At 35.2% G+C, this 72,089-nt stretch overlaps 1 long non-coding RNA gene across 1 annotated transcript; it reads left to right on the top strand.

Annotated features, from left to right (window-relative positions):
• Window positions 1-5,763: 5,763 nt before the first annotated feature.
• LOC122106724 lies at window positions 5,764-27,092 on the top strand. The gene is made up of 3 exons (XR_006147235.1): window positions 5,764-5,774; window positions 23,451-23,456; window positions 26,646-27,092. It is a non-coding gene; the product is annotated as an uncharacterized LOC122106724 (long non-coding RNA).
• The last annotated feature ends 44,997 nt before the right edge of the window (window positions 27,093-72,089 follow it).

Here is a 72,089-nt window from a genome sequence, read left to right on the forward strand (position 1 = left end):
GAGAGCAGAACATTTAAACTGAAGAATATTTATTTAAATATAGACCTACTATGTAATAGTAATTTTCATGTGGAAATCAATCAGTTAAATGATATGTTTCTATACCTCAAGGAGCTTATAATTCATAGAAAAAGAATGACAATGGACAACTAGAGGGAGATTGAAATGCTAGAATGGGCAATGTAGGATTACGTAATAAACAAAGCTCATACTTATAGAACCAGGGAAGCAAGAAATCTAACGAACTAAAACAAAACAAAAGAAAAAAAAAACCTGCTTTTAAGGGAATTTGTATGTGATATGTCAAAGAGCAATGTAGTGATTATAGCAAGAACTATTTATTATATTTATTTGTAATTTTTAGCTTTAAATTTGGGGCTTTGAGCTTGGTAGACAGATGCTAGCAAGCAATATCTCTAAGCAGTTTTTTTCCCATTCATTATTTTGAGATAGTGGGCTATGACCCATCTATTTTAGGCTTCCTATTGTAGGTGAAATGAGAGGTATGCAACAACACATATACCTATTCATTGAGAAGGTGTTTCAGGTGTATGTTTGAATCTCAGAATGTCAAGTAGCTAGGATTACAAGCATAAGCCATTGGCATTTAACTCAAAACTTTCTTATTTTACCATTGCCAACTAGCATGTTTGAATGTGATCCTAATAGCTATGAAGTACTAGTAATCATTGTTAAGCTGGAGAGTAGTATGATTGTGTGTGTGTATGTGTGTGTTTGTATATGTTTGTGTGTGACAAGAAAAGGGGCAAATCCAGAAGCAAAATGAGTACTACTATACTAAACTGAATGGTAAACAAAGATTTTAAAGTATACCAAAGTATGTTTTAAAAAGGAGAGAGATCAACAATTACATCTTTTCCTGCATTTAATAACTGATTAGTTATAGAGATGATAACAGAGGAAATAATAATGGCTCTTGGATTGTGGCTTCCTATTCTTCAGCCAATTATATTTTAGTAGCTAGAAAAAGAAAGCCTTTTGTTTCCATAAACCTGGGAGGAGATATTTAGTGATCATAAACATCACTCCTTATTTAAAAGCCATAAAAGTAGGGTAGGGGCTCTAAGAATGCTATCACAGGGATTCAAGATTTCCATTTATCATCAAAGTATAGCTCATTTAAGTTTAAGCACTACAAATTATTTTCCTTCTTTTAATCTATGTGCAAAAGCATATAATTTACCACAGATGGCAGTACAATAGTTCTGGCCAACCTAACTTGTGAGTCAATGTCCCAGTTTCCTCTTATTATTTATGGCATTCTATTAGATACATATTAAATGTAAGCATTTGAAAAATGCTGACAAGACTGGCTCATCACCCAGACTGAATCTGACTGTTAGGAAGCTTATACTATGGAAAATACGTTAGGACTTCATGTAAATAAGATGTCCTAAAATGTATTTCCTATTTCTAAGAATTATACGTTCCTAGCAAATTTATCTCCTTGAGAAAAAAAATAAAGACCTTCAATATAATTACCCTGCTAATAAGATCCCTACTCCTTTCTACAAGTGTCCACCATCAGCTAGGCTGAAAGTCAAAGTAATATCATAGTTTAATATCTACTTGACTTTAAATCATGTTTTCAATAATGGTATGCTAAGTTTATCAAAAATAGAATTTGATAGAATATTATTTTATATGATCATCTGTATATAGTTATTGAGACTTTGTCCAACAAAGACTGGGAGAGAGCAACAGTGGAGAGACGTGATTCAAAAAGTATTATACTCATTACCTGACTTATGTAACTGTAACCCCTCTATCAACTCAACAATAAAAATAAATAAATACTTTGATTTAGAAGTAATATTTTACTGAAGTTCATCCTGATACCATGGAGGAAAAGATGTGGAAACATTTTGGCAACTTAGAAGACTATGCAGGGTTCCAATAGTATTTAAAAGAATTTGACTTTTGGAGAACACGTGTGACAATTCACATCAGTAATCTGTAATGTCATTCTTTGAAATGTATAGTCTAGAAAATACTAGATGTTAGCTTGTATTCTTTGCAATTTTAAAACTAAGTTAATTTTTCTTTAGTATAACATTTCCTCATGTGAATTTGGAGCCTCATAAGAACCCTCTTAAAGTATCTATTTCTAAAATCATGCACATCAATCTTCCTGCTTTTCTGTTTACTATGACAAAACACCAGAGCCTAAGTGGCTTAACCAACAGACATTAAGATCCAGGGGCTGATGATTTGGTTCCATGTGAATATTCCCTTGTGGATAGCAGATGCATACTACTTCTTTGTATCCTTACGTGGTATATGGAAACGTCTGGCCTTACTTCCTCTTTATTTTTCCCTTTTTATTTTTATGAATTTTTCATTGTTATTATAAAGGTGATTTACAGGGGGGTTACAGTTATAGAAATCAGACAAAGAGTACATTTCTTTTTTAATAGTGTTACCCTTTCCCTTGTTCTCTCCAAATAAATATTAATGAAGAAAGTACATAAATGAGATCAGTACCCTCATGAAAGAAATCTTAAGAGAGTTCCCTCAATTCTTCTACTATAACAAGACACAGTGAAAAGATAGTAATCTATGAATAAGGAAGTAGGCCCCCACCAAATACTGAATGGGCAAACACCTTAATCTCAATAAATTTCTACTGTGCATAAGTTATACAGTCTGGGGAATTTTGTTATTGTATCCAAATCAAATGAGAAGTCACTGAAAGTAATGAAAAAAAGAAAGATAATTAGAATTTCTCTGTGCAAAGTGGCTACAGGAGAATAAATTAGTAGGCAGGAAGGAATAGAACCTTCCCCATATTACTAGCTAAATGCAGTAAATTACATAATAAACCCAAAGACCCAGATGATAAAGTATATATAACCTACAGGGAGGTACTGCTGTATTTTTTGTAATAGTATTGGAGAAAAAAACTTGAAAGCTTGTTTCAGGGACACAGGAAATAAATAATTAAGCAAAGTAACACAATTTGTATAACTGCATTGACAATCACAAGATTCTATGAGATAATTAAATAAGTCACATAGAAAGAAAAAAGTTATAAAAAGAGTAATTACTATATTATTTTAATATTAGGAAAGTGGGTAAAAATAGAAAAATTGTTAAGAGAATTGAGTCAAGCCTACTGGTGAGACAGAGAAGCAAGAGTTTGAACAAATGGAAATCTAATGAAGAAAGCATTTCAAGAAGAGGTATTTGTGTCAAATGTCAATGCTATGTTAACAGGCACTGAAAAATACAATATGGAAATGTTGGGGCTATACACGTTCCTACAATGGAATAAAAGGAGAAAATAGCATGGGTGCTACTTTTTCCTTAAAAGATAGATCTAGACATGTTCATATATATATATATATATATATATATATATATATATATATATATATATATATATCAAGAGAGAGAGAGACTGTAATAAGGGATTACTTAAGGGGAGAGAATAAAGGGAAAAAGAATAATACAGAATAGAGGGTGAAGAGTTCTTCAATACATTTTGAAAGAAGACAAATATGGTCAGAATAGATTATTTGCATTTATGAAAATTGAAAGGGAAACCTGTTGCTATTGTTTTGGAAAAGGAAGAAAGGGAAAAGGAAAATTGATAGAAGAGGCGAGATTGACTGTAACATATTGTAAACATGTGAAAATGTAACATGAAATTCCCCTTTGTATAACTAATATTAGCTAATAAAATAAATTTTAAATAAATTACAAAAGAGATGAAAACAATTAGTTAGTATATATAACTCGTAAGGACTTGTTTCCTAGACAAGTAATTAAAAGGGAAAGAATATGAATACAAAAATAAAAAAGTAATAATACCACATACATCTTCAGTAAAGAGAGCAGAAACTCAGGTAGTAGAGAAAAGGGGAATCTGCTGCAATCAGATAACTGAGTACAAAGGAAGAAAGAGTTCCTGGATACAAATGGAAGCACTGGCTGCCAAGAAGTGCTCAGCTCAATTCTGGTGTGAGAGTGAAGGCAGAGCATGTATGTACAACACTACCAGATAGACATTTCCCGTGTTCTCAAGAAATGTGTAAAATTGTACAACTCAAAAACAGAGATGAGAAAAAAAACACAGCATCCAAATAGAGCAGATTCTGCAGACCTCACTTAGACATGTGACTACAGGCAAATACAAATGCATGCCTCACATTCTTCAAAAATAGATCAAGACAAAACAGGTATCAACTTTATAAGACTGGAAAGGAAGATTACACAGTATATCTTTTACACAGTATATCTATTACACAGTATATCTATTATCCTCCAATAAAATACGAGCTCCATGAGAGCACTAAGCTTTTTTCTGTAATTATTCATTTTCTAGCAAACAGCAAGATATCAGTAAACATAAGCCATTGTTATTAAGGACAAAGGTTGATAATTGTTGATAAGGACAAAAGTTATTTCTCTGTGACTGGGGTAGGCAGGAAAAGGGAGTGCAGAAAGTGGGATTTTTAAAACCAAATTCTATATTTTCTTTCAAATGTTAAGGATTCTTTCTCCAGGTTATGTTGTTATATTTTCATATACCCATCATCCCTGTTCAGACTTCTCCTAAAAGAGTCAACCTTGTTGGGTGTGCCCTGGAAAAATGGCCCTTTGCCCACTATTCCTGGGTGCACACATGTGGCCCTTTCCAAGAAGCCCCCTCCCCTGTCCTGCCCAGCATTGTAACCCAAGTAATCTGTGCACCTGGGGGCAGGGACCTCCCCTTTCTCTGAGGTCACATCCTAGACCACCCCTTCAAGTCTCCTTTAGACCTTGGGAGGTTCCCAGATACTAAGGTCATGTCCACACCTCCTCCCTGCCCTTTCCCTTACATTAACTCCATTCCCACCAGAAGTAGCCCCCTTTCTCCTTCTCCTCCCCTTTTTCCTTCTCTACCCCTTACCCTCCCTGCCCCTCCCCTTCTCTTCCCTTCCCTCTCTGCATGCCTCCATCTCATGAGGGCTGGCAGTATGCTTCCCCCACTAAACTCTTTTCTGCCTGAACCATGTGGTGGTTTTCTTTTGGCTAAACCTAACAAACCTATTTCCTATTCCTATTATTAGTAAAGTACCTCATTTGCTCCTTAATTTTTTTTTTTTTGGGTCCGGTCGTGGGGCCTGAACTCTGGGCCTGGGCGCTGTCCCTCAGCTCTTCAGCTCAAGGCTAGCACTCTACCACTTGAGCCACAGCGCCACTTCCAGCTTTTTTTTTTTTCATTTTGCTTATGTGGTGCTGAGGAATCGAACCCAGGGCCTCAGGCATGCAAGGCAAGCTCTCTACCACTGAGCCATCTTCCCAGCACCTGCTCCTTAATTTTTTTTTACCACTCTATTGTAGCAATAATATACATTTTCAAGTCAGGTATCTTATGAACTTTCCATGTTATCAGTATTTGTAGTATTAGCACTAGTATTGTTAGTATTAGCATTGTAGTATTGCATTAGTAGTACTCCAATTCTAGGTAAATTTATGCAGGTTTTCAGTTTATTTTTCATAACTATCCAGCCAAGATGCTCATAGAACAAGAAAAATAAACAACATGCATCAAATTCAATTATGAATGACCTATTTAAATAGTTTCCCACTGTTACTCCTAATTTTTTTAAAAAAGCATTTGATGCTAATGTATGAAATGAAGCATATAGTATCATAGACATTTTAAATATTGCTTGGTGTTTTGAATATATAATCATGCCAGCTGTTGATCCACTGAATAGTTTGATCTATCAATTAGGTCTATCAGCATTAAAGCATTTGCTAGCGTTTTATTTAGCACATTATTCCAGCTATAAGAATAACTAAAGAAACTAAATTTTCATTTAATAAATTAAGAGTCCTTCTAGATAGCTTATTGAAACAAGGAAATCCACATAAAACAATATTTTATGTGACTGGCAATAAGATTCAAATAGATATTTCATACTTGTTGTACATATATTTTCTTTAGCCATTTATATGGACATGGATTATGTACAGCTCTTGGCTACAGTAAATAATGCTCTGATGGAATTAGGGTATAGTTATCCTTTAATGTAGTGATTTTATTTCCTCAGAGTATCTGCCTAGAGGACAAATAACTAAGTCACAGAGGAATTCTATTTTAAAATTATTTAGAAACATTCCTATTCTTTCTAACACTTAATAACCTCTTTTCTTGTTGGTAACAATGATCCTATCATTGTGGGTGAGATTTATAAATTGCTTATAAATAAACAAGTAAACAGATTCAAAAGCTCAAATACATAGAAGGAGTGAGCAAAAGATGGTCACCAGAGGATGAATGGGAGGAGGTGAAGGAAATGGGAAGATGGAGGTTAAAAGACACAAACTTTCAGTTAAGTTTGACAATTGTAATTACTTTATTATACACATGCTTATCAAAATATTGTATTTTCTATCTTAAGTATATAATAAACATAAAATTATTTAAATGTCTATCTTTAAAATGTTTCATGATTGATTATATTTTGTCACTCATGGTAACATGGCTAGAATATCATAAACAGAGTAATTGAACTTAGTTATAACTATAAGCAAAATTGTTGCTGAGTCTAAATCATTATGGTATCAGGACCCAGCTACCAAACAGGAGGTGAGATTCAGTTTATGTACTAAACTGTATTCATTAGGGAATACAGAAGTAAAGCCCAAATTTCAAAATAAATATACAATAAATTCTTTAAGAAAAAAAGTAAAGCATACAGGTGTAAGATTTCAGTGTGACAGACATTTGGCTCCCTAAGAACATAAATGATCAAATATATGCCTAGGCACACTAAATATAATTACAATCCTAATTGATATGGCTTTATTACTATATTTCTATGTGTTATAAGACATTTTCACCCATCTTTGGTTCATTTAAACAACTACCAACATCGTGGTTTACATATTTTACCATAAGCAAAAACTGTCCTTGGTCCAGAGTCAACATGTCTATAAAATCAAGATAACAACACTGCTTTACTCACACTAAAACACTTCCACGATGTGAAGTCAATGTTTTAATGTATTACACTTAGTAAGTTATTACATTTATTAAAATACTGAAATATGTATATTTATAATTATCCCTACAGAAGCATCTATAACAGATAATGAATTTCAGTATGATATAGGATGTCTGTTACATTTTAACATTAGAAAAGGTCACCTTTGGAGGGGATGTGGACAGAAGGCAAGCCTACTGCATTGTTGGTGGGAGTGTAAACTTGTTCAACCACTTTGGAAAGTAGTATGCAGGTTCCTCAAAAGTCTCCACATAGAGCTCCCCTATGACCCAGCAATCCTACTTTTGGGCATTTACCCAAATATCACAAACAAGACCATACTAAAGCTACCAGCACAAAACATGTTTATTGCAGCATTATTTACCATAGCTAAGATATGGAACCAACCCAGATGCCCCTCAGTAGATGAATGGATCAAGAAAATGTGGTATATATACACAATGGAATTCTATGCTTCCATCAGAAAGAATGACATTGCCCCATTTGTTAGGAAATGGAAAGACTTGGAAAAAATTATATTAAGTGAAATAAGGCAGGTGCAAAGAAACATAGGTTCCATAGTTTCCCTTATTTGCAATATCTAGTATATGTCTGAGTCAAGCAGAAAAGGTCAGATAAGATGATGTTAAGTGAAATGAACCCCAGGGTATGGACACAAGTGGTTTTTTCCTTTCTTGCTATTGTATACCCTCCCCCACGGTATAACCACTGTTTTCACTGTATTTGATGTTGGTATATTTATGTATACCCTCCCCCGGTATAACCACTGTTTTCACTTTATTTGATGTTGGTATAATTTGGAGAGGGGAAGGGAAAAAACAATTGTTTAAATAGGGATACAGGTGGACCGATTGCAACAATGAGATGTACAAGACTCTGTGTGGAAAAATGAACTTTACAATTCAGGTGAGTGGGGGGGGGGGGGGCAGGAGGAGTGTAGTTGTGGAGATGGAAGGGAAGGAATGGAAGGGAAAAAACAAAGGAGGAGGTAATAATGCTTGATAAGAAATGTACTCATTACCTTGCTCATGTGATTGTAACCCCCTCTGTACAGGATTTTCACAATAAAAAACTTATTAAAAAAGAAAAGAAAAAGTTACCTTAGTAGCATACAGATACATTTACTACAGCTTGGATCATATATTCCACCATACAGCTAACAGAAAGATTCTTTGTATCATGATGGGTATTAAGGACCATTAATGGGGGAGGCATACAACAAACTCAGGGAAAAAACAATGGTAGCTACTATAGACAAGTCCTTATTGACTCACTGTTAATGTATGAATGTATTACTTATACAATGAACTTCCCTCTACCCTCATCACAGAAGAGTACATGATCCAAAGTAAAACAACCAACTTCTCCCAGAAACTTTAGTGTACATAGAAAGGGGGGAGGGGAGAAATTAGTTTCACTTTCAGTTGAATCACTGATGGTATTACACCTCATTGTAGACATAAGCAAAACTGTTCTAATTCCTGGCTTTTCCAGGAATTGGTTTTCAATCTTTTGAAAATCTGGTTACCCTACCCAATCCTTATACTGAGGTCAGTTTGATTGTTTTTAACTGCTAAAATTATTCTAAATGATAACCTGGTAATTTTAAATCATAAGTAATTCTACATAACACCCCATTACTACTTGGGTACATGAAAAGATTCAAGTTTATGGAGTTGCTTCTTCTATGAGAATAACTGGTGATTTGCATGGAGTATTGAATGTTTTAAACAAACTGTAAAACCATGTTTAATAGATAGTTGATATGATTTAAACACTATGGGAATGAAGACAAAATAAACATCAAATCCAAAATAAATATTTTGGAGACTAAAGGTCTCCACATGGAAGAAACTCAGTGTAACTGACCTATAACTTAGTAACTAGCTAATCTCTTAGAAGGATCACTGAGTACCCAGGTTCTCTTGCTTATTAAAGATTTAGAAAACTGACTAGTTCACAATAGCAATAGCCAGGTCAGTCGTGGTGAGTGGGAATCCATATTATGGAATGCACATGTCACTTCTACACTGGTCTTATTCTGCCATTTTATAAATAACCACTCTGAATAAACTCTGAATTGATTATGAATAACTCTATGCACAGACTAGATAATATTATTTCTTTACTTACAAACTTTCTTTGAAGGAAAAATGTTACTAAGGAAAACTCATTCTAGGATCATTCCCTCTGTTCAAGTGCCATTTTGTTTGAAAATGATGAACAAAACTCAACATTATTTATTGTTCATACAACTGGCAAGATTAGAGGTGGGGGCCTACATTGGATATCAAGCAACCAGGCAGGATCAAGAATCTCAGTTTATCAGTTGTGCTTCTTTCTGTACTTTTTATCATTTTCTTGAACTAAAGATAGAAGCCTCAAGTCGAACGCCAGTAGCTCACACCTATAATCCTTGCTACTCAGGAGGTTGAGATCTGAGGATCGCGGTTCAAAGCCAGCCCGGGCAGGAAAGTTTGTAAAACTCTTATCTCCAATAAACCTCCAAAAAACCAGAAGTGGCGCTGTAACTCAAGTGGTAGAGTGCTAGAGCTGAGGGACAGTACTCAGGCTCAGAGTTCAAGCCCCATGATCGACAAAAAAAAAAAAAAAAAAGATAGAAGCCTCTCTTTGATAGAGGACATAACTGGAACAGCATCATGCATATTTCTTCTATTTTCCAGGATCTGGATGTATCGTCCCAAAGAGTCTAACTCACTCAACTTGGATTAAGTGCTCATCTCAGTCACAGCCAGACTTCAGTTATGTTTCAATCCTCATGTACAATGCAATAACTTTCACAGAAGCCCCATCAAAACCTCATGGCATATGGAAGGACCAAAATCCACAGACAAGAGTATTAGTATCAAAACAACAAATACTTATACGCAAAAATTAAGCATTACAATAAAATTCCACTTTGTGAATTTAAGAACTGTGTAAATTTAGCATTAAAGATTGAAAAGACTTAGAAAAATCTTTGAATGAAGTAATTTATCCCAAAATTAACTACTCTAAGAAGTAACAAAAAAGATAAAAGTAATCATACTGTCAGTACTTAATGAAACTCTATACAGAAGCAAAACAGAAAGCTATGCATGGGAAATGTGATTATATATATTTTTTGATGCAAACTAGTAAACTGTCATCTTAAGACAATGAAATATCCATGAACAAAATACACAGGATATAAGAAACTAGATGTGGAGACTACCATTCTAATCATTTCTGCTCACACAGCTGAAATTCCCCCAAACATCTATTTGATTTTCTGCTTTGAGCTCTAAGGCATTACTGGTGTGTTATAACAAACCTCACAAACTTGGGCACAGTTTTTTACAGGAAGGCAAAACTAAGTTGAGGTTACTTAGGAAAACTTTACAGGACTCCATTTCATGGTGGGTGAATCCAATTAACTCACAAAAATAAGGAGGTGGATTAAAGTATAGATTATCGAAGCTATTTACTTTTCTCTTCCTTTAGTTGCTTCCCTTTCACTATTCAATTACCTACTTGAATTCCTAAGATCCAAGTCTAAGGAAACCCAAAACAAACAAGTAAACAAGCTATGAAATTAGATGACATAATAATTAAATATTGTATTTCTCCAATTTCTAGTATATGTGCCAGTTTTAGTACACAACACCCATTATACTGGGTGCTGGAGGCTCTTACCTGTCATCCTAGCTACTCAAGAGGATGAGATCTAAGGATCTCAGTTCAAAGCCAGCCCTGGCAGAAAAGTCACTGAGATTTTTATCTCCAATTAAACAACAGAAAACCAGAAGTGGACCTGAGAATCAAAGTGGTAGAGTGCTTGCCTTGAGCAAAAACTGCTCTGGGACAATGCCCAGTTAGGTTTCAGCCTTGCCCTGTATTCAAGCACATGTAGGGAAGAAAACAGTAACTCTCATTAAAAAATTTCAAAACAGAAATATATTTTAAAAATATAATCTGTAAATGTTTATGTTTGTTATTTAATAAAAAGATCTTGTTGATGTTTTAAATTCACTTACCAACCACTGCTACCACAGAAATCCTAGAATTCTTGATGGGTACATTTACCGTTTATGACATCCTTATCTCCCTCCAACTAACCAGCAGAAAACCAGAAGTAAAACTGGGGCTCATGTGGTAGAGTGGCAGCCTTGGGCGAAAAAGCTAACTAGGGGAGAGACTCCAGGCCCTGAATTCAAACCCCAATACTGGCACAAAAATTTTTTTTGCAAGTTTGTTCATAAAAATAAACGAAAGTAGGTTGGTTGTGTATACTAAAAAATACAAGTATTAATTCCAACAAACTTAGGAATATTTTGTTAAAAATGGCATACGAGTATTTGTTTTAAAAAAATGCTTGTCATCCAAGTACACCATTACTCCATGTCTACTTATAGTAAAGAAAAAGGGAAATCTGAAGCAGGAACAGAGTAAGAAATTTATTTATTTTTAGCTATGCTTCTATATTTCTATTAGCCCATTCAACACATATTTTACTGTAGCATAACACTTTTGTAGATAATTCACAGTTGTGTCCTCAATCTATTCGGTTTTATTTCATTTGGGGAAAGGGCAATTAAATAGCTCCTAAGGAGATACATTCCTGAGTCTTTTCCTCATGTATACCATTGCAGCATGCTGAAAGGTATGTTGTTTTGTTTTGTTTTTGTTTTTGTTTTTTTGTTGGTCCTGGGGCTTGAACTCTGGGCCTAGTCGCTGTCCCTGAACTCTTCAGCTCAAGGTGAGCACTCTACCATTTGAGTCACAGAGCCACTTCCAGGGTATGTTTTTTAATCAATAAATAATGGCCACTTCATTTTCAAAACTCATTTACATAGGTAATTTCTTTTTATTTCTAAACTTACCTTCTTGCTTCTCTTTTTATACTGTCACTATTGCTATCTTACATCAGAACTATGCCATCTAGACAACTGCTGGTATTCAAGATGCTGGTATTCATCTTTAAATTCATTTTAGTTATTTTTAGCCTATGCCAGTTTTACTCATACTTTCCCAGCACTCTCAAGCTCCATCTCTTACTATTTCTGAAGCAAATCTGCCCAAACAAAGCACTTTATTAAGTCTCCCTGGACTTTGAGGTAAACACTGCAGGATTTGCCTTAGGCAAATGCCTAACCATCATTTTGGAACTCTTTACTAACTACCGGAATGTCTAATTTTTGTTGTTTAAAAAATCAAGTATTGGATTTACTCTCCCTTTTTTTTCCCTGCAGTTCCCCAGTGAATCTATAATTCAATTATAAACTTAATCTATTTCACTAAAGTATTTCACTTTAGCTTCAGCTAATGCTTAAAGTGCTAATACATTTTACAAATCACATAGACTTCATTAGGCAAAAATAACCTCTGCAAACATACATATATTTTATCATTCTAATGTAAAGAAATATTACTATGAATAAAAATATTTGGTTTTAAATAATTTTTAGGTAAATCTTGACTGATTTGGTATTTCCATTTGTCTTTTTTAATCATCTCACATTAGACCCAACCATCAGGTAAATATATTGGGAGCTTCCTTTTGAATTCTTCACAAGAACTTTGCTGGGACCAAGTATTTCTTCTTTCTAAATGAAATCATAAGAACTCCAATACACCACAGTGATTATTTAAACACTCAGTTAACATCAGCACCGTTGGCTGGGAAAGTGGCTCAGTGGTAGAGTGCTTACCTTGCATGTATGAGGCCCTGAGCTCGATTCCTCAGCACCACATAAGCAGACAACACTGGAAGTAGTGTTGTGGCCCATGTGGTAGAGCACTAGCCTTGAGCTGAAGAGCCCAGGGACAAAGCCCAGGTCCAGATTTGAGGCCCCACGGCCGACAAAAACAAACAAACAACAACAACATCAGCACCATTGTCCAAAGTGTTTACTGCAATCCATGCAAGGTTGCTGCCATGTTTGCTCTGTTTAAAGAGAACAATGTGTAGTGAAGTCTCTCTATGAAATACAAACTTACACAGCATATGGCATCACTCTCATCAAAGCACTTCTTTCCACAGAGTGGGGAGCGAACAAGGGACCCTTGTACCTGTGGTCCTCATGCTTAAGAGTTCCACTTTTCATTTTAGGGATGTCAATTAGTGTTTACCAGGATTTAACTACACACTGCAAGAAAAGACAGCATTTTTTTGTTCTGTCTTTTATAGCAGTAAAGTGAGATAAGACAGTATAAATTGGTACAAAGCTAAAGAAGATCTTAAGCTTCTTGATATTTACCATTTCAGTTACTTAACTATCTTTAAGACATTTCATATTGAATGTTGAAAATGAACACAACTTAAAATCAGAGCCCTTCTATGAGTTCTTTCTTAAAGCACAAAGATGTGGGCATGTTGAGTAATCCTTTAAAACACAATTAAAGTTACATTTTATTCCTTCTATAACCAATCAATGGGCACAAATCTCAGTAGGCCCCTTTGGACTTTGGAGGCAACATATTTATCATCTAGTTCATTTACCAACTTGTTCCAAAACTATTTTTGAACAAGGCCCAGAATAAAAGAAGGATATACAGCACATTCAGGCTGCTATGCAAGCCTAGGCTATTTGACTCAAGATAGTATTAGTACCTACAATATTGGCAGACAGGAATGCTGGTTGGAGTATTTTGTAGGCCCATGTAGGTAGATGAATTGCAGAGCAAGTCCCTACCATCATCTGCAAGTAACTACTACTATTTTAAGAAATACAAATGATTGTGCCCTTATCAAAGATTAGGTGACTTTAGGTCTGTGGGATCATTTCTGGATCTTAAATTCTATTCCATCGGTCCTCAGGCCTTTTCACGTGCCAGTACCAAGCTGTTTTTATAATAGCTTCATAGTAGTACTGATATTCCTCTAGCACTGTTCTTCCTGCTAAGGATCATTTTTGCTATTCAAGGTCTTCCATTATTCTATATGAATTTTTGGATTGAAGATTGTTGTTGGGATATTGATGGGTACTGCATTGAACTGGTAGATAGCTTTTGGCAGTATTGCCATTTTTAAGATGTTAATCCTCCCAATCTAGAAGCATGGGAGGTTTTTCTACTTCCTTAAGCTTGCTTTAATTTCCTTTTTAAGGTTTTAAAGGTTTTCATCTTAGTGGTCTTTCACATCTTTGGTTAATGCCTAGAGTTTTTTGTTTTAAATAATTTATTTATGAATAATAATATAGCTATTATAAATAATCACTAATAATTTTTTATTGTCAAGATGATTACAGAGGGGTTCAGTTACATAAGTAAGATAAGAAGCACATTTCTTGTCAAACTTGTTTCCCCTTCCTTGTTTTCTTCTACTTTCCTTCCCCCCAGACTCCCCTCCAAGTTGTAGAGATCATTTCCAACGTATTGTCTTGTATATACCTCTGTTGCACTGGTTCCCCCCCTGTCCTTTGTCTCAACATTCTGTTTGTTTTTTTGAAGCTATTACAAAAGGAGTTGTGTTCCTGATTTCAGCCTCCTTCTTCTCATTGTTGGCATACAGAACAGAGAACTCAAGTTAAATCCTTAAATCTCCCTGCACTATAATCAACTCCAAATGGATTAAAGACCTTGAGGTAAGAGATATTACAGGAAGAGATAGGGGAACCACTAGGACTCCTTGGCACAGTGTTGAAACTTCCTAAATAAAGATACAGAAACACAAAAAATCAAAGAAAGGCTAGATAAATAAAAACCAAGGCTGACTGCATTAAACTTCAGAGCTTCTCCATGGCAAAGGACATAGCTAGCAAGATCAATAGAAAGCCCATGGATTGGGAGAAGATCTTCATAAGCTATAAAACAGACAAGGGCCTCATAGCAAAACTATACCTGGTGCTCAAAAAATTAAACTCCCCAATTAAAAAAAAAAAAAAAGACAAAAAAAAAATTAAACTCCCCAAAAGCAAATTCTCAAAGAAACAACCACCCCATTCATAAGTGGGTTAAAGAATTAAAAAGAGACTTCTTTGAAGAGAAAGTAAGAACAGCCAATAAACACATGGAGAAATGTTCAAGATCTCTGGTCATAAAAGAAATGCAAATCAAAACTACATTGAGATTCCACTTCACCCCAGTTAGAATGGCCATTATCAGGAAAACAAATAATAACTGATGCTGGCGGGGATGTGGCTAAAAGGGAATACTACGACACTGTTGTTGGGAATGTAATCTAGTTCAACCACTCTGAAAAGCAGTATGGAGGTTCCTCAAAAGACTAAACATAGAGCTCCTCTATCATCCAGCAATCCCACTCCTGGGTGTTTACCCAAATGGTCACAAACAAAGCCATACTAAAGCTACCAGCAAAACTACATTCATTGCAGCATTGTTTACCATAGCTAAGATATGGAATAAACCCAGATGCCCCTCAGAGATGAACGGATCAAGAAAATGTGGTATATATATATATATATATATATATATATATATATATATATATATATATATATATATGTTCCATCAGAAAGAATAGCATTAGCCCATTTGTAAGGAAATGGAAAGACTTGGAAAAATTCCCATTAAGTGAAGTAAGCCAGAAGAAACACAGCCTCCATGGTTTCCCTCATTTGTAATAATTAGTATATGCCTAGGATAGTCCTAGCAGAAGTTTCACAATAGCCTATATGACTATATAAAATGAATGCTAATCAAAATGATCACCATGATATGGAAACAAGAGGGTTTTTAATGTGGTTGTTTTCTTTTCCTTTTTTCTTTCTTTTTTTAGTTAATGTACTGTTTGCAATTTTTTTTTGTCTTTCTTTATTTTTCTCCTCTGGCTTATTTCATGTGGTTTCTGATTTCAGTACCCTTTGTCTTGTATGTAAGTTTGATCTGGGGAAGGGAAGGGGAATCACAGAAACAATGGGATAAAGGGTGATCCAATGCAACAGCTATCCTTACTAGACACTATGTTGGAAATGAACTTTACAACTTGTGGGGGGGGCTCAAAGGGGAGTGAAAATGGGAAAAATGTGAGGAAGTAAAACTATTTGCAAAGAAACGTACTCATTACCTTACTTATGTAACTGTAACCTCAATGTACATCACCACTACAATAAACTTATTTAAAAAAGAAACACTGACTGGCCCATTACTGATATATTTTAGAGACTGAATATTTAACCATACTGTATTCCCATGTAACCTAAACTGTCCATCATGAATTGGGTGTTATTTGACACACAGGGCCACATGATGGGCACACACAACCAAACTCTGTCATCAAATAAATATAGCATATCTGTAATCAAGACTCAGCAGACCCTGATGGCAAAAGTTACTTCAGCCCAAATGCCTGAAATTCTTCTCCTATACATTACTTTCTCTCTCCCAATCAAGAATTAAGATATTGTGGGTTCTTTATAATCAGTTGCCACAAGAAGAGATAACCCAAGCCTGACAAGAAGAAAAGGTCTCTTTTAGGATGGCAGGAACTTTCTTAGCTTTCAACTATGACAAGTTAATATGGTAAGTTAATAAAGTAAGGAAGAATGAATGACAGTGAAATCTACTGAGGGAATTCCAACTAGTCACAGACTTTTTTTTAAAAATTTTTATTGTGAAAATACCATACAGAGGGGTTACAATTACATGGGCAAGGTAATGAGTACATTTCTTATCAAGCATTGTTGCTCCTCCTTTGTTTCCCCTCCATCCCTTCCCATCTCGGGCGGCCCCCTCCCTCCGCCCGGCAAAGGTGGAAAGTTTGTTTTTCAACATAACAACTTGTACATCTCATTGTTTCAAGACTTTTTAACCAACAGTGGCTGAAACTAGGCTGCTACATCTGTAAAGTGTCTCATGCTTGAGTGGTTTTGTAATAGAACTTGTAGGAGAGGAAACTGGAGGGATATGGGACTCACTAAAATTATCCTCCAAACTATTTTCAGTGAAGTTACTGGGACTTTAAGGATTGATGAGGTGAAAAACTTTGAGCTATAAAACTATAAGGGCTTATACTGAAGGAGAATTCTGGTAAGACTTAAAATAGGCTCCCTGTACTTCACAAAAGGTCTCATAAACATAGGAAGAACCCTAGCTGATCTTGAAAAAGCTATGAAAAATGAGTGACTTTCCAAATTAGAAAGAAAAATAAGGAACAAACCAGTGCATGTCTACTACAATATATTATATATAATATAATGTATTATATTATATGCTATATATTATATATAACATATTGCATATTAACATATATTATATATAGTATATTATATTGATTTGATGTTTTCTCTTTCATATTCCTCTATGTTAATATTATCTATGAGCCTCATTTTTCTATCACTGATTATAAACTCCAGGAAATCAAGAAATACAACTTTTTCTTTCAGTTCCTATATTCTACTATATTCTTGTAAGAATATCTTCAGACAGAGAACAGATATCCAATAAACACTTTTGGAAAAATACATTTGTATTTGGTAATTTCTAAGATTTTGTAATTACACATATTTTATCACGTGAATTTATTCAGTTTTTACAAATAAAACCCAAAATAGGAATTTGGGAAAAATTTTAAAAGACTGCAAATATTTCTTCGACAGCAAATATCTGTGATAAACAAGTTTCCCTATATTATCTTGTAAAGTTAAAATTCCATTTTGCTTATAAAATTAGGAAACTGCTCAGTCACCATATAGAGGTACTTTTTAGTATTGTTATTCAATAGATACTGGTGTTGTAACAGTCATGATCATGGTCTAGGCCAGCTTAGGCATAAATGAAAAATGAAAAATATTTAAAACAGAGACAGAGGTGTGTGTGTGTGTGTGTGTGTGTGTGTGTGTGTGTGTGTGTGTGTGTGTATGTATGTGTGTGACTGTGTGTGTGTCTCATATAGTAAAGCTCCAGCATGAGGACATGAGTTCAAACCTAGGAACCTCAAGAAAAAGAGAGAGAAAGAAACAAAAAACTTTGGACAAATGAACAGTTGGACTAACTTGCTTACAAAATACACTCAATTCCAAGCTTCTAAAAGAAAAGGTACAGAGGCACAGGCATGATTAGATTTGTTTCATGCTCAAGCATATATGTGACAAAAGTCACTTTTGCCCATTCAATTTGTTGGTACTCAGATGTATGAAACCTTTCCTATTTGCAAGAAAGCCTGGAAAATAGCTATCCAGAAAAATGTAAATAAATATTTTAGTAATAATTACTAATCTCTGTAATAACATTTTACCTGAATTTGAATTTCCACATCAATCTGACAATACCTTGTTGGTATATGACAAACTTTTTATAAAAATACTTTCTTTTTTATTTTTAATTTAATTTTACTTTATTTGTGAACATACTGTACAGAGGGGTTACAATTACATGGGCAGATAATGCGTACATTTCTTACCAAGCATTGCAGCCTCCTCCTTTGTTTACCCTTCACCTCCCTTCCCAGCCTCCCCCCTCCCTCCCCAATCCCAATCCTTCTCCTTCCCCCCTCTTCTTCCCCCCCCCCCCCACGGACATTGTAAAGCTCGTTTTGGACATGACAACTTGTACTTCTCATTGTTGCAACAGGTCCACCTGTATCCTTAAACAACTGGTTTTTCCCCATCTCCTCCACAAGTTATACTGACATCAAATATAGTGAAAGCAGGGGTTATACTATGGGGGAGGGACATACAAAGCAACAAAGAGATAATCTTATAAATGCGTTAGAAACACATGCATGAAAGAAAAAAACATTAAAATACATATCTAAGGGTTCATTTTCCTGACATCACATTCTCTGACTTTTTCCGCTTGACTCATACATATACTAGATATTGCAAATAAGGGAAACCATGGGACCTATGTTTCTTTGGGCCTGGCTTACTTCACTTAATATAATTTTTTCCAAGCCTTTCCATTTCCTAACAAATGGGGCAATGTCATTCTTTCTGATGGAGGCATAGAATTCCATTGTGTATATATACCACATTTTCTTGATCCATTCATCTACTGAGGGGCATCTGGGTTGGTTCCATATCTTAGCTATGGTAAATAATGCTGCAATAAACATAGTTGTGCTGGTAGCTTTAGTGTGGTCTTGTTTGTAAACATTTGGGTAAATGCCCAGAAGTAGGATTGCTGGGTCATAGGGGAGTTCTATGTGAAGTCTTTTGAGGAACCTCCATACTGCTTTCCAAAGTGGTTGAACAAGTTTACACTCCCACCAACAATGAAGTAAGGTTCCTTTCTGTCCACATCCCCTCCAGCATCTGTTGTTGTTAGAGTTCTTGATTTTTGCTGTTCTAACTGGAGTGAGGTGATATCTCAATGTTGTTTTGATTTGCATTTCTTTTATGGCTAGGGATGTTGAACATTTCTTCATGTGTCTATTGGCCATCCTTCTTTCTTCTTCAGAGAAGTTTCTCTTTAAGTCTTTCGCCCACTTATTTATTGGGCAGTTGTTTCTTTGAGGATTTGTTGTTGGGGGGTTTAATTTTTTGAGTTCCAAGTATATTTTAGATATGAGACCCTTGTACGTTGTATGGCTAGTAAAGATCTTCTCCCAATCTGTGGGCTTTCTATTGATCTTGCTAGTTATGTCATTTGCCCTGCAGAAGCTCTGCAACTTTATGCAATCCCATTTGTCCAACCTTTCTTTGATTTGTTGTGTTTCCGGGTCTCTATTCAGAAAATTTCGGCCTGAGCCAAGGAGACCTAGGGTTTCTCCTATTCCATCCTGTAATGTTTTCAGAGTGTCTGCTTTGAGTTCAAGGTCTTTGATCCATTTGGAGTTGATTCTGGTGCAGGGTGAAATATAAGGATCTAGCTTTAGTTTTCTACATGTAGTTAACCAATTTTGCCAGCACCATTTACTGAAGAGGCTGTCTGTCTTCCATTCTATTGTTTTAGCTCCCTTATCGAAGATTAGATGGCTATAGGTCTGTAGGTTCATTTCTGGGTTTTCAATTCTATTCCATTGGTCCTGAGGTCTGTTCTTATGCCAATACCAAGCTGTTTTGATTACTATGGCTTTATAGTAGAGTTTGAAATTTGGTATTGATATTCCTCCAGCATTGTTCTTTCCGTTGAGGAGCGTTTTTGCTATTCGGGGTCTTTTATTGTTCCATATGAATTTTTGGATTGCCTCTTCTGTTTCCTTGAAGAATGAGGGTGGAATTTTGATAGGTATTGCGTTGAATTTGTAGATAGCCTTGGGAAGTATTGCCATTTTCACGATGTTAATCTTTCCAATCCAGGAGCATGGGAGGTTTTGCCATTTTTTAAGTTCTGTGTTGATTTCCTTTTTCAAGATTTTAAAGTTTTCATCATAGAGGTCCTTCACTTCTTTAGTTAAGTTAATTCCTAGGTATTTTATTTTTTGTGGGGCTATTACAAATGGAGTTGCTTTCCTAATTTCAGCCACACTTTTCTCATTGTTGGCATACAGAAAGGCCATTGATTTTGGGGGGTTAATTTTATAACCTGCTACTTTGCCAAAGTTTTGAATCAGCTTGAGTAATTTGGGAGTGGAGTCTATGGGATTCTTTAAATACAAGATCATGTCATCTGCAAAGAGGGAGAGTTTTATTTCTTCTTTCCCTATTTGGATCCCCTTTATGTCTGCATCTTGTCTTATTGCTGTAGCTAGGCATTCTAATACTAGATTGAAGAGAAGTGGAGAGAGTGGGCATCCTTGTCTTGTTCCTGAGTTAAGAGGAAATGGCTTTAATTTTTCACCATTGAGTATAATGCTGGCTGTAGGTTTGTCATATACAGCCTTTATTGTATTGAGGAATGTTCCATGGATTCCTAATTTTTCCAAAACCTTCATCATAAAGGGGTGTTGGATCTTGTCGAATGCTTTTTCTGCATCTATTGAGATAACCATGTGATTCTTATTCTTGCTCCTGTTGATGTGATGAATAATATTAATTGATTTGCGTATATTGAACCAGCTTTGCATCCCTGAAATGAATCCTGTTTGATCGTGGTGTGTGATTTTTTGGATGAATTGTTGAAGTCGATTGGCCAAAACTTTGTTGAGAAGTTTTGCATCAATGTTCATCAAAGAATGGGTCTATAGTTCTCTTTCTTTGATGAGTCCCTGCCTGGTTTTGGGATGAGGGTTATGATGGCTTCATAGAATGTGTTCGGTAGTGAGCTTTCTCTTTCAATTTCATTGAAGAGTTGGAGGAGTATTGGTGTGAGCTCTGCTTTGAAGGCCTTGTAAAATTCCGCTGTAAAACCATCTGGTCCTGGACTTTTCTTAGCTGGGAGGTCTCTTATTGCTGTTTCTACTTCAATGCTTGATATGGGCCTGTTAAGATAGTTTAACTCATCTTGGTTTAGTTTTGGCATGTCAATATTTGCTAGGAAAAGGTCCATTTCTGTCAAGTTCTCAAACTTATTAGCATAAAGTTTTGAGAAGTATTCCTTTATTATGTTCTGAATCTTGGTTGTTTCCGTGGTGATGTTTCCATTCTCATCTCTGAAAAATACTTTCTTAATTATTGGTTTGTAATTAAAAGCCCAATTTGTAGCACTTGCCTATTTTCAAGCTAGGCTTCCATTTTGTTTTCCCTATTTACTGGAAAAACAGCTTTGTGCAACATGATATAACCTTCTGCTTTTGGGTTATTAATTGACATTGCTATACATTCAACAGAAAAGTGATCAGTAAAATATTTTAGATGTAATTATCTTCCAAATACAATCTAGAAGTTCCCAATGAATTGGGCTTCCCTAATCTCATGATGAAATATTCATATTCATTATTATATCATATTGTAATTAACAATCCTACCTGCTAATAATTCCAATATAGCCTTTCTCATTTTTATATTTTATTCTTTGCTCACCTTGGCACTGTCTTCCTGTGCCTTCTCTCATTGCTGAACAATAAAAGTCCAGCAGTTAACCTTGGAAATTACAAGGTGTCCTAAATGCTAGTAAGAAGAAATCTTAACAAATTAAAAAGGAAAATGTATTCTGTCTTTCCCTATAGCTGCAGAAATGCAGATTCAATTTTGCTCAAGTGGTACATTAACAACTTACAAAATAATATTAATCTTACTTTTCATCCAAGGTAGGGGGAATGTACAAACTTTTTATTTTCTATTATTAAAACTGTCCTTGGAATTATTAATTCAAAAAAGTAAGACTCTTATGGTCTCAGGGTTATAGAGGATATTTCACTGTCCTGTAGGAGTAAAATGTCTATAATACTGACTCGATGTCTTAGCAGATAACATTTATTTCTATAGTAATAATATTTAAATTTACATTTCAGTTTTGGAAAAGTATTAAATAAATACTTGTAAAATTTATCACTCTATAAAGGAATCACTAAGACTTTCCTTATCTTTCTCATTCACAGACATCAATGGAGGCTTGAAATATCAGATTTTTAAAATGTAAACAAAATGTCTGATTGTTTATTTCATTAAAAACACGACCACAAGAAATGGCTCTCTTCTTGCTAACCATCCTCAATCATCCATGGCCAAAGGAAACTCACTGAATGCTCAGGAGCGAGGACTCTGTGTAAAGAGCAATAGAGACTAAAGTATTTTATATATGTATATATATGTATAATTATATATATACACATATATATGTAAAAATGCATATATTCACATATATTTACATATTACATATATGTAAATATGCATATATTTACATATATGTATGGCAAATATATATTTACATATGTAATATATATTTACATATATGTATTTGCCAGTCGCCATGGCTCACACCTGTAATCATAACTACTCAGCAAATTGAGATCTGAGTATTGGTTTCAAATCCAGCCCAGGGAAGAAAAATCTCAGTGAGACTCTTATCTCCAGTTAGTCACTCAAAATCTGGGAGTGGAGCTGTGACTCAAAGTGGTATAGTGCTTACCTTAAGCAAAAGGAGCTCAAGTACAGTACGTAGGCCCAGAGTTCAAGACTCACAACCAACAAAAATAAATAAATTAAAAAACTAAAACATATATATATATATATATATATATATATATATATATATGGACCTTTGGAAATGACAAGAATATATAATACAATCTTTTGGGAAGTTGAGTATTAGCAAGAGGAGGAGGGCAAATAAAGAAGATATAAGAGGGTAAATACAGTTGAAGAGCTTTATATGCATGCTTGAAAACAAAACAATGAAACTTGTTGAAATACTTTTAAGAAGTAGAGAAGGAAGAAAAACAGAATAACAGAATACATTTGATCTGGAGACATTGTATGGATATACAGAAATATCACAATGAATCCCCCCCACACACCTTGTCCAACCAGTATGTTAGCAAAATATGTTTCACTTAAAATAATTATTTCATTTCAGTTTTTCATTAGGATGGTTTTCCAAAGATAGAAAAATCTGCTATAAATAATAAAAGTATTATATAGTATTCACTAGAAGAATAATATTAAGCCACTGGGATTCATTTTCATTGCAACTGATCTATGTGTAGCCTTAAGTAAGATGTTAAAGTTGTAAGTAGTAGTCGTACTGTCAAAATTTATTGAAATCCTGCTTTGAAGACCTTATACAGTATTTGTGAGGGCAGAACTAACATTTTTTTTTTTTTTTTTTGGTCCGGTTGTGGGGCCTGAACTCTGGTCCCTCAGCTCTTCAGCTCAAGGTTAGCGCTCTACCACTTGAGCCACAGAGCCACTTCCGGCTTTTATATTTTTGCTTATGTGGTGCTGAGGAATCGAACCCAGGGCCTCAGGCATGCAAGGCAAGCGCTCTACCACTGAGCCACCTTCCCAGCCCCAGAACTAACATTTTATTTTTAACACTTGGGGCACATTCAGGATTTTGTCTTATTTTACATTTTAAATTCAGCACATGAAAAGAGAAATGTAGCTTGGTACTTCTAGGCAACACAAGAGTAGGAAATGTAAAAGAGGTAGAAAAAGAGATAATTGAGAAGACCCTAGTAAATTTTAAATCTTATATGCAGATTAAGTCCTTAACTGAAGGCATTCCACTGTTCTTAGAATCATCTCCTTTGAATTACATATGGATGAACAATAAGAAAAATTATAAAGGAAGTAACACACCAAATATTTGCCAACAGTCAGGAACTCAGCTAGGGGATTTGCACAAATTATTTTTTTCTATTTTAACAATGATCTGGGACTTAAGGAGAATCTTTATTCCCTTTTCGTTGATGGAGAAATTGAGATTTGGAAATATAAGTGCTGTAAGTGCAGCTACAAGGTCAACAGATAAGCCAGGATTCATATTTCAGTCTCTCAATCTTCTAAGTCTGTCTACTGGTGTTACATGGGAATTCAATCAGCAATGTACAGAGAAGCCATACTTTGAAAGGTAGAATCTGGAGTCTTTATTACAAAGCCAGAAACTGTGAGTGGACTCATGTCCCAAAGAACTCATAGCCTGGAATGCAGTATATAATACAAAGCTTATAAAGGCAAAAATCACATGACTGGCATGAGAAACTAAACCTATCAAAAGCATGTTTAGAGAAGCAAAGTAAGCTAGGTAGAACTATTTGGGGCTTAGGGCAAGAATTCCCTGGAGCAAGACTTTCATGGAACTTAGGGCAAGAATTCCTGGAGCAAGACTTTCTCGCAATTTAGGACAAGAATTCATTGGAGCAAGACTTTCCTGGAGCTAAACAGCACGACACATCTGCTTGTCTCCATCATTTATTAAGACGCCATGATGGCAGTAAAGACAAGATGGCATTAGAGTATCGATATCCATGTCACTAGGATATCCTAAATAAACTCAAGCATAACCTGAATAGTGACATTTTCATTGTCTTTTCCCCCCTAACTTCTAACATTCTTTAGTTGAGCAACTTAACAGGCTCTAAACATTCTGAATAATCAAGGCACAACCTAGGTCCCAGAATAAACAGAAAGTCTTAAAATACTTTCCAAAATATAGCCCAGCTACAGCGTTAACCCAATGAAATGTCAAGAAAACCAGGAGATGGGAATAAAGCCTCCAACAGGGGCATCTGAAAGAAGACCAGACTCCCTAATCAACTCAGTAGATTAGAGGATTATTGAGGAAAGTTAAGGGTCACCCCACCTAGACTCTCCTCAAATATAGTTTCCCCCTAGATTTAGAACTTGCTTTGTATATGAGATGTTTGAATAAATGGATATGAGATGTTTGCATATGAGATATTTGAACCTACACATTTTTCAACAGAACATTAAAAAATGAGCTGATTAGAAATTTAAATTTCAGAAATGTTCATCCTTGCAAAGGAGATAATTACTTCAAAATACTATACAAAGACACCTAGAGAGTCTTCAGATGCTTATTACAATGGGAAACTGCACTACTAACATTCTACCAGGAAGGAGAATTTAAAACAGAGTAAGAAGTCAAGTAAGAATGTGCATAGGGAAAAAGCATATCAATTCTAGATGATGCACTGTCCCTGTATGCATTCAGTGACCTTTATTAAATCTACTTATTAATCTTCAATCTTCCAGGAGGTGTAAAGGGTCAATGTGTCAATGTCTCATTGGTGGTCCTCTGGTCAGAGAACTGCTGGGAAGTCTGTGGAATATATGAGCAAAGCAGAACCTTCTTTTCCTAGACCTCAAGCATTTTTAAATGGAAAAACAGGTAATTATATAGAAATGTGTTCATTACTGAAGCCAGATACACAGATTATATTATTCTGGACAAAGAGAAAAAAAGGCTGGACTCAAAAGTTAAAACAAAAAGCAAACTGGAAAGCCAGACAAGCTCACATTCCACCATGCCCACTTTTTAATGTTAAGTTACAAGATTAAGAGATATTGGAGGCCTATATAAATCTGCATTTTGGTAAGACATAGTAAAAATTTGGGTACTCCTCATGGTTAGGAAAAGACAAAGAATGAAGGTATGTCTGGCAAAGTTCTGAAGATTACCCATGCTTTGGGTGGGTAGAGTTTTGGGTAGGCCTAACCCATCCTACCCACCCAAAACCATTGTCTCAGAATTAGGAGTCTTTAAGCTGACAAACTACATGTATCTACCCAGCTCAGAAACTACAAAAGCTACAGATAAGAAATGTCATTTTGAGTCTTTAACTCCTATTTTCTTCAAGGGAAGTAGGAAATGTTTCTTTTCTCCATTGCTACCTACTTTAATAATATTTTACTCAAGTCCTTGCTAAAACTTGTGTGATTTGTATTACCTTGAGTGACTCTCTTTTTTGAGAGACACCTGGATATGTTTTGCCTAATTAAAGGGATCTGTGGTTTTGCCTGGAACCTAGGAAAATGAGGAAAACCCTTATCTATCATGTGGTGACTATTACTATGGTTGGTGCCCTTTAGCATGGCAGACATATGAGTAATCATCTGTATGAAATGTACCACAAACAGCACATCAGTCTTGTATGCAGAAACAGATCTAACCACTTCAGACATGCACTGTTGCCAGCAGAACTCAGTTTTTTTTTAAATGCCAAGATAAGAAACAATTTATTATAGAGAAAAGAAAAATTTCTCATCCAAAATATCTGTACAACTTTGCCACAATCAATATACATGAACTGTACAAATTTACACCAGTTCATAATTTACCAAATAAAAGATAACTAACAAAGTTCACAAAATAGATGGTGGTTTGTGGAAAAGACTTTTACCCAATTAAGTATAAGGAAAGTTACAAACCAGACCTCCACTTACTAAAAATAAGAAGTTTGCTCAGTCTTAGAAAACTACAAGCTAGCAAATGTACAGAGAGCTGGCTGGTGCTAACACCACAGTTGAGACAGTGTCTTTAATTTTTTTAAGGATCTTTTTAAAAGCCTGTTGCCAAGGCAGATTCTGGTCACTTGCTACTTTCAAAGCCAAAAACACAATACAAGGTCTGACCATTTCCCCAGGTCATGCTTACTAGTTTGTCTTTATGTACATTTATACATATTTAAGTGCTAGGTAAAAGTCTTGTCATAAAGTTTCCAGTACTACCATGTTTAAAACGTTGAGCTTTCCTACTGAGCTGCCAAAAAGATTACTGATAACAATTTCTAGTGTTACGAGTGCGAATTCCTCTGCAAGATCTATTGCAGAGAAGGGTTCTTAGAAATACAGATTTTCCTTAAAGGGACTGATGTCAAAATTTAGGTATAATGTCTGGGAGAAACAGGGACTTCACTCCCTAGCAAATAAAGTGATCATTTTACTTGGACTCACAGGCCATTAAATCATTCAAAGGTACTGTCCAAACTATGGCACTGTTATTTATCTTGTGCCAGATCTTCACAGCTATGACATGGTTTTAAATCCATAATCCATCCCCAAGAGGAGCCCACCCAAAGCAAAAAAATCAAATTTATCCATCCATTATAAGATGATCCATCCATAGACTACATCTTAACCCAATACAGTCATCATACTGTAGTTTTTGGAAGGGCTTGTTCTGCCCAAGAGCAGTTCCTCCTTACAGCTGATTCTGCTGTCTACCATTTGCATGTTGGAGCTGTTTTGAGTGCTACCTCCTGCTGGTGAGGCTTCATATAGCACATAGATGGAGCCATCCTCAAAACTCAGTTTTAATGTCAGTTATTTTTCCTTAGTCTGTTGTAAGAAAACTCAATCATGAGAAACAGAGAAGCCACCACCTAAAAGGCCAAATTATGAGTCTTTAGTAGAGAGCCAAAGGACTTACTGGTGGACTCATGTCTCAAAGACCAGTATTCCTAAATACAGCTAGCACAAAGCTTATATGGGCCAAAATCACACAAGGTGTGTGGAATCAACCCCAACAGAAGTGTTATACATGTTCAAAGCAAACCAGATGAGGACACTTAAACTTAATCGAAAAACAAACCATCTAGGGAAACAATCAGGGAAAATCAAGGGCTAATTATCTAGGAGAAGCACAGACCCAGTCTCCTTCATTCCCCATTGGTTTTTATGTACATGAAATCAAAGCATTGATTTGGGAGGCCTAGGCTGCATTTGGAGGCCTTAGAAGAAGGCAAAGGATCAGAGCAATGTTCTACAGTCTGAGCTTCAGTGGATCTGAAGTGGCTTGTGTCTTTCATTCAGAATCAGCAGGCTTCAGGTGGGTGTGATAGAGCCAGGCAGGGATTCCTTCTCCCTTCACAGTGGTGGGGGTCAGGATAACAATGTAAGGTCCCTTCCAGGCAGGAGTGAAGCCATCTTTAACACATTTTTTTAACCCAAATGAAATCTCCAGGTTGGAAAGAATGGGTTGTGTCATAGCAATGTCTCCCAGTCTGACTGCACTTTTCCTCCTGGGCTACCTGTAAGTCTTTCACTGAGTCTACAGAAACTTAAAGAAGCATCATTAACCTAAGAGGGGGAAGGGAGCCTGACTTCAGTGAAATCTCCCAACATTTTTCTGGTTGCTTTCTCTGAATACATTGGCTTTTTCAGGCTGGTGCACACTGGTTTTCAAGACAGGTTTTAGGCAATGGTCTGGGGCAATTTACCATGGTAACAACTTTTGTTAACCAACATTTTAAAATAAGGCCAGGATTTCTTAGGCAGACATAGAAGGCATGGGCCTGTAACTATATCACTATTTTCCCATATCTATTTCTTTAATTTATCCTGACTCATCTTTGCCAAAAATGACTTTGGTCCCTTGATCTTAAGGGGAGTTGTTGGGCAATGATCTAGCTTCTATAACTTCTTCAAGCTGATTCAGGTCCCTATCTAGCCAGGGACCTAAAACTTTTGTCTATTTCACCAAGGGGTTGTCATGATCAAATGTTATTTGGAACAGTATTTACTCCAAATTGGAAAGCACATGCAACACTAACTTTTAACAACTACACAGACCTTTGGGGCTACAGTAGTATAGCCCGTTTAGCACTCTGGTTTGCAAAAGCATTTTCCTAGCTTCCTGAGGAATCTGACCTTACTGACTCTCACAATGCCTTTGTTACCTGTGCAGGCTCTTAATAGGGGCACAATCTCAGGTCCACAAACTTCCTTTCCTGATGAGATGAATTTGTATGACTAGTGTCAGATCAAAATTTACTGTCAATTAGAGTTTGTAGTTAACAGATACAGGGTGGTAGGATTTTAAACTATCCCCCTTTTGACAACCCTAGCTTTTTACTACCCACGCTAACAGATGACTAACAAGCCAGTGTTTAAGTTCTTTCTCAGTTACAAAGTAGACAGACATGTACATTAGATAGGCAGGCTTACAATACTTTTCCTTGACCTCCCAGCTCTGTTTAGTTTTGAAGGCCAAGCACAAGTGACTCTAGGATCTGACACTATCTTTCATCCGAGCAGTGTCTTTCAACTGCCTCTGGATGCCCGTCATTGCTAAGACAAGCCAGGAGTGTCTTTTTCACACTGGGATAATGTCTATTGGCATTTCCTTGGTCTGTCACTGGACTTGAATTCAGGCCTAAACACTGTCCAAGCTCTCTTGCTAAAGGCTAGCACTCATCTCTTTGAGCCACAGCACAGCTCCACTTCTTTCAGTACTCTTTGCCCAGGCTGACTTCTGAACTGCTGCCCTCAGATCAATGAGTCTTTATCAAAAGCCCTTTTACTCCAATTGAAGCAACAAGAAGATTCATTAGAAGCAGCCCCTAAGCATGGTCCCACCTGGAACCCACCAAGAGCCAAAGTTACATCTTACAAACTTGGAAAAATCATCTGTCTCTACTTCACATTTTTCATTTGCATTTAAATTACCCTTCAGAAATCTTGAAACAGGTAAAGCCCATTTACTTTTCTGCAGCTTGGTTTTAAAGCCACCCATTTTGCCATTTTTCCCCCCTGCAGTGTGAGTTCTCTTAGGAAACCTTTGTACTCAAATGACAGATTTTTCTTATTGCAAGAATTACAAGCACTGGCACTGCACCCAAGAATCCAGACTTAACAAACAAGGAATCTCAGAGCATCTTTTTGCCTTTTCTAAAATGCATCCAATTGCAAAATAGCATCGAAACTAAATTACAACACAAATTTTTTTCTTTTAGCCCTCCTTTTATTTACTTTGACAGATCAACCTTCCCCCTAGAAGATAGGCCCATTGGTCCATCCTAAGTTTTCCATGTCCCCTTTTCTCTTGATTTCTTCCTGAGATAAAAACCAAAGCCATTCCAGACAGACAGAACAGATAATGCCTTTAACAGGGATAACCAATCTTTATACTCAAAATTCTGATACTTAGCCCCAAATTTAGTCCTCAAGAATTTTACATTTTTGCTAAGCCCTATAACTCTTCATTATAGCACTAACAACTTTAAGGACACCTTTTTAAATCCCTTTTCCAAACCTACTCCTTATTATTAAATTGAATTTTAAAAAATCCTTAAAAGACTTTAACAGTAGAATATTTTTTATTGTGAAAATACCATACAGAGGGGTTACAATTACATGGGCAAGGTAATGAGTACATTTCTTATCAAACATTGTTGCCTCCTCCTTTGTTTCCCCTTCCCATCCCTTCCCATCTCCCCCGCCCCCCCCCCAAAAAAAGGATTTTTTTAACTAAAGTTCCTCTTTAAAACAATGTAATAATCCTTTTAGAAATTTGGTAATGCCTAAATATAATGACCTTTTTTGGAGTTTAAGCTTAAACTTACCCATTTACCTTTGTGATTTAAGTTTAAACCCACCCAATTTTTCTACAGCATGCTGAGAGTTTTTACCTTGAACATGTTCACACACACACACACACACACACAATCTCTTACAGATGACCAAGATTTAAGACAAAACTGTTAACAAAGCACTTTAGCTAGGCCTCATTTCTCCACAGCCTGCTTGTTTAACAAAGTATTACCACTAACCTTTGAACACCTTCAGTTGGAGGAAGGCTGGGGGTGGGGGAGGGTCAGGTGAAACTAAACTGGCCTGACTCTGTCTTTAATCCAATTTTAGACAAGAGCACTTTACAACTTCTATACTGCCAGGATTATTTAGATGTCTTATGTCTGAACTAGGCCCAAAGCTGTCTATGCCTCCTCACCACCTCCACCCAGACTGCCCGCAAGACTGCCACCACAGGGGAGTCATAGCAGGCCTGTGGACCTGCCCAGCTGGAACCTGGAACTTTGATTCCCCCAGAGATGTCCAGATGAGCAACAAAACCACAGAAAACAAGGTTCCACAAGACATAAACACACCAGGTGGCCTAGCCCCAAAGCCTCTGACCACAACAAACTGATGTCAGGTGGCCTAGTTCTCAGACCTCCAGTCTAGGCCAGACGCTGGGTAGTCTCTTACCATACCCATGGCCAGATGCCAGGTGGCCTGGTGGAGGTCTGTGGGCAATAAATCAATACTCTTTAAGTTCAGAAATGAAGGGACCAGTCTTGCTACTATTGCTGCACTTCTCCTACTTTTGTATCATACCTGTTCAATAACTTTTTGGATGTGTTACTGAAAAAAATATAAAAAAATTCAGTCCTTTTGGCATTTTCATAATCACATCAAATTTAAAAAAACTTGATTTAAAAAATGTTATTTGTTGACAATTGCAAGGCACTGTTTTACATAACTGGGAATATCCTATGAGTGCTTCTGACAAGATAATTTAAGAATAAGAGAAATTCTAATTCAGGGAGCTTCTCTATCCACTGTCACTCACTACAGACCTCTTATCTTCCAGAGATGTGCATTAAGCACATGTGCTAAGAGCTAGGGGTTGAGAGACAAACTCACACTCGATATATGTAGAGAAATCAATACAAAAAATATAGATGAGGTTGGTGTGGTAGGTTAAACCTGTCATTCTAACTACTTAAGAGGTAGAGAGACTTGTCATCCAAGTCTTTTCCTATGCATGTCAGCTAATTCTTTTTCTTGAAGTATCACAGACATTCTGTAAGAAATTTTGAGGAAAAAGCCATGAGAGGTACTCTAAAAGATGAACCAAAGAGCGGGGTGCTGGTGGCTCACACCTATAATCCTAGCTTCTCAGGAGGCTGAGATCTGAGGATCGCAGTTCAAAGTTGGCCCAGGCAGGAAAGTCTGTGAGACTCTTATCTCCAATAAAACATTAGAAAACCAGAAGTGGTGCTGTGGCTCAAGCAGTAGAGTGCTCGCCTTGAACTGAAGAGCACACGGACAGCGCCCAAGTTGAACCAAAGAGAATTCAATCACTCTCATAAAAAAAAAAAAGAATAAATGCCATAGACAACTCCTCCTGATATAAATTACATTTTTTAGAAGAAAATACTGGGACATAATAAATTATATAAGATTCCAGACATTTACTCATTAAGGCCAAAAGAAGATATGCATAGCAGTGTTTGACAAAGGCTCAATAGCTATGTATATATGATCATATAAAATATTTTATGAAATGAACTCCAAGGAAAGGAAACAAGAAATATTTTTTAGTTGTCATTGTGGCTGCCTTTATTTTCTTTTCCTTTTGTCTTGTTAGTTTTATTTGGGAGCATGGGAGGGCACACAGAAAAGGTGGAAGAAAGGGTGAACAGTTGTGGTACAGCAGATACAACAGTGGTACTCATCAGACACTATGTGGAAAATGAGCAAAACTGTGGAAAATGAGGGCAAAACTGAGAGAGCTCAAAGGAAGGGGAGATATGGTTCAAAAAGAATTACTGTGCTCACTGCCTGATTATGTAACTGTAACCTCTTTATATATCAACTTTACAATTGGGGCTGGGAAGGTGGCTCAGGTGCATGCCTGAGGCCCTGGGTTCGATTCCTCAGCACCACATAAGCAAAAAGAAAAAAGCCGGAAGTGGGGCTGTGGCTCAAGTGGTAGAGCGCTAGCCTTGAGCTGAAGAGCTGAGGGACAGTGCCCAGGCCCAGAGTTCAGGCCTCACGACTGGACCCCCCCCAAAAAAAACAAAACAAAAATAAAAATAAATTTTAAAAAGAAGCAAACAAAAACAGTAATAGATAAACAGACAAACAAAATTTGACAGGAATGTTACTTTGAAGTGTTTTGTGAATCCTAAGCTAATCTTAAAAATATTTGATTTTACATGTTACAACCTACTCTTGAACTGCATAACTTAATACATGGTACAATAGACAAAGAAGGGTCAATACTACTCAACAGTGTTTAATAATGTAAAAATTCTTTATTTAGACAGGTGTGCTGATGACTTATACCTGTAATCTTAGCTACTAGAGCCTGACACACACACAATTCTAGATTTAGAATATGGTGAACTATCATCTTTTTTTTTATATTAATTAGATCATTTAGTCCCTTTAGGGATCACATTTTCTCATCTTCAATATGTGAATGACAACACCTATTTACTCTGAAATTCTACCCAATTTCTCATCTGAAGAATAATCATGTCACAAACAGTTACCCTCAGTATCAACAGGGATTATAATGGAATACTAAGGCGTCTCTGCTGATTAACTCTAGTATAAATAAATTCAAGGAAACTGAACTCAGCTCATATTCCTTTTACATTGCCAAAATTGCTGCCAAGTGTTTAATACAGTTTAAGCACTCAAACTAAAGGAGCACATCTGAAAGAACTGAGAATAAAACAAAACCTCTGAGAAATACTTAGGGAGCCAAAAGATGGTGTAAGGAGAAAGCTGGGGTGTACAGTAGAAGAAATGTATGTGTATTTTTCTCTTCATCATATAACCTAATGACCATTTGCCAATATATCAATGTAGCCAAGAAAGTAAAAACATGTCAAATTGGTAAAAAAAAAAAAATAGAAAAATTAATTGGATTTTTAAAATATATTACTCATTTAACAAACTTAAATGTTATTAGAAAAGTTGCTTTCTCTTACAGCAAATGTATTCAAAAGACCTGGACATACATTTAAGTCTAAAAACAGGTAAGATATATTTTTCTATTATAAATTCTTACATAAAAACAAGCTCCAAGTTATTTCTCAGGGCTAGTAAAACTCAAATTCTTAAACTAAATTAGGAGAGTACTCATGAATGCAGACATAAAAAATTAAGATAGCTGACTATACTAATTAAGAGAACAGTTCAGAGATGAAAAAAAGCAGAAAGAGCCTCATCCCTAACTTTTAAGTAATGAATATACGAGTGAACAACCAGGAAATTAACCATTTCCTTGAATCATCATAGAACTGAGGTCTTAACACAAACAGCTAGTTGGAATCTGGAAAGGACTGCCAGCAAGGAGAAACAGGACTGAGTTTCCTTATCCCCATACAACACACAAACTAATAAGAGAGTTAAACAAGTCGTTTAAGGATACAGGTGGACCCATTGCAACAATGAGAAGTACAAGTTGTCATGTTGAAAACGAACTTTACAACTTTGGTGGGGGGGGGGGGCGAGGGGGAAGGATGGGGGGGTGAAGGGGGGGGGAGGCTGGGAAGGGATGTGAAAGGTAAACAAAGGAGAAGGCTGCAATGCTTGATAAGAAATGTACTCCTTATCTTGCCCATGTAATTGTAACCCTTCTGTACAGTATGTTCACAATAAAAAAAAAGAAATATTTAATAAATTGACAGGCTAGTGTTTAGGTATGAAGTCTCTGATGAATCTACAGACATGCATAGGTATGTTCCAGGCTTTTTATAAGCTTTGGATCCAGAAAACCTCTCAACTGCTGAGAAAATCCAAAAGAATTCTGAAAGAGCTTCCTAAAAAATGCTGGCTGCATCAGAGAATGGTAGACATTGTCAAAATTCTAACCAGACATTAGCAACACTATTTCTCTTAGGGAACAGAGGCCTTGATCTACAGAAGGAAGGTTGAAAACAAATACAAAAGCATCAATAAATCATTCGCTGAGTGAATTGGTAGAAATCTATCTTCCAAAATGACAATGAAATTGCCAAAATCAGCTAGACCAAACAAGAAAATAGCTGACACAAACTACTTAAAGCAGAAAACAAAGAGAGGCAGCATTATACCACTTCATGTTATAGTAAATAGAACAAACATTAATAGCTTTAAAATGTCAAAAAGGATGGAACAAATTCTATAGCTGCTCTATTTTTAATTCCATTAAATACAACAATTTAGATAAAATGGCAATATTCATTAAGAAAAATACAAATTACTACAATTGGTTCAAAAGAGATAAGAAAACTACATGGCCTTATATTAGCTATAGAAACTGCTTTCCAAACTTAGCCGAGAAGAATGTCTACATTGCTTTTTAAAAATAATTTTATCAAACATGTAAGAATGAAATAATAAAAATCCTGCAAAACTAATTTACAAAAGGAGGATGCAGCACAACACACCTCATTCCTGGAGTCCAATATTACTCTGAAACTAAAACCAAATGAAGAGAATAACATTTGCCTCTTTAAAATATAGTAGCAAATCAAACCCAAAATATATGGAAAGAGAATATTATTTAATAGAATTAAATTATCTCAAAACTTGAGATTGTCTTTATATATAAAACCTCACCAGTGTAATGCACAATAAAAAACAAAGTAAGAAACTAAAATTCATATTACTAAATGAATGCTTATGATAACAGTGCTTCAGAAAATCAGTATATTATAGATCTAGTTACTCCTGGACTGACAAAACTATTGCTTCCTAATGGAATCATAGTGTAAGTAAAAGACCAAAATATCAAAATCAGAACATAATCACAGCCAAAAATGAAAAATAAGGTATGTCAAAATGCATTTAACTTCAATGAATCCATGCTATACCTTAAAAAACATCACAAGTTGAAGCATTCCAAGTTAGGACCATTAACCCAATACATGAAACCCTTAGCAAATGGCTAAACTAAAAAGAAGAAACAAACTAAAAAGAAAAAGTAATAGGAAGAGGGCTGTATGCAGATGGCTCACACTTGTAATCCTATTTTCGCAAGAGGCTGAGATCTGAGAATCATGCTTCAAAGCCAGCCTAGACAGAAAGTCTTTGTGACTTGTCCCTAATTAGCCAGCAAAAAGCCAGAAGTGGACCTGTGGCTCAAGTGGTAAAGCATTAGTCTAAGGGAAAGCTCATGGACAGAGTCCAGACCCCAAGTTCAATTCTCAATACAGGAACAAGAGAAAAAAAAAAGGAAGAGAAGAAATTAAAAAAAGACAAAGACAAGTTAGAAAAACCAGAAGCAGCCCAAAAAGAATTGGAGGAAGTGCTGGGTTTTGAACTCACAAATACTAAGCTTTCTAGATAAGCAGTCTACTATTTGAACCATACCCCAGCTTTTTGACTTTTAGTTTTATTTATTTTTCAGATAGTCTCTTACACTTTTGCCTAAAGCCATCCTGAGATGAGGGCCCTCCTATCTCTGCTTCTCAAGTAAATGAGATTACTGCTATATACTATCATGCCCAGATTTGTTTTTTGATTTTTTTTGTTTGTTTTTTGTCAATCTGTGGGCCTGAACTCTGGACCCAGGCACTGTCCCTCAGCTCTTCAGCTCAAGGCTAGTACTCTACCACTTGAGCCACAACACTACTTCTGGCTTTTTCTGCTTATGTGGTGCTGAGGAATCAAACCCAAAGCCTCATGTATGCAAGGCAAGCCTACTCTACCACTGAGCTACCTTCCCAGCTCCTTCCCCTCCCCCTCAGATTAGTTTTTAACACTGGAGTCTCACTAACTTTTTGTCCAGTCTGGCCTCAAATGGAGATCCTCCCAAATTATATCTCTAGATGGTTGGAATTATGCCAAAAAAATATTAATAGAAATCTAGTATTGACATTCTGAACCCTTCAGAAAAGATTTAAGAGTCCAGACAAATAAAATGATTACAAGGAAAAAATAATAATCTTGCTCCTTAAAAAATAATACTAAAGTTGTTATAAACATTTACTTACAGGATCCACTTTAAAGTGAGCAAACATGTTATATATATCAGGCAAAGAATTCAAAATAACTGTTAGAAACATATTCAGGAAATTGTAGGGAAACATATTCTTAAAGCAGTAGAAAAAATGTTCAATATTCACCTAACAAGTAGATACATTCAAAAAGACTGAGGGACTCCTTAAAAAAGAATTAAAAGGAAATTGTACAGCTGGAAAGTACAGTAACTGAAATGTACAATTCATTAAGTGGGATCAATATCCACTTATAATGTAAGAAGAAAATCAGTAAAATTCAAAATAAACCAATGAAAAACATAAAGTTAGAGTGAGAAGGAAAATGGAGAAAATCATTAGGGCTCATGGCCTTGTGGGCTCATTAGAGAAAAAAGTAAAATTTTAAAACTTTAAGACATAAAGGCTATAATCTTCCCAGATTTTGTATGAAGAAGTACTAACTTATGGATCCAAGTAGATCTTTTTTCATACCCCATGTGGGGTAAGTACAAAGAAAATCAACTTTTCAAACCTTCACATAGAATTAGAAGCTGCTATGGAAAAAAAAGACATATTATACATGCAGTAAGAATGATATCAGTGATATCTGCAAACAGCAGAGACCAGAAGACATTATAATCACAGGTTTGAATTAAAGGAAACACAATTTCACATGAAACTACATGCCAAAAAGTATAGTTCAGCCAGGCATGGTGACTCATGCTTGTAAATCCAGTTGCTCACAAGAGAGAGGCAGCAAGGATTATAATTTGAGACCAGACTGGACCAAAAGTTAGATGACCTCATTTCCACAAACTCAAGCAGCAGTGATGGCAAGCTCCTATAATCCAAGATAATTAGGAAGCATAAGTAAGAGAATCACAGACCAAGGTTATCAGGGCAAAAAGTGAAACCTCACCCAAAAAGTGACTGAGGAAAATTAAGGCTAGAGGTGAGACTTCAATTCAAACCTCAGTACCAATACAAAAAAAAGTTGAAACTACACTTCTTTTGTGACTTATAAATTTCTTTTTTAAATTTCATTCACTTGCTGAATAGATGAAGCTAAATATAAACTGTACACACTGCATAGTTCCATTTAAATGGTATCCAAGACACAGAAAAAATAATGTATAGTGACAGAAAACAAAACACTAGTTGCTTAGGGCTAGAGCTAAAAGGGCAAAAATCAACTGTAAAAGGTCACAAAGACACTTTTTTTTTTTTTTTACAAAGACACTTTTTTTGGAAGAAGAAATTTTATTCCTCTGGTGGTGGGGTGAGAACAAAGTTAAAACTTAAGCTATACTTTTTCACACATACATTTCACTGCAAATCATCAGACCTCATTAAATTTGATTTAGAACAATATAATGCAAAAGCTAATAAACTTGCCAAAATTTAAAGGAGAATTTCTTTTGAAGAATACAATGAGAAAAGTTCACGGAAAGATTCAAGGCTGGGAAGGATACCTTCAATATGTAAAAAAGAAAAGACAGAAAACCTAACGAAGAGTGGATAAGAGTTTCAGGTAGAAAGGAGTTTGTTCTCATTATTGATGTACTAAAAATTTCAAATGACCATTTTCAGAGTAAAATCAGAACAGTTAGGTGATAGCAAATGCTAGAAAGTACAACAATGCAATGAAGCCTGGAAGCTTTACTGGCAGGCCTATTAATGAATTCTGCAATTGTGCACAGTAGCCAGGAAGCACTTCATGAAATTCTATGTGGATATGCCCTACAAAACTTTTCTAGTGTTAGTCACATGTTAAGATGATAAAATGTGATATATGTACAATGTGAAATTCTATGTAGCAATCAGAAGAATAAAATGAGGTGAAAGAATTCAGACTCGTTTTGCTTTTTAAATCCAACTGTGTGAAAAAATCAAATTAAGAAATTTTCTTACAAACTTTAAGCTTCCTTACAGTTACAGAACTTGTAAACATATTAATGGACTTGTAAACATATTAATGGACTCAACAGAACTCTTTATCTCTTAACAATACAAGTTCAAAACTGTGAAAGATTTTACATGGCAATAAACATAGTACATGTGCATATATATATACATATATATAATCTCTTTGCCTCATAAAACCATAGAAATCATAGATATCCTTTTAGCCTTGTCTATTCCCAATCACAACCCAAAGGCCTCCACTGTAAACACTAGAGCCAGATTAAGCTTCCACTTTCTTCACATCTAACAAGAGACATTAAACTCCACTTGAATTCTAAAGGTAATGAACACTATTCAAACCATACAAGTTATATCTATTTTATCACAATTAAAACATTTTAAAAATAAGATTGTGCTCCTGGAAAAACTATAGCCATTGGAAAGCCACATGAGTTGTTTTTTTTTTTTTTTTTGTAACATGCTTTGCATGTTCTTATAATGCTTCATGCTGTTTATTGCCATGTTTCAGAAATACTAAAGGTTAAACTACAATATGGAAAATGCAAATAAAAAAATAGATTTCTAAATGAAGAAAGACACAAAAGATCAGAACTAAATCTAATAAAACAAGGAACAAATAATGGCTATAATTATAAACATGAAAAGCACAAAGAAATTGGACATGAGTATTAGACTAATGTCTAAAATTCAATGTAGAAAATAGTATGGTCATTGGAAGTATATTACTGTATTTCACAACTCAGAGTAAAATAAAGAGACTGGGACTGGCTCTAGCCAGCACCATCTTAGCCACATGGCGGGTGATAGGGAACTGGGTTTAACCGGTGCCATCTTGTCATGATAGAGACAGGGAAGGCCCACCCCCAGGTGATGGGCTTGACTGAATGCCTAGAGGCTGGCATGGGGTCTTGAATGATAGCTATTAGACCTGTCAGACTCTCAAGTTACCTGTGACCCTGGCCCCTGCCTCTGACATTATTTAGGTCCAGACCAGATCAGATACCATTATGCCCTGCCTACTGTCTCCTGTCTCATGTCCTGACTCTCCAATTTTAACCAAGAATTTATGAAGTAAAAGGGAGTTGGAGATATTCTTACTAGGTGACAGGAGATAAATAAGAGCTCCAATGACGATTGGCAGATGAATTATTTTTATGTTTGCAAGTTCTGTAACTGTAAGGGAGCTTAACTTTTATAAGAAAATTCCACAAATTGACTTTTTTACACAATAGACTTTAAAAAGCAAAACAAGTTTGAATTCTAGGTTGATTATGAAAACATCCCAAAGGGGCCACCAAGGTTTTCATGCCTGTAATCTCACCTACTTGTGAGACAGTGATTGGGAAGATCAAGTCTAGGCCTGCTCAGGCAAAAAGCTAATAAGACATCCATCTCAACAAATAAACTGGATATGGTGTTTCCTATTTACAATCCCAGCTAAGTGGAAGGCACAGGTAGCAAGATTACACTCAGATGTTGACCTGGGAAAATCACAAGATCTTATCAAGAAGAGTAACTAAAGCAAAAGAGAGCTGAGGAAGTGTTTCAAGTGGCAGAGTATATACCTTCCAAGTATAATGACCTGAGTTCAAACTCCAGAATTTTCCATAAAAATATATAAAATGCTCAGTCATTTTCCAAAAAAGATGTGATCACCACAACTTGCCAACTAACAAAGTTAATGCCACAATAAAAAGGTTATCCACTAACATTTTTGTCTGTGTATAATTTCATACTTACTAAATGAAATGTAACTTGTAAATGGAGAGTTTAGGAATAAAATACTCTCAAATTCTATTTTCAAGCCAATGTCTAAGAAAAAGACAAAATATGTATTTCTAGACTGTTTTGTACTATGCTAACTAAGTCAACTTAGCATCAAAAGAAACCCCATGACATCTAATAGGAAAATAAACAAAAAACCCTAAATTTTACATTAACATGTAATTATACAATCACACCAGGGGGCGCTCTTGACACTAAAATGATGGATAGCATATTTCAAATCATGTGGTGGTCTCAACTGGCCAAATGAAAGATTTTTTTCTAAGTAAGTAGTACTTGTAATGAGTCCTTATCTCTTGAAATGTCTTTGGCAATACACACATTTTTATTTGCATCCAACTGTTTGGGTCGTTAACACTTAGAAGTTAGTAAATCAAGTAAAAACACTTCTGCTGATAGGAAATACTTTCCTTTAGAAACATTTGTCAATTTAGACTGGAATCTGCCTCTTATTCTTTTCTATGAGAGGACTGATCTTCAATAATAGTTTTAAAAACACATACCAATTTTCAAAACAATTTCAATGTTTTTATTTGTTTATTTATTTATTTTACAAAATTATCTACTAGACTTTCTGGCTTTTTACTCCATAAAAAGGAAGTTATCCAAAGTTGAAATTTGTATTTTAATTCCCATCTAAGCATTATAAGCCATTTTCCCTCTTTTCTCATTACCTGACAGGACACTAAAGTCCACATGCTTTCCCTCAGAAGTCCAAAATTCAACTTCCTAAAAATATAATGATGCTTCAGAGAAAGACAACAAAATAATATATAGAGAGATTATGTTACCTAAGAGAAAATCATTACATACTACTGCATTAGCAGTATTTTTAATATAAAGGATAGCCACTTGAAATAAATTTTAAGACACAAAGCTGAAGTAAAGCATTACAAAGCACAAGACAGGATAAGGGTGCAATTACTTATCTTCCTACAGTGGCAGATACACACACACACACACACACACACACACACACACACACACACACACACACACACACACACACACACACACACACACACACACACACACACACACACACACACCTCAACCAGCTCTCAACCAGCTCTACTTGGGATCTTCTTTGGGCTATCAGCAGCCTCCATAAATCACCATCTCTCTGTAGCTAAATATAGGTAGGAAGAATTCTGGCATAGGTTCACCCCATATACAAGGGGAGTAGTCTATCACAGTTGTGCGAAATTTAGGGAAACAGAAATGAATTTCTCTACCAAGCAGTTAGTTCTTTCAGTGAGGCGTTTAAGAAAGATCCACTTGTAGACAGATTAGTGAAAATTGCCCTCTCATCAATGGATTTCAAAGCCATCAGGTATTTTATCTTAAAAATGTGAGGACTGAGAAGCATCCCTGGAGTGGAGACTCTTCGATGGCCCACTGTAGTCATTCTCAGGTGTTTATGCCAGTGTAATTTCTATCCTCTTGAGTGTGGGCAGGTCATTTAACTCATTCCTAGTCAAAAGAATACCGTCAGAATTTTGTAGCAAAACATGAGTTATATGGTATGACTGCATGGTTTGCTTACATAAAATTATAGCCTCAGTGTTTGGGTTACACCTTTTCTTGCTGACTTTTGTGAAACAAGCAGTCCATTCAGGGAGAAAACACAGGGCAAGGATCTGAGGGCAGACTCTAGCTATTAGTTCCAAAGCCTCTAGCTTCCAGCTAACAAGAAACAAAGATCCTACTTCTTCCACAGCCTCAAGAAAATAAATTCTGCCAGCACTATGAGCAAGTATGGATATAAGTATTTCTTTAATGAAACATGCAGCTGATCACCATCCCATCTGACAAGTGACTGTCTTCTTATATAGAAGACCCGGATAGGTGTAACCACCCAACTGACCCACAGAAACCACTGAATTGGTGGTTATTTGTTATGCACCAACAGAAATACAAGTAATACAAGTCCCAGGGTGCTACAATATTTAGAGACCAAAGAGATATGAAAGAGACAGGACAACAACCAAAACAAGTGTTAGTGAAATGAGAGGGAAACCAAGAGAAAAGTAATTTCCGAGAGATTTGCAGCCGGCTTCCTCTGAGAGGAAGGGAGATAAAATGTAAAGGGAAAGTTGAATCAGCTAGCACACTAGAAGCTGCTAGGTAATAGGTAATCAACGGAGACATGAACAACTAGGCCCAACCACCTGCCCTGGGGCCTGGGCATTCTCTGCTTGACCTATACTAGGAAATACTCAGAGGAATTGATGCTACATAGGATTTTGTAGAGCCCAGAAAGCTTTTGAGTTCTTATTGCTACCAGTACTTGTTCATCAACAATTTTACTCATTCACCAACAACTTTATGATTTACAGCTAATTTTTTTAACAACTATGGAATTTTTTACAAATATTTTTTGAGAAAGTGAATCTTGGAAATCTAGCCAGCTGTTTACTACTAAATAAATGACATTCAGCCTTATTAAACTTCTTCTTAGAAGGCCTAATTAGTAGCAGAACTATGTGACTTCACTGTTTACAAGGCTTTGAAAGTTGGTATTTCAAAACTGGCTGACATGCAGTATCAATCAAAGGTGGCTCAATTTAATTACTAAGTAGCTAACATAACCTATTTTTAAACTTTTCATTGTTATAAGACATGCTTAGATTGGCTTTAATTGAGTTTTCAAAAAAATCAATATAATTAAATCTAATGAGGATGTTGTATGAGACAAGTAGGTCTTGTGCAATGAAAAATGTTCCCTGTTGCTTTTTTATCTAAAATTTGTATGCAAATTTACACTATTTATAAAATACTGTCACACAAACAGACTGTGTTGTGTCCTAATGTGATCAGCACTTGCTTTTTATCTAGATTTATGTATAGTAAGCATCCCATTTTCCTATTATGTTTTAAAAGCAGGTTATCTCCTCTATTCATTCATTCAATGAAGATTTGTTGCCCATTTCCTTAGGCTTAGAAAGGGGAAAGTATTTAAGGTTCATGTTTTAGAAAACCCATCTCAAATGTGTTCCTTTTGTTCTATGTTTACATGTATAAAATACATGTTTATATATACTTACTTTGTATATGCTACCAATATTGTCCCTTGTGTCATACATTTTTCCCTACATTCTACTCCAATTATTAATACTAAAAAGTCAAATTATTTGCTCCTATATCTCACTTTTTTCACTCTTCATTAGTCTTAGGAATGTCTTTCACACTGTGAGGCAGAGAGAAGAATAAGACTAGATCAATTCCTAGAGGAACTAACTTATTTTTAACTAACAACTTCCCTATTTTCCTTCATGTGCCTCTCCCTATTTGAATGTAAGCTCCTCTATATTAGAATTTGTTCATCCAGAGATCTCTTAAGGTTAGTATGAAGTAATGATTTTTTTGGTAAGATTTCTTAGTCCATCATATATCATGAGGTTAATGGGACCTACCAATTTTGACTATTCCTAGGAATATCTATCTTATTTGACTAAGCTGGTTTTCCTACTTTCTTATATAGTTAATAAATATCTTGGTAAAAGAAGAGACTATTTAAATTTCTCTTCTTCCTCAATATCTCCTAATTTTAGCATCCACAGAAGTTTCTGTCTGCAACATTTATTTTCTTTTTAAATTATTTTATTGTGAAAATACCGTACAGAGGGGTTTCAATTACATGGGCAAGGTAATGAATACATTTCTTATCAAGCATTGTTGCCTCCTCCTTTGTTTCCTCTTCCCATCCCTTCCCATCTCCCACCCCACCCCCACCAAAGTTGTAAAGTTCGCTTTTTGACATAATGTCTTGTACATCTCATTGTTGCAATGGGTCCACCTATATCCTTATTTAAACAATTTGTTTTTTCCCTTCCCCTCCACAATTATACCAACATCAAATAGAGTGAAAACAAGGGTTATACTATGGGGGAGGGACATACAAAGCAACAAAGAAATCATCTTAGGAATATATTAGAAACAATTGCAAGAAAGAAAAATCATTTGAGTCCTTATTAGTGTGGTACTTGCCTATTACTGATTCTCAATTTCCCTTTTTCTTTCTGTATTTATTAACTGAAATTCTACTGTGAGGAAAAGCCATCCTTTTTCCATATCTGTTTATTTACTGAATAATTTATTGATAACAGTAAGCACTTATGAATATTTTATTTCATTCTGTGAGTTAAACTCCAATATTAATGTTTATTTTGTTGCTCAATATATTCGAACTTTGATCATTAAAGGCTCTTTCAGGTGGTCTCCTATGCTTTTTTGGCAAATAATTATCCTTTATTATCCTTTTTTCCCGTCTCATTTCCTTACTTCAGGACTACAAAATTTGGAGATGTAAATTTCGTGTTCTAGGCTAGAAATTAGCCCTTCTCTAAAGAATCCTGATTCCTTTACCTGGGTAATGGTGCTAGGAAATAAAAATTTTAAGTTGATGTATAATCATCATTAATGGAGTGCCACTACTTCTGAACCTTCGGGCAGGCATAACTAAGTTTTAGATGAACATACACAATTAATTTTCATTATTATCACATTTACATATTTACCTATTGACCAAAAGTCACTTGTAAACCTGAAATCAATTCTCAAGTCATTTTACCAGTCATTCAAAGATCCATTCAGAGTTGTGAAAATGTGAGTTCCATAAAGCCCACAATCACAGCTGAGGTAAAAGGTTTCTGGCCTAAGTTCTCATTATGTAAACAATGTTCTTTCCTGAATCTACTTATTGCCACAGTTTTTGTATTTTTGTATTCTCAGATGGTGATGTCACTAAAGTCATCTATTGTGCCAAAGTGCTAACGGCTATAATGTGTTTGGGATAATATACATATTAGATAAGCTTTAAAAGAGTGACAATACTGGCTGAGTTCAATGTTAAAAAACGTAATTCAATAATACATGCCATATAAAGTGTCCGTAAAAGGGACTTGGCAAATGTCGCATGTCCATAATCTCAGTTACTCAGAGGTCAAGGATAGAAAGGCTTACAGTTGGAGGCCGGCCCACTGTCCCTGCACAATGAAATTGTTAATGAGACATTATCTCAACCAGCAAGTAAGGAGTGGTGGTGCACAACTGTGATTTTAGCTATACAGGAGGTATGCATAGGCAAGAAGATCATAGTTTCAAAAACTTGGGACCCCATCTGGAAAATAACTAAAGCCCAAAATGACACAATTGAACTGTTGATTAAAATACTGTGATCAAGAAGCACACCAAAAACTAACACAATATTTTTAAAAATAAGAGTAATGGTTTGGGGCTGGGAATGTGGCTTAGTGGTAGATTGCTTGCCTAGCCATGAAACCCTGGTATGATTCCTCAGTACTACATAAACTGAAAAAAACGGAAGTGGTGCTGTGGCACAAGTGGTAGAGTGCTAGTCTTGAGTAAAAGAAGCCCAGGAACAGTGCCCAAGCTCTGAGTTCAAGCCCCAGAACTGGCAAAAAAAAGATCAATGTTTCAGCATTTGCTAAAGCAGTGCCTGTAGAATACTCTGATGTCTAATCATTGAATATATTTATTAATTTATATACATATTTAATAAATTAAAATGATGGGTCAAATTCTATTGCATGTAACACCACATACATTTTAGACTTCTCCCACATTTTTTACTTATATTACTTTCTCCAATAGTGAGAAACTCAGTTCTGATAATCAAACATTGACTTGAAATCTAGGAAAAAATATAGACATACACCATCAACATACATATGTAGGTATATAGTGTATGCTTTGCTAACCAATCCTCATTAACTTTACAAATTAGAGAAAAGCAATTGTGCACAATGTTCTGTCATTCGCCACACAGTATACTGTTGTTCACAATAATATTATTTTCTTCTTTATTCTCTTCAGTATGGTTATGTTATTCAATTATAATAGAACTTGTGAATTACTTTTAGTGTTTACATTTATTTTAATTCTCTCTTGAGTGAGTATTTGTTTTGTTTGCTTTGATAATATATAAAAATTACTAGTATTTTAATAGCCAGAGTAAAATAAATATATAACCACACATTATGGTTAGCAATATATTTTTCATTCAAATAATTGTGAATCATCTATAAACTTATGTACTTAATTTTTCATATTTTACATATAACAAGCTAAAATCTAAATGTATTATATGTAGGTTTTCAAATAAGTGGAAAGGGAAAATTTAACAGCAAAAGAATCCAATGGTGGGCTGGGAATATGGCTTAGTTCAATTCTTCAGAACCACATAAACAGAAAAGCCTAGAAGTGGCACTGTGGCTCAAGTGGTAGGGGGCTAACCTTGAGCCAAAGCATATTAGGGACAGTCCCCAGGCCCTGAGCTCAAGCCTGATGTCTGGCAAAAAAAAAAGAGTATAAATGTCTTATATGTAGATAATTCAAATGGAGGCTGTGTTTATTTAAAACTATTTTAATGACATAAATCAAAGAAGAAAGATATAGTGAGTTGAGGGAATAATAATTATTTTAAAATGGTATTACTAATTAATTTTGAAGTAGGGTACTACTTAAGTTAACATATATATCAACATGTAATGATTTGTAGTTTCCCAATTTACTTTGGATTACTGGATACCTGATACATTGAATATAAAAAAGTATTGCTGATCTATGAAAATTTCATTAGGATAATATAACTACTGGATATCTTAGTACAGATACTGTGAGTTCTCTAACAGTACACAACAGTGAAGTGTGGTAGCAGATTTTAGATTATAACTAGGTAAATTCTACATGATTCTGTGTCTCCAAAATAGTAATCATCTGCCATCTGTGGCTATCTCAATCAAATGCACATGGCCTAAAATAAAGTAACTAGACTGAACAGTGCAAACATTGTTACCCTTTGTGAAGTTCTACTCTTTAACTTCCATGAGGTTATTGACTATTTCCCTTCTGTCAGCACATGACTGACACTTACTATCTACCTAGGTTATGTTTATGAAAGGAATAGCTGAATGGAAGACATCCATAAATCTATTAATTTATATTGAGATGTTTATAAAGGATTTTATGATATAATTGGAAATAAGCTGCATGCCAAACATTAAAGTAATAAAATATTTTTATAACAGAACATTAAAAAAGTCTTTCAAAAGACTAGAAAAAATTAATGACTTGGAAAAATAGCCATTTGTATAGTTTAATGAATAAGTCTCTGTAATATTTTAATAGGAAATAATTATAAAAACATAAACACAATGAACTGAATAGTACATAGAGTATATGTTATACTTATTTTGTTCATCTATAGTTCACAAAATCATGAATGATGATATTTTACTTTGTCAGGAGAAAAAAACTGACTTTGCTCATATTCTAAACTTCAGAGATTTAACCTAGAAAGTTTACATCTAAGATTGATTTCTATAGAAATTTAAAATAACTTATTCAATTATAAAAAAAATTAAAGATTTCATTATAAAGGTTCTCAATGTTCATTTCTAATTTTTAAAAATTATATACAAGCTAATCAGCATAAATGAAATATACTGAAGGCATTTAACAGCATATTAAGATTAAGGCAAACTACTCATGTATGTTGTCCTACTCTGATTTGTGGGTTGACAGAAAATGGTTCCAAAATCAGTTAGACATAATCCCAAATTTGTTGAATTTATATAATATTGGAAAATACATGTTATACAGTATTAGTTATTTCAATACACAAACTTGAGCAGTATGTGAGTTCTAGGTCAATTTTCATTCAGATAGGTCCAGAGAAATAGATTAATAGGTGTTTATACTGGATTTCTTTCAGTGTAATTTTTCTTTTTGTTGTTTGTCTTGGGGCTTGAACTCAGATCCTGGGGGCTATCCCTGAGCCCTTCAAGGCTCTTCTTTCAAGGCTAACACTCTACCACTTCGAGCCACAGCTCCACTTCCGGTTTTATGGTGGTTAACTGGAGATAAGAGTCTCATGGACTTTCTGGCCAAGGCTGGCTTTGAACCATGATCCTGACCATCAGCAGGTGAGTATAACTTTTTATTCATACTTTTGTAAAGTACCTAAAGACATTCTCAGTTAAATCTGGCTTTCTTTTATAATTAGAATAATATTATTTTATATATAAATAGGCTAATATCTGAATTATCTGTGTTCTCCAAGTTCCTACAAACCAGTGAGAACTGAAACCACAAAATAAGAGTGTGTCTATGAGATGAAGATGCCCTTCCTTTCAAAGCCCTGACTAACATCAACCATCTCTTTGGTGCTTCAATTGACACATCTCAGCTCAATTACAGTGGACTGGAACATTAATCTTCACCATTCCATGCTCAAAATTTCACATGTATTTGTCGTAGCATTCATATGTACTCTCTGCCAATCTCCTCTCATTGTACCAAATTCAATACTGAATATAATATGTTATTAAAAATTTGAACACAAGCCAGCACCAATGGATCATGCCTGTAATCTTAGCTACTCAGGAGACAGATCTGAGGATACTGATTCAAAATCATGACATGCAGGGATGGCCATGAGACTTTTTATCTCCAATTACCAAAAATCCAGAAAAGGAGCCATTGTTCAGGTGGCAGAGAACCTTGAGCAAAACATGGTCAGGGACAGCGCCCAGGCCCTAAGCCCTTAGACTGTCATAAAAAAAAACACCACCCAATTATATTAAGTGAAGTAAGCCAGGCCCAAAGAAACATAGGTCCCATGGTTTCCCTTATTTGCAATATCTAGAATATGTATGAGTCAAGCAGAAAAAGTCAGATAATGTGATGTTAGGAAAACAAACCCTCAAATATGTATTTTAATGTTTTTGTTTCTTTCATGCATGTGTTTCTAACGCATTTATAAGATTATTTCTTTGTTGCTTTGTATGTCCCTCCCCCACAGTGTAACCCCCGCTTTCACTATATTTGATGTCAGTATAACATGTGGAGGAGACGGGGACAAACAAGTCGTTTAAGGATTCAGGTGGACCTGTTGCAACAATGAGAAGTACAAAATGTCATGTCAAAACCAGCTTTACAATGTCGGTGTGGTGGGGGGTAGGGGGGGGTATGATTGGGTGGGAGGGAGGGGGGAGGCTGGGAAGGGAGGTGAAGGGTAAACAAAGGAGGAGGCTGCAATGCTTGGTAAGAAATGTATGCATTATCCTGCCCATGTAATTGTAACCCCTCTGTACAGTATGTTCTCAAATAAAATAAAATTAAATTAAAAAAAAAAAAAAACACCACCCAAATTCAGATGGTTTAAGCATATAATCTTAGCTACATAGAAGGTTGAAATACAAGTAGCTTGGTTTGAAGTCAGACAAGGAAAACAATTTATAAGAGTCTTATCACCAATTAGTTAGCAAAAAGCCAGAGCTGTGTAGAAGAGGTAGAATACCAGCTGTGAGCAAAAAGCCAAATGAGGGGAGGTCCTGAGTTCAAGCCCCAGTATTTGCATATAAAAAAACTTGAACAATAAATCCTCCCGTTAATAATACATACACAATTCATAAATCTCGTAGGAAGAATAAATGATTAAAGACCAAGGAAAACATTTTTCAGGTAATTAAGAAATCTAGTAGCAAAGCTACTAGAGATTTTTTTTTTGCTCAGCAATGCTTAAAAGGTTTTTTTTGTTTGTTTTTAGAGGCAAGCATTGAAAAGGATGTATTTACACTATCTAGTGAAATATGTTAACCTAATTATAATCATTTCTGAATTTCACATGTGAAATAATGAGTACAAATAGAAATAGTTGGAACAATGGAGAGATGTAAGTAATGAAAACAGAAAATTTTAACTGCGAAAGTAAAACTCCACCAGGTGCTGGTGGTTCACACCTGTAATCCTAGCTACTTAGGAGGCTGAATCTGAGGATCATGATTCGAAGCCAGCCCAGGCAGAAATGGCTGTGAGATTCCTATCTCCAATAAACTACTCAGAAAATCTGCAAGTAGAGCTGTGACTAAAATGGTAGAGTACTAGCCTTGATCACAGAGAGAGGGTTCAGGGACAGCACCCAGGTCCTGAGTTCAAGCCCCAGGCCTGGCAAAAAAAAAACAACAACAAAGTAAAACTCTAAGACTGGGGTGATGGAGAATCACAACTGAACAGGACTATGGTCCAAAGATCATGGTCCTAGACCATAGCCCTGGGCAAAAATGATCTAAAATAAGAAGAGCTGAAGGTATGCCTGGAGTATCAGAGCTCTATCTAACAAGCATAAGGCCCTAAGTTAAAATCTCTCTACCATCACATTTCTAACAAAAGTAACTTCTGGGTAGAGAAACTAAGAACTTTATCAGCGAGAGCTCTTTCACAAGACAAGTTCATTAAAAAATTAGAAAACAAATACATAATGACCACACAGAGGATCTAGTGGTAAAATGTGCAGAACTGGAGCCTTACAGTGAGAGTAAAACCCTCACTTAGTTGTGAATTCCTTAACAGTTTTTTTACCCATTCTATACCTCAAATTTCTCTTTTGTAATTTGAGGATAATAACACTATTCACTGATACGGTTTGGGGAAGAATAAAATTATACCACATAGTAAGTTAATAAGTGCTAGCTGATTTGGAATAGGAGGGAGTGAATATAACTATCTAAATAGAATCCATTTTGTTGGCTGTGCAAATATTTTAGTTAAAAGCTGAAATTCTATTTAAAATGCAAAAACAGTTTGAATTAGAAGTGTGAACCCTGGGTCCTAGTTGAGGGTCTTCTACCTCTGGGAGCTACAGGCCTACAATTCAGTGGCATAAGGAGAAGGTGTACTGGATAAGCTTTCCAGTCCCTTCCAGCTTTCAAATTCCTATGATCTGTAGAGCTGGGAGAGAAAACAAAAGTGTTTAATACTGCTGCTTACCAAATATTTTCACAGTAGGAAGTGAAATAGTAAAGCATTTCAACATATTTATGTAACAGTTACATTAAACAAAAGAGCAAGCACAATTTCCCAGTGGGAGAGCTGCTGAAGTAAAAACTGATCAAAACAGGGTTTTCAGAATATATGCAGCACTAAGTTTCAGTGAAGAGAGAAAAGCCATGCTAAAGCAACCCTGGCATTGTAAAGAGCAGAGGAGCAAGAAAAAATTTCTTTTTTTTCTTTGTTTTATCTCTACTCTCCTCCTTATCTAGAGTATAAAATGAAAGGTATATTCTTACCTTATGGTATAATTTAGCTAGTTTTCACTTTATGTAGCATACCTTTTGCCCTCTAAGAACCTATATATGTACTAAAGATATGCAAGATAACTAATGTACTATAATATAGAATAATATAGAATATGAGAACATATGGTATCTTATATAGCAGAATAAATATGAAAATAAAGATGAAAAACTAGAATATATATTCAAATAGAAAAATGAATAGGTAGATTTTTAGCAGTGGTAAATTTTAATAACTATAAGATTAAGCCAAGTAAAAATAAAACAGCCAAGTAAAAATAAAACAGGCAGAGGATACACTGATGCAAACTAAAGAGTGCTTTTATAGAAGCATTGTCCATCCACTATCTGACAATTGCTGCCATTTGGGAAGGCAGGTCTAGGGTTACCTAGATCTTGTAAATTTTTTTCCATCTTTTATTTTCTGTTTTTGTGCCATTTCTGGGTTTGAAATGAGGGCCTCACATATCACTTGTCTTTTTCACTTAAGGCTGGTTCTTTACCACTAGAGCCACATCTCTACTTCATGCTTTTTGCAAGTCAATTGGCCATAAGAGTCTCATGGAATTGTCTGCATGGGCTAGCTTCTAACTATAATTCTGAAATTTGAGTCTCCTGAGTAGTTAGGATTACAGGTGTGAGTCACTGGTGCCCAATTTGATCTAACTTTCCTAACATAAAGAATTAGGCTGGTACTTATGGAACATATCTATTTTTTTCATGTTAAAAGCTCTGAACATCATCTAAGTCTGACATACACAGCTCAGAGGCCATGTGTTCATGTTTACTTCTCATTTTAAAGTAAATCTGTGGTCTACTAACTGCTGTAGCAAAATATTTGTTTATACTTTGTGAAGCTTCAAATATTTGGCATGCTATATATAAATTCTTATCTATAAAACCTGAGCTGATGGCTATCCTAATTCTTTCCATGTTATGGCGAAACAGAGTTAGGAAAATTGTCAAAGTCAGGTAACAACTAAGCTGGCTTGACTGTTTCCAATACTTTGTCCTATACACTGAGGAGGGTATATGAAGAAAGTAGAACTTTGTATTAGGTCTGCAAAGGGAGACATAGCTTTATTAGAGAAAATGTGAAAACAAAAGAAAAGGCATGAGTATGATCTTTTGAGAGAACAGCTTGGAAATTAATTTGGTGAGAGCACACAAATACCTGGGAAGCTCGGGAATATGGCAATAGAAACTAAACAGGATTGAATTTCAAATTCATAGCAAAGCAAATACTAAAGCCACTATACTGAACAAAACACAAGGAACTACCCATGAGAGTCTGAAACCTAAAATCAAATGAAAGACAGATATCAAACAAATAAAATATTACAGGATTAAAGATGGAACCCAGGGCATAAGGGCAAGAGATTAGTTGAAACCCTCTTAGACTTAAGGAAGAAGGAAGGCTTCATAGGGAAAAATAATTATACACTGAGACCCGAAAGAAATGTAAAAATTACTGTGGTGGGGGACAGGCTGGTGTAAAACCACAGAAATGTTCAAGTTATTTATAGAAGCTGTCAATAGGGAAAAGTGCAATTGCATATGAGAATATATTCACCAGATATATGATACTCATTTGCCAATAGATCTTATCTCCCTTAATATCCAGGCCCTTGTCTAAGCTTTCTTGTCTTCTTTCCCTTATTGTCTTTGCCACGAGTATAAACACCTTCATTTTCCAAATCTTAACTCAACCTCTTCTTTGTTTTTTGTTTGTTTTGCTCCTTTAACCAGTATTGGGACTTGTACTCAGGGCCGCTGCTATCCTTTGGCTTTATTGCTCAAAGTTGATGCCTACCACTTGAGCTACAACTTTAGTTTTTGGTAGTTGACTGAAGATAAGAGTTCTCACTGGTTTTCCTGCCTCGTCTGGCTTTGAACTATAATCCTCAGATCTCGGCCCCCTACAAGTAACTGTTAGTATATGAGTGAGTTACTGGTGGCAATATGTTTTGTTATGTGCTTTTAATTTTGTGGATTTTTTGATTCCCAGGTTTCTATTGAAAAATGTAAACATACTATAAGATATTAGGAGTCAGAGACCTGGACTGAATTCCTGAATTTGACAGTTATAAACTCTGTGATTCTGGAGAAGATATTTCATGTCATTGAGTTCCACTTTTCTTACCTAGGGAAGGAGGCTGGGGACGAATAAGTGAAGGGTAACTAACAATTCAGTCTGGTAGCCCTTATTATTGTACTCATGTATTTAGGAACATTTTTATACTTCAGAGTTCTTTCTTAACACTCAAGAATACAAAACTAATTCTTGTTTAATCTTCAGAAAGCAAGTTTTCAAAATTTCATTAGAAGACAGTCTTTTAGCCATTTAAGCCCTTTTATGGAGCCTAGTGGCAGGAATTGTTGATTTATTTAACTATGCATTTTTCATCACATTTAGCATTTATGTTAAGAACAAACACATTATCCCAGAAAGTGTATCTTTTTCAACATAGGTCAAGATCAGAATTTTAGGTCTGGCTCCGCAAGTCACTGGACAAATCATCAGAAAATTCACAATAAGCATAATTTAGCATTAACCATCATTGATCTCACAGGATTTCTGTAAAGCATACTTCATGTTACGTGTGCAATGGCCTATAAAATTGTCAGTACTGTTCTTAAAGAAATTAACACAGAAGTTAGAATGCCAGAAACTGAGTCTTCATCACTTCCCAGGCGCATAACCCCACACAATTCAAAGATTAATTTTGTGTCTAATTTCCCTCATCTGTAAAATGGGAATAATGAGGCTATATACCTTACATGAATTAATGTTAATTATAGAAAACAAAATACAAATCACTTAGAATATGGTAAGAACTTAATAAAATTTTCTATTATTTGTTAATAATGAGGTTATTATTCAGTTTTCTATTTAAGCCACATTCTATTAGGAGAAATACAAAGATATTGGATTTAATGTCCAATAGTTAAATAAGTTAAAACATGGACTCTCAAAGACAGAATGTGTATTTTATTCTCTGTCACAGGTTAAACTAAATCAAGGCTTCCATTAGCTTATGAGTACTGGTTTTTCCATTAATTTTGTTTTTTACTGGACACTTAGCTCAGATATTTGTGAAGATTAATTTTAATGAATAATTTTTAACTTAAGATACAAGCCCACTACTTAATTTTATATTTTATTCAAGTAAAAACAACATAGCTGGATTGAAGGAAAAGTAAAATTTGTTTAAATTTATATTGTAAGCTCCACAAAATACACAGATACAAGACGATCCGAAAAGGGGATTGATGAGAAAAATTTTGCTTCTGAAATCTCTGAGGGTAAACTTTTTTGGTTATAACATCTATTATACAAAACTAAAAATAACAGGCTGAAACTTATCTGTTCTACATTTTATATTACATTCTGGTAACTCCCCAAAAACATATGGCCTCTCACATTGATTCTCTTTTGAGATATATATTTTTATATAAACATTCATATTTAAAACAAAACCTGTACTTCTATACCTAGGTTTTATTTAGTTTCTTTGAAAACTCTGCAATATTATTTGTCTATGGTGACTAGCTTTAATAAAATACAAAGAAAATTGCAAACTTGTCAAATATATACAAACTAAGCAGATGGTTTTGGAACTTTCTCTCAACAGTATTTTGATGTATTTTAAAAGACTGGCATGTAATTCTACCCTGGCTCCTTTGCTTCTGTTGTGTTTGTTTGACCATAGACATATAACCATATTAGTGATTAATCAATGTGCTCCTTCTCTGACATATCTGCTGTTACCAAGTAGGACTCTTAAGTTCTCTGAAAATTATAGGCTCATTTATGCCTCCCAGTAGCACTTATCAAAAATGTTTCAAATCTCCCCTTTGATTCTAAGATTGATTGGGTAATAAAACTTCGTCTATTATGTAGAGCACATACTTGCCTATGGGTAACTGCTATATATATTTATACACAGTATATACTGTATATGTGTGTCTGTATATATATATATATATATATATATATATGTACTGCATAAATACAGTATTAGATATAATATAAATGCAGCATATGGTATAGCAGTTATCCATAGACAAATAAGTGCAATAGATATACAGATGTATCTTCTATATGAATATAGATTTTGAGTGTGTGTTTGTTTGTGTGTGTGTGTGTATGTGCCATGTCACAATCTAGCAAGTTTCTAGTGACTATGGAAAAAAGCCCACAAACCTTGCACTGACAGATTTAGGAGGCCTAGACTACAGCATCGCATTTTAGTTATCCATTTAACAACCCTAAGATTTTCCAACATAATGTTGCCTCTGCCAGAATGAATTTTTCGTTCCTCATGCTCTAAGATTATTTTTTAAACTACTGCAAGCAACAGGTAATATTTTTCTCTAAATTTATAACTGACTATATAATGTGGTGAAGTTTATGTGCTGCTTGTCACTGGTTTTCCTATGGAACAATCACTAGTTCAAATAGATAATAATGTGATCAAAGCACAAATATTCCCTATACAGTTTTTATATTATCCACTGACGACACAAAGTGATATTATGTAATATTTCTTTAAGGAGAAAAGTTTTATAAAATGAAATTGTACTAATTGTAAAAGATAAATACTTAAGATAAATGAATGGGATACATCTATATGCTATATATATATATAGCATCTATATATATAGCATATAGATGTGTGTATATATATATTTATATCTGTATTACATATATGTATATATATATATATATATATATATATATATATATATATGTTCTGCTGGCCCTAGGGCTTGAACTCAGGGCCTCGGCACTGTCCTTGAGCTTCTTTTTTGCTCAGAGCCTGTGTTCTATCACTTGAGTCACAATTCTACTTTCAGCTTTGTTCCTTTGGTAATTTATTGGATAGTCTCACAGATTTTTCTGGATTATACAGACTGCAATCCTCAGACCACAGCCTCCTGAGTAACTAGGATTAGAGGTGTGAGCCACCAGAAGCTGGCAACATTATATAAACAAAACTTGTATAAATATACTAGGCTGTAATGCTTTAATAATCTTGTGGTGAATCTCTATTGAAATGATGATAAAATCCTAATTCTGAGCATTTCTAACACAGGTATCAGTTAAGAAAATTTTGCATGTTCTAAAACAGACATCAACAATACCGGAAATAGTTCTGATATAGGACAGCCTCTTTAGTAAACTTTGTTTAAAATCATACTAACTCAGTTAAGCTCAGGGTCCTAAGGGCAATACAGCCCTCTCACTGATTCTATGTACATAAAACTAGTGGTCTAGCTGGCAACATCTGGTCATCTTGGTGTCCAATAGGGACATTCCAAAAACTCTTGGAGGTGAAATTCCCCCTCCCCCACTCCACAGGTAATAAGTGCCTGAATTCCTAGAGGCAGGGGCAGGGACTTGGACAATAGGTTACTGGACCTGCCAGACCTGTACCATGAACTCATAAAATTCTTTTAACTCTCAAGCTCCTGTGACCCTGGCCCCTGACCATAAACCTATTTAGGCCCCACCAGCTCAGCCACCATTTTGCACCATGCTTTGTGTCTCCTGACTGTCCTGGAGTCACCATGGCATCCCTCTTCAACTCTCCATAGGGCAAAAAAGGAACTTTACAACTTTGGCAAGAAGGGGTGGTGAGGGAGGAGGGGGGAGGATGGGAAGGGATGGGAAGGGGAAACAGAGGAGGCAACAATGCTTGATAAGAAATGTACTCATTATCTTGCTCATGTAATTGTAACCCCTCTGTATGGTATTTTCACAATTAAAAAAAAAAGAAGCCAGAAAAAAAAGAATTGATCTGGTTTGTTGTGATTGTTTTTCTGCTCTTTCTTTACTGCCCTTGTGGCTCTGTTTCCTAACAATATAAAATGTATTATAGGCTGCAAGATTGGGGGAGGCGGGGGAACATGCATCCATTTGCAGTTGCTGGCTTTCTAATAAAGACTCCCAATTCAAACTTACAAAATGCGGCTTCTCTGTATCTCTCCATTGAATTTCCATATAACAGTATTAGTTGTATTCAGATGAAAATATAAGTCTAAATGTAAAACTGTTTTGAAATATTTCCTATCACATCAACTTTCTGAAACTGATATGCATGTGTTCTGTTAGAAAGCTAACACTATTTGATATTTTCTGGATAACAGCTACTGCTATACCAGAAAATAAATACTATTCCACACATGAATAAACTTGTACAATCTGGAAAGATAATCTTATCTCCACTGTGATCTTACAATGTTAGATTTCTGAACTAAAATTAATGGCAATAATAATTGAAAAATATCAAAAACCCACTACAACTAGGATGATGGACAAAAAAAAATCTCTAACACTACTGAAAAAAATAGAAATGGAGTACAGAAGCAAATTAAGATGAACTTGGGTAGAAAATAGATGAAAAATTGTGGAAGATGAGCACAGAAATAAGTAATTCAATAATACAGAGGAAAAAACATAGGTTATTGAGCAAAGGATCTGAGGTTTCAGGGCCAAATTCAAGACTTTCAAAACCATCTGAGCCAAGAATTTATGCTTTCTCATTAGTAATGGTAAATCTTTGGATAAATATACTCCGCTGCCTTTAAAATACTCATCATTAATCACTTCTCTTTGTCTCTCACTGCTAGTACATATTTTCTTCCTTGGTAGGGTACTTAAATGAGATGTTTCCTAAAGTGGGTTTCCTTTCCAAATCAGATTTCATTCATGCTGGAACAAATGTACTGAATTGACTATTAAAATTTCACCATGTAGATAATATCTTAGTATCTACAAGATACTAACTGGGGTAAAATAACTATGGTAATAACTAGAGGAAAAAATAGGGTTTAGAGAGAAAACAAGACTGATAATCTGGAATGTTAATCTATACCTGTCCCAATGGCCTAAGAAACAGGCACAGAAATATGATTGTAGTTAAACCCAGAGGAAGTTGTAGCAAGCAGCCCAAGAATAACTAAGAAAGAAACAAAAAAACAATCACTTCAGAATAATATGAAAAAAAACTATGGAGACCATAAATTATTTTCACAGTCCTTCATATAGACATATAACTACTTACATATTTGCATATTCCAATATTTATAACCTCAAATATTCAGATTATAAAGAATTTTATACAGATGACAAAGTTAAACCTCCAAAGATAGTAGTTACTGCAAAACAGTCCTGATTAATAAAAGTGTTAACATATATGCCAAAATAAAAACAAATGGAAAGAAAAAATATAGATGAATGTTTTTCTCACACAGGAATAGATAAAACCTCATCTCTATTTTTAGCCTCTTAGTAAATTCATCAAACCAGAAATTCAATATGGGGAAATTTTTCATACAGATTTAAGGAACATTTAATTAAAGTAATAAGAAAAATCCTATGTGTACATGAAGGAGTCCACCTACTAGACAAAACAGTTAATTGATAAGGGAAAAATTACAGATATGTTTTATAATCTAAGTACAGATCTCAGTAATATGAAACTATAATTGATTTTTGTGTTTCTTTTAGCAATCAGTACTAGAATTCTAACAAGAAAAAAAGACCCACATTATTTATGTGTTTCACATAAATAGAAATTCAATGAGAAGAAGAGGGCTGGGAATGTGGCTTAGTGGTAGAGTACTTGCCCAGAGTGCATGAAGCCCTGGGTTTGATTCCTCAGTACCACATAAACAGAAAAGCCAGAAGTGGCTCTGTGGCTCAAGTGGTAGAGTGCTAGCCTTGAGCAAAAAGAAGCTCAGGGACAGTGCCCAGGCCCTGAGTTCAAGCTCCAGAACTGACCAAAAAACAAAAAAATTAAATGAGAAGAAAAGAATGAAGGAAGGGGCAAAGAAAATGAATCCTCTCCCTTCTTTCTACTTCTAAGGTGTGTTTTCCAGTGGAAGATACTGTGTTCTCAAAGGAGGAGGCTACAATGCTTGGTAGGAAATGTACTCATTATCTTGCCCATGTAATTGTAACCCCTCTGTACAGTATTTTCACAATAAAAAAAAGGTACTGTGTTCTCCTAGCCTAAGGATAGACATAGAAATAAGCAAGCATATTTATTTAAGAAATGGAATTTTCTTCTCATTCTAGCTGGTTTAATGCCATAGGTCCTTCACCTGTACCTTGTTTAACAGCCAGAGAAGTCTCATACTTAATTCTTCCTTAATTCTTTTATTTCACCCAAGTTAGTCTCTGGCAAGTGGCCTGAAGAATGCAGGAAAGAAAGGAGTTTGGTGGCCTAGTCCAAGGTTGCCTTTGCCATCTGGTGGACATGCCTCTTTCTGTTTGGAGCTATTAATCAAAAACTACAACAGCAGGTTGCTAACCCCTGCTGAAGACATGGCTGCCCCAAAATGGAAGGCATTCTTGCCGTGCTGACATCACTTTTAATGGCTCAAACATCTGGAAAACCACATTCCACAGTGATGCTCAGTGATGTTATTGCTTATTAGTGTTAATAAGTAATAACGCATAGGCTGTGTCACAGTTTTAGAAGCACATCTGGAGTAGCAAAGTAGTACCCTTACTAGATGCCACAAGAGCTCAGTAACTTCCTTGGAGAAAGATTTTGTGTCTCAGAAGTCTGTCTTGGGGGTAATCTACAAAGACTTCATCAAATTCCTTTAAAAAAAATTGAAAACAACACATTCAAATCTTGCTTTTTAAATGTTCTATTTATAGCTTTCTCAATGCCAACTTAAAATTTTGTGGTGTTTGTTTTTGCTTTGGGTTTTTTTCTTTTGTGGGGGGTTGTTTCTTTAAGGGGGAAAGGGGACACAGAAAGGGAATGAGGTTGGGTAAACAAATGCAATCATGATACTCAGTATATACTACATGGAAAATGAACTATGTAACTTGTGAGCAGGGATGGGAGGGGAAAATGAAGTGTTAACCTTGTTCAAAAAAGAAATGTACTCATTACCTGAGTTATGAAATGGTAACCCCTCTAAGTAACACCTTAATTATAGCAATTACATTTACAAAAGCATTACATTTATTTCCTAACCACAAAAATATATACAACAAGCTAAGTGACAGTGACTGACTGGGGCATATGACTGCATTTTTTCTTCATCATTAAAACTGGATTGATTTTACTTTCTTGTCTCTTTCTCCAATTTCAAATGTATCTCTTTCCTTAATTCCTGTCAAATATATCATCAATACCACAAGACATGTACCAAAAATATCTCCTTAAATGTCATAATTATTTATGTAAACTTTCTAGTGTCCATGATATTCATGTATTCATTAAAACAAATCCATGGATTACGATCCATTTGGTAAATGAGCCAAACCATCCTTATGAACAGTTCTCACATTTCCTTCTCCCTTTATGTGTATTATGTACATTCTCTTTGGCTAGAATTTTTCAAATCTCTCTTGGTTCACCAAGCGTGGTCCTATGATACACTTGCCATATGTTCTCTGGATTTAGGTTTTATGATAAAGCAGTGTTAGATCTCAACTCTTCCCCGTGTCTACCAGCCCTGCTATCACAGCACCACTCTTCTTCACATCTGACACATCTGAACTCTTGTATATACTGATTAAATGCTGCTCTCCAGCATTTTTCTGGCTAGCTTGAGGAAAAAAGAAATAAAGCTTCCAAATTGGGAACAAAGTTATACAATCTTCCATGAATATTATTTCACACATATTAAAATGGAAGAGCTAGAAAGGTATGATAAGGAACACAAATGTACATTTAAGCACTGATTAATGGTGATGTGGGCAGAATGAAGTCTATGCCTTTGGAGGAACAGCTCATATCAAGACAAAAGTGAAATTTCCTCAGCTTTTCTATTAAACTTAAGGGAACAAAGGGCTCTGAATATAAATACTGCTCAATAACCATTGGCTTATTCAAATGAGGTAAACACACACATACATGTTCTAAAATAAAACAGGTAAGCAATAACTAGCTGTTTACAGTGGTCATGTCTGATAAATATAGAGCAATTACTAATTTTTCTGCAGTGGCTTTTCTATAACTTTCTAGTTAATCTAGTCTTCATTATTTTATTACGAAAACCAACATGCTTTACTGAAAGGAATGACAGCATCATCATAACAAGAAATTCACATAAATACTAACAACTCTCACCTACACAGCAAGCTGAGCCCAGCTACAGAAATAATGGATCTAGCCAAGAAACAAAGAGAAGACTTAAGGTCCCTGGAAGTAGAATCTGGAAGTACTCTGGCCATCTGTTACCCTGGTGTATCTGAGTAGAAAAGTAAACCAAGGCCTTTCTTAGTATATGTGCCTTGTTTTCATAACTGCAAGGATTTGGTTTCTATTTTAGTAGAGATTAGTTGCTAAAAGCTGGATCTCACAAGTGGCTGGCAACTATAATGCATTTGACTATGGTAATACTCCATATTGCTGATAAAAAGAGAAAAAAAATGCTACTGTAAAGCAAATTGAGCCCTTAAGAGTACAAATGGTGCTGTATTACCCATATATTCATTGAATATCTATATCTTCAGTACCGATAGCAGGACATCTAAAACTTGCAGTTTAGTTTATAAGAGGCCAATTGAGATAAACAGAAAATATCTCTTCCCTCACAGGCCTTACATTTTCCTGGGATATGAAGACAAAACAATGGCATAAAGAAAAATACAAAGAAAGATGTTACTTTCAACATGGTTGTCAATGAAGCCTGACAAGCTGATTAAAAAACAGACTAAGTGGAATGAAAGAGCAAATCCTATGAACATCCACATGGAGAACTGCAATTTAACAAGGAAGAATAATGACTCAGATAACATGCTTAAAGCACTAAGTAACAGAATGGCCAGAGAGTGGTAAGTAAAATACAAGAGTTGGATAGTCTGGAGATATTATGTTACATGTTATGTCTTTGGGTAAGAATTTTGGATATTTCCAAATATGACATAAAGTTAAGGTTAGCAGAAAGTTTTTCACAGAAGGAATAGCATAGTAACATTTTGAAGTTATCTTCCTGGCCATATGTGAAGCACAGCTAAATGGACATAAGGGCTGCAAGGGTTGCAAGGGTTAAAGGTAAAAATCCAGGCTAGGGTAATGATGGCATGAATAAAAGTTGTGACAATGGACATAGAGAAGTATGCTCAGAATCAAAGTGAATTTCTAAAATTGCAGAGCCAGCAGTGAAGTGAAACTGAGAATGACAAAAAAGTGTGATGTCAAAATTTTGACCTAACCATCTACCATTTACTTAAAGGTTTAACAGAGAATATCAAGTATAAAGTTTGAGTAAGTTTGAGTATGTAAGATACAGGTACACAGCTGGATATGAGTCTGAAGTTCAAGTGACAGATTAAGCCCAAATACAGTTCCTGGGTAGTCTAAGTACAGAGATGACACCTAAAAGATCACATAATGAGAAAATATAGAAAGGAGAGATGTCCAAAGACAGAGTCTTGGGACTTCAATACTTACAGGTTAGAATGAAGAATATAATCTAGCAAAAAGAACTGTAATGTAACAGCAATAATATAAATGGAAAAAGGTATCACAAAAGTCAACTAAACAAAGTCTAAGAGAATGCACTGCTAAAACAATAGGATAAAGTTGCCATCTCTAATTTCAAAACAAAAGTGACAAAATGTACTTCCTTAATTTCAATTTATGTTTTCTACATCCTTTTGAAATCTATGCACCAGACAAGGGATATCATGCCATCCCACTATTGGTTTGTTTAGCCGGTAGCCCACTCTTATTTCCTCTCATCTTCTTCCAACCACTGTCATTACAGAATAACGAGAGATTCAGCACAAACTGAAGCGACCACAAAATTTTCAGGGCAACACATCCTGAAAGCCAAACTTGGTTGTAAGCATTGTAAAACCAAATTAAATTGCTATTGTGATGCAGTGAAGAGAAAATGAGCCTTAGACAGTAAGTAAGTTTCTTTTGTTCCAGCTCTGTGCAATGGACATTTTATGCATTCATTTATTTCTTTACTCTTTCACTCTATTCAGTTAAATGTATTTTTAGCTATTGTTCAGTCTCCTTCAGAAGCAAATCTTAAGAACTATAATTGAGTAAAACCCCCAGGATCCAAAGAACAACCTACTTAATACATCAATGTCAAAAGAAAAAGAGATCACCTGATTCACAGAGCAGTTAAAAGATTTGCTTTTGCTAAGTGCAATAGTGTGTGGGTCTTCTCAACTTTGATAATATCTGCAGAGACTATGGGTATTATTGTTATTGATTAACATACATACAAAAAGAAAAGAAAGAGCAGAGAGTAATACTGCACCATTTATTGGGTTTTGTTGCTATTTTTTTTAACAAAACAGAAATGTCAGATTAATTGATATATGTAGACAACAAAAGTAAATATCTTTTGAATCACTTCCATGTACCTTTGTTTCTACTATCTATAATGAAAGTTAAGAAGTGTTTATTGGCAAAGTCATGATACAGAAACTGAAGCATATGTGAACATTCCTTGCATACTGTTGGAACTTGTTATACCCTTAAACAGAAGGTAAGTAGACTTTGGACATATGCAAAGTTGATTTACTCAATGTTTGACTCCTTGCCTCCAAACTTTGACTTTCCTCCCCACATCAGCTTAAACATTCAGAAAATAATAACTCCTTTTAAGAAGAAGAACTCCTGTAGCCTCTACCTCTTTGGACTTCCTTGAATAGGTCATTGTATCTCTAAGACTATTATCTATTTTTGCTAAGTTTCTGTGTTGTTACCAGTGTTGTTCTAGAAATAATTTTTCACAGACAAAAGTTACAGAATGTTGACACAGTTAAATAATTTTCTTGGATAAAGGTCTTCTTAGAGACTTAACAATGAAAATGAGTACAATGTGAATCTCTGATAAGAATATATAACGTAACAAATTGAATTAATAAATTAGGGTTTGTTTTTCATTTTAGTGTGTTTTTCTCCAAAGTTTTGTAAGTTAGGCTATACAAAACCTTGATCTGTCAAAGGAAGCAAGTATTTATTAAAAAGCATTTACCTCAAAATTATTAAAATTATTTGAGTCTATGGTTGAATGGCCTCAAAGAAGTTTGGTGAGTTTTATTATTGATTTCTCATCATTACCACCTTTATTATTTAAACTTCAGTAACAATTAATTTTATCTTCTCTTAAGAATAAATAAATTTGGAAAGGGGACAAAATCAGTAACAAATGTGCATTAATGACTCAGATCTATATTCCTAGCTAGGAAGATGTAATCTAGAAGATTATAGTTCAAAATCAGCTTGGGCATACAGGTCTGAAAGAGTCTATCCCTTATATAACCAGCAAAAAGTAAGACTGAAGGCAAGGATCAAGTGATATAGGCTGACAGTTCTAATCCCAGTTCCAAGAACAATGAGGCCTCTGGAGAAGGTGATATCATTAAACACACTTAAGAGAAGACTAGCAATAGCAAAATAAGAAACCAACAGATTGAGAGAAGATCTTCACAAGCTATATAACAGACAAAGGCTTCATATCAAAAATATACCTAGAGCTCAAAAAATTAACCCCCCCCATAAAAAATCCTCAAAGAAACAACCATTCAATTAATAAGTGGGCTAAAGAATCAAAAAGAGACTTATCTGGAGAGGAAATATGAATGGCCAATAAACACATAGAGAAAATGTTCAACATCTCGGGCCATAAACAAAAGAGGTGGCAACAATGTTCAATAGGAAATGTACTCATTACCTTGCTCATATAACCATAACCCCTCTGTACAGTATTTTTACAATAAAGAAATGTACAAAAAACGAAATGCAAATCAAAACTACATTGAGATTCCACTTCACCCCAGTTAGAATGGCCATTATCAAGAAAACAAATAACAGATGGCGGGGATGTGGACAAAAGGGAACACTACTACATTGTTGGTTGGAATGTAAACTGGTTCAACCACTCTGGGAAATCTGTATGGAGGTTCCTCAAAAGAGTAAACATAGAACTCCCCTATGATCCAGCAATCCCACTCCTGGGCATTTACCCAAATGATCACAAACAGGGCCACACTAAAGCTACCAGGAAAACTATGTTCACTGCAACATTATTTACCATAGCTAAGATATGGAACCAACCAGATGCCCTTCAAAAGATGAATGGATCAAGAAAATGCGGTATGTATATACAATGGAATTCTATGCTTCCATCAGAAAAAAATGACATCACTCCATTCACAAGTAAATATAGGAAGACTTGGAAAAAAAACCATCTTAAGTGAAGTAAGCCATATCCAAAGAAAGGCAGGCTCCATGGTTTCCCTTATTTGTAATAATTAGTATATGTCTAGCATAGCCCTAACAGAAGACCACAACAGCTCAATAGCTATGTACATATGACCATATAAAATGATGCTAATGGGCGCTGGTGGCTCATGCCTGTAATCCTAGTTACTAAGGAGGCTGAGATCTGAAGATCAGGGTTCAAAGCCAGCTTGGGCAAGAAAGTCCATGAGACTCTTATTTCCAATAAATCACCAGAAAACCAGAAGTGCCGCTGTAGCTCAAGTGGTAGAGCACTAGCCTTGAGCTAAAGAGCTGAGGGACAGTGCCCAGGCTCAGAGTTCAAGCCCCACAACCAACCAAAAAAAAAAAAAAAAAAAAGATGCTAATCAAAATGAATTCCAAGATACGGTAATAAGAGGGGACTTTTTTCTTTGTTTTTTTTTTTTGTAATTTACTGTATGAAATTATTTTTTTCTTTTGTCCTTTTTTTCCCCTTTTGGTTTATCTTCTGTTGTCACTGTCTTTGATTTTGGTACTGTGTCTTGTAAATACATTTATATGATTTTGGGAAGGGGAGAGAAATAACAAAACAATGAGACAAAGGACAAAGGATGAATGAACCAAGGCAACAGCGATACTCACAAGACACTGTTAGAAATTAACTTTACAACTTGGAGGGGGAGAAGGGAGTGGGGAAGGGGAAGTGAGAGAAAATGAGGGGGGTAACAACGTTTGACAAGAAATGTACTCATCATGGTACTTTTGTAACTGTAACCCTTCTGACATCTTTACAATAAAATTTTTTTAAAGTTTAAAAAAAATTAAAAAAAGAGAAGACTAGCAGTGTTTATGATAAATTATTCCTACTCTGATTTTTCCTAGAGGTGTGCCACTATTTTAGGTCTGACTAATAATCATTTATTGTATGCACAAGAGTAGAAACTTTAACTATGTCCTAAACTTGCACTTCTAGAAATTTGGCTATGGTTTCACTGTTAGCATACCCATGAAACTATCTGTTGGAGAAAAAGAGAAATCTATAGCCTAGGTATTGTTCATGGTTATCTCAGATGTACCATCCTACTTTTATTTCTGGATGCTTATTATTATTGTGGTGGCTGTGATACTGGTAAATGTACCCAGTGGCCATTTCATGACTTACATACTGAATAAATTCCATAAATAATTAAAGCTATCATTATGCATTTTAATATGTCTACTGGATTGTTTCCTAAAACAACACCAGTAAATGTGGAATGGCTACAACAGGCAAATAGGCAAATCACACTTGAGATTTAATCATTTTCTGGAAGACTCACTATTGCTCTACTATTAAAGCTAGTGGAAAAACTTTCCTCTGGGGACTATTTTCCTGGTTCATTTTGTACCATCCTAGCACTCACAAGAGAAAAAACAAAACAAAAGTAAAAGCACAAGGTTCTATAATAGAAGTAAACCTCAATACACCTAATACATGATTTTGGGCAATCGAATATTGTATTTTTTGCCAATAGCTAGCAACAGGCACCCTTTGCTTTTATTAATGCAGTTCAGCTGATATGAGCACACAAAATTGAAAGAGAAAGAGAATGTGCTTTATCATCTGTAGCTGAATTTCAATTTTCTCTTTCAAGTACAGTTGAATGCATTTTCTTTGCAACCCAAAGACAGAAGATCTTGATTACTGTTGCAAGAATAATCTCAGCCTTTGTGTGAAGAAGATAGGGAAAATAAATAGTCTCTCTGGATGATGTGTCAGCTTGTGAACTTACAAAACAAGATATATTCTTAGAGGTAGGGAAATTGAATTAAGGTGAAATGGTAGACCCATTAAAATGACAATCGAAGGCTTATTTTGTAGTCCATGGCTGGCTTCCCAATTGTCCTCTATTTTAGCCTCACCCTGGGGGCACAGACAACTGAACCAGAAACAAACAGGATCAAGAGAGGGGCAACTGTCTGGGAATACAGGTCACTAAGGCTGTGTACCCTGCCATGAACTGCTAGATCCTTTGTGAAATTGAAGTTCTTATTCCTTTATCCCCAGCTGCCAACCTTGTTTTAGGTCTTAGGTTAGAATGGGAGTTGACATCTCTGGATTTTTTCTTATTTTTTATCCATGTTAAAAGTATCAATCAGATACTAACTTTGCTTAGTTCCTTCTCTCAGCATCACAGAAAGATGCTGAGCAAGTGCCTTCTGGAATGTCAGAAAAAAAAAACTGTCATTTTCTGAGTAACCTTTACATTAGCTCCATTCAACAATCTGAACTTAGGCTTCTGCTTATAAAATGGTAGTTCATTGCGCCTAGAATTATCAGAAGACACTAATTTAGGAACCACTCTCTTATTGTCCCCTGCTTAAGTAGTCTTTAATCAGGATCATTTCTATGGCTCCCAACCCAATAAGGTCCTCTCTATCTCCACCTTTCACTGCTCAAATTAAGTAGACCATTCATCTGATAAATTAGTCTGCAAAAATAGGAAACAATACTTTCAAGTGTGTATTTACATGAATACCAAAGTCCAAGTTTCTTCCCTACCCTAGGCATACTATAAACCAAGTATTTCTTTGACCTCATTTTCTTTTATCTCACATACAAATTTATTGCTAACCGTATCAACTTTTTATCACTGTTTCTTCAGTTTCCTTAACTAAACAAGTGTGTTTCTGACCTCTACATCTCTACTCACCTTAAACAACTATGAGCTCCCTATAAAACCTACTCTTTGGCTTTATAGCTCTAAGACCTTCTTCTTTTTTTTTTTTTTTTTTTGTCAGTCATGGGGCCTGAACTCTGGGCCTGTGCGCTGTCCCTCAGCTCTTCAGCTCAAGGTTAGCACTCTTTCCACTTGAGCCACAGTGCCACTTCCAGCTTTTTCTGCTTATGTGGTGCTGAGGAATCGAACCCAGGGCCTCATGCATGCAAGGTAAGCACTCTACCACTGGGCTACCTTCCCAGCCCGACCTCCCTCATTCTTATGACTATTATCACCATTACAAGGGTGAACTCTAATCCATTACCTCCCACTTAGCATTCCACCCTATATGTTGTCTAGAGGTAACTTTCTCCTGAATATTAACCTTCCTTCATATATGCATAAGGATGAATTAACCCTTTTCTCTTCCAAATTTGTCTTCTTTTCCAAGTCCTGAAATTATTTCTGAATTCTCTTTTCACTCATTAAGTCTATAAGAGATTCTTGTTCTATTGAATTGTTCCAAATGTCAATATTACATTTTCTCATAATTCACTGATTAAATTATTCCAGTACTCCCCTGATTGAACTTGACTCAAATCTCTCTGTATTCAATTTCCTATTGACCCATTTTTCTAAAATAGTGTTCTCTACTCTTTTCATTTCTTGTTTAAATGTATCCTGATTCTACATTACTAATAGCAACTAGTTTAAATCCTTGACTTAAGCTTAAATACTCATCATTGCTAGCATATATCCTCCTTTTCCCTGTTCATACAATTTACCAGTGAATCAGTGTTGTATATAGTAAAGGTTATCATTCCATACTTATCACTAAATTATATCACTACAGATGGAGAAAAATTTAAGAAACATTCTTAATAGTTGTCTTAGTTCATATTAGTTAGTATACCAGATATGCTTTTTCTTCCTCCAAAATTAGGTTCAACACATGTGCCTTCTCTTCCACCAAATGTTACCAATCATGCCCGCATGCCTGTATTGATCCATCTTCTCTTTCATTCACTACAGCTAGCTTTAAAACATCCTATATCATACTATATTATAATTCCATTTACAGTAGCTTTCTTTTCTAGCTAAGTTTTATAGTGCTTTTGAAAAAGTGTCATAGTATTAGAGAATATAAAAAGAACTTAGAACTTTATAAGTAGATTCTAAAATATGAATTAAAAAGTATTCTAACTACTGAATTTAACAACTAGAAAGAGAGCAGATTCTCAATGCCTTCAAGGGTATATAACATTCATTTTGATAAAGCTCTGGAAAGAATGGAAACCTAATTACATTTCAAAGTAGGTTCAGTTTGCTTTTGTGTGATGCATGTATTATGTGTGTATGTATGCAATATGCACATGTGAGTTATTTGTGGGAAAATGCTTTCACCAATGAAATAGAGACAATTCTCTGTGCTGTAGATCTCAGGTTTAGATTTAGACACTATCCAATCTATATTTCAGTCACAAATACATTTCACAAATGAATTCTTTTTAAATGAACAGTATTTTCAATTTCATAATTCCTTCTAAAACACTTACTAGGTATTTTTAAGTCTTTAAATGAGTAAAATTATTATAATAGCCATTATTTGTGAACCAGTTGCTTTGCTAAGAGTACATGCCTAACATACATAAACCCCTGAATTCAAACCACAGAAGGACCCCAGAATAGGAAAGTCTCTGCATAACAAAGACAGATAATATAGATATATATTATATGTATTATATATTATATACTATGTGTAATAAATACATAATCTTTTATACATTAATGTTGTTATATATTTGTTCATAAAAATAAAACACCAAAGGTGTTCAGGAAGGGTAAAACCTATTGTATGGTTTACTCACATAGTTCTCACTCTGGAGCATGTTTGTATCTGTTTCTACCACTTACAAATTAAAAATCATGTTTGCGCTACCTTTAAATGAGAATTATAGGAATTTTTATTTTAGAGGACTGATAGCATATAAATGAACTAACATTTGCAAAATAGGGTACATAAGACAGTATTAGTATTGTTAAGTCTAATACTAATGTAAAGTTTTCTTTTATTAGACAACTAAAGTCTATAGAGACATGAAGAGAAATAACATAAGCTTTTTTAGATCACTTCAGTTTTTGAACTGTGGATGTATGGTTCAAAAGCAATAATAAAAGACTAATTAAACTTAACAAAACCAGCTCTACACCCATGACATTCAAATACAAGCATTTCCTGGGGCCTAGAGCAATTTTCCCAAAGAACACAGTGTCCTCTAAAACCAAACTGGAGAGATATTAAAAGAAGAGGTCATTAAAATCTGTATCTTCTGTTTCAGTCTCACTAGCATGCTTGTAAGTTTATGACTAGCACACAAATCAAAATACTTCTCTAAATATGTTAATTCAGACACGAAGGATACATAGTTTCTGCAAATGGATTTAGCATATTGTTGCCAGTATGAATGAAATTTGAGAAATTCCTGTTTTTTGGAAAAGTTGAAAATTAAAATCATCAAATTTACTTAAAGTTCATTTTTTGTCCTCTAAAACCTGTTTTAACAAACTCCATTTCCATTCCCTCTTCAATTCCCCCTACCCACAATCCCTACCCAGTTCTGGCTTTGGTGCTGCTGGAAATGTACTCTATCTTAAATAACAGAGCTCACTATGACCAGTAAGCAGATAATTTCAATCCTATATTACAGTGGCTCTTTCCACTGCCTCTTGTTACAGAATTGCTAAACTGGTGAAACTTGCCTCTTAGGGAAGGTTTCTGTCTTATCCCATTTGTTTCGGCTGGAAAATCACTCTCAACAGATTTCTGAACTGAAGCTGCAATTGATGCTTCTGAAGCCTGAGGCCCTCAGGCCCAATGAGAGCTAATTCCTCTTCCTTTTGCTCCTTTAGGCACTGTCTTTCATCACTGAATTGTTCAGACCTTGAAGGCCATTCTTCCCTATTTTTCTACAATAAGAAATATACCTTGAGTTTTTATTTCTTTCTAACCTTCTATACTTTTCTGAAAATTTTTTAATTTTTTTAGCAATTAAATCTACATAAGAATTGTCTTTTTGGTGTTATCATTTTTAAATTTCCACTTACTTAAAATTTTTATTATCTTTAAGTAGTTGTACAAAGGAGGTGTCATATAAACCAAGATTATGAATACAATGCATCTTGATCAGTGTCATCCCCTTCAACATTCTCACCTGAGTTTTCTACTACATATCTTCTACACAACTCTCCTTTTTCTAATATGATATTGGACAATAGAGCTGCTTAAATCTCCACTCCCTGTCTACTTCCCTGTCTACTCCATTCCACTGTCTACTTCAAAAGCAAATATCAACTTCTATATTACTTCTGTTAAATCTATCCTCTTTCCCCCAGAGCTAACCTATTTTGTTGTTTTGCTTACATTCTTCTAATGTTCTGTTAACACAGAAACATGTTTTAAACTACTTTTGTATCTCAAATTCCTGGGTAATACTAATTTCTAGAATCAAAACATTGAACATTCCAATTATGAATCTTTTTATTTTGATACTCCCAATCATTTTAATGAGGTATTTTTCATCTTCAATAATAAAAAAGGTATAGTTTTTATCTGAAGGGTATCTATTCATTTTCAAATTGATATTGTTCTTCGTAACTTTTTATCTACATGCACCTCCTATGGGTGCTATCACAGTGTGAACCCC

This window comes from Dipodomys spectabilis, unplaced genomic scaffold, assembly GCF_019054845.1.
Source record: "Dipodomys spectabilis isolate Male_0828 unplaced genomic scaffold, ASM1905484v1 ptg000043l, whole genome shotgun sequence".
Taxonomy (NCBI): Eukaryota; Metazoa; Chordata; class Mammalia; order Rodentia; family Heteromyidae; genus Dipodomys; species Dipodomys spectabilis.